This window comes from Chrysemys picta, unplaced genomic scaffold (assembly GCF_011386835.1).
Source record: "Chrysemys picta bellii isolate R12L10 unplaced genomic scaffold, ASM1138683v2 scaf43, whole genome shotgun sequence".
NCBI classification, from domain to species: Eukaryota; Metazoa; Chordata; order Testudines; family Emydidae; genus Chrysemys; species Chrysemys picta.
The window spans coordinates 175,840-247,725 of record NW_027052750.1 but is presented as its reverse complement, the minus strand read 5'-3'; the positions used below and the strand labels follow the sequence as shown (position 1 = coordinate 247,725).

At 49.6% G+C, this 71,886-nt stretch overlaps 1 long non-coding RNA gene across 1 annotated transcript; it reads right to left on the bottom strand.

The window, feature by feature from the left end:
* Positions 1-16,246: 16,246 nt before the first annotated feature.
* Positions 16,247-47,642, bottom strand: LOC135977845 (uncharacterized). The gene is made up of 4 exons (XR_010595290.1): positions 46,893-47,642; positions 44,223-44,243; positions 43,804-43,836; positions 16,247-16,489 (listed from the first exon to the last, which is right to left on the bottom strand). It is a non-coding gene; the product is annotated as an uncharacterized LOC135977845 (long non-coding RNA).
* Between the last annotated feature and the right edge of the window lie 24,244 nt (positions 47,643-71,886).

The window sequence follows — 71,886 nt, the reverse complement described above, 5'->3', positions numbered from 1 at the left end:
GTAACCAGGCATGCCAGACTTCGGCTTCGCCCACTCCAGACCTGGGTGTCATCAATATACCACCCACATCGGGACAGCCTGAACATGGTGGTCACGGTCCCGAACTCGGTCCTGACCTCCCTCACCTGGTGGCTAGATCGCAATGTGGTTTGCGAGGGGATGCCATTTCACGCCCCACAACCCTCTCTGCACCTGGTCACAGACGCTTCATCTCTGGGTTGGGGCGCCCATCTCAACGAGCACCATACCCAGGGCCTGTGGACTGCACCTCAGCTAGCCCTGCACATCAATGTTCGGGAACTGATGGCGGTGCGCCTGGCGTGCCAGGCTTTTCTCAATCTCCTACGTGGCCGCTGTGTGTTAGTTCTCATCGACCACACCACGGCCATGTTTGACATCAACAAGCAAGGAGGAGCACGCTCGTCAATTCTATGCCAAGAGGCCATTCGCCTGTGGGACTTCTGCATCGCCCACTCAATCCATCTCACGGCATCGTTCCTCCCTGGAGTCCAGAACACTTTAGCGGACAGACTCAGCAGGTCCTTTCAGACGCACGAGTGGTCTATCCGTCCGGACATCATACATTCCGTTTTCCAGAAGTGGGGGTTTCCCCAGATAGACCTGTTTGCATCTCGAGACAACAGGAAGTGTCATGTGTTCTGCTCTCTGCAAGGTCGAGCTCCAGGCTCCCTCTCGGATGCGTTTCTCCTTCCCTGGAAAGACCACCTGTTTTATGCCTTTCCTCCGTTTCCTCTGGTCCACAAGGTACTGCTCAAATTGCGCAGAGACCAGGCACAGGTAATTCTGGTCGCTCCAGCGTGGCCGAGACAACATTGGTACACGACACTGTTGCAACTCTCGGTTCAGACACCGATCCCGCTTCCATTATGTCCGGATCTCATCTCTCAGGACCACGGCCGGCTGCGTCACCCCGACCTGCAATCACTCCACCTCACGGCGTGGCTGCTCCATGGTTCACCCAGGCAGAGCAGCAATGCTCGCACTCTGTCCAACAGATTCTGCTGAGCAGTAGGAAGCCCTCAACACGGACCACGTACCTGGCCAAGTGGAAGCGGTTCTCCTGTTGGTGCGAACAACGAGCCACGTCCCCGTTGCAGGCACCTATTCCTCTCATTTTGGAATATCTCCTCTCCCTAAAACAGCAGGGGTTGGCGATATCTTCAATTAGAGTTCACCTGGCCGCTATATCGGCCTTTCACCCAGGGGAACTCGCGTCTTCGGTATTCTCTAACCCGATGGTCGTTAGATTCCTCAAGGGCTTAGACCGGATGTACCCACAACAACGTCAGCCCGTTCCGACGTGGGACCTCAACCTGGTTCTCTCCAAGCTCACAGGTCCTCCATTCGAGCCACTGGCCACCTGTTCACTTTTGTACCTATCCTGGAAGACAGCCTTCCTCGTAGCCATCACCTCAGCAAGGCGCGTTTCTGAACTCAGGGCGCTTACATCCGAGCCCCCTTACACGGTTTTCCATAAGGATAAAGTGCAGCTTCGTCCACATCCTGCCTTTCTCCCTAAGGTGGTTTCTCCTTTTCATATCAACCAGGATATATTTCTCCCGGTCTTTCATCCTAAACCACATGCTACTCGCCAGGATCAACGTTTGCATTCTCTGGACGTACGCAGGGCCCTGGCCTTCTATATTGACCGCACAAGGCACTTTAGAAAGACGACGCAACTCTTCGTTGCAGTGGCCGACCGAATGAAAGGCTCACCGGTCTCCTCACAACGCCTATCCTCCTGGATTAGGTCTTGCATCCGGACTTGCTATGACCTGGCAGGTGTCTCAGCACCGCACCTCACCGCTCACTCCACGAGGGCCCAAGCTTCCTCGACTGCTTTCCTGGCGCAAGTTCCGATCCAGGACATTTGTAGAGCGGCGGTTTGGTCATCAGTCCACACGTTTACAGCTCACTATGCACTAGTGCAGCAGTCCAGGGACGATGCTGCCTTCGGATCAGCGGTTTTGCACACAGCAATGTCTCACTCCGACCCCACCACCTAAGTTGGGCTTGGGAGTCACCTAATGGAATGGATATGAGCAAGCACTCGAAGAAGAAAAGACGGTTACTCACCGTTGTAACTGTTGTTCTTCGAGATGTGTTGCTCATATCCATTCCAAACCCGCCCCCCTTCCCCACTGTCGGAGTAGCCGGCAAGAAGGAACTGAGGGGGCGCCGGGTCGGCTGGGGTATATATTCAGCGCCATGAAGGCGCCACTCTAGGGGGCTCCACAGCCGACCCGCCGGTGTTGCTAGGGTAGAAAATTTTCCGACGATCGTGCACGCGGCGCGCGCACACCTAATGGAATGGATATGAGCAACACATCTCGAAGAACAACAGTTACAACGGTGAGTAACCGTCTTTTCTTTCCCTGCTCCTGGGCTGGCTCTATAGGCAGGGAGCTAACCAAGGAACTACAGCTCCCAGGGCCCCCTGCTGGTTCTCAGCTCCCAGGCTGGCTCCCTGCCGCCCCTGCAAATGGGCTGCCCCAAGCACCTGCTTGCTTTGCTGGTGCCTAGAGCCGCCCCGGCCCGGGAGCATGTAACAATGAGTAGATTTGTTTATGATTGGCATAGTCAGGAGGATTGAATTCCCCCTGTGATCCCTGAGGGCTGATGGAAGTCTTGGTTGTTGAAGGAAGGGTCTGTCCACCGAAGTGGGTGTATCGAAGGACCAAGCTGGTCACTGGATTTCCCACTTCAGTTCCAGGGACTGGTTAAGCAGCCAAAGCAGTTCTAGGGGTTTCTCCAGCAGCTCCTAGAAAAAGCAGAAGGAAGTGCATGCACAGCAGCAGCAATACCTGTGAGAGATCCTGCAAAGGGAAATCAACCCAGGGTCTGCTATGCCAATGGACAAAAAGAGCAGAGAAGGAGAGCGCGCCTGGGCTGTGCCGAGAAGGTTAGCCCAGGGAGAAGGGCATGAGAAAGTGTACAAGCATGGCCTAATACCAAGATGGGGACAAGAGTTCTTTGTTTTGGGTGCAGAGAAACAGGCCATATCAAAAGATAGGGCCCGCTTAGGAAATTGCTGAGTGGCAAAATGAGGGGCCAAAGCCCCAAGAAGGTAGAAAGAAAGGAGGTGTCCTCTGACACAAACCCACATGCGGCAGGCAAGGTGGAGGTGGCAGGGATGGCCGTGAACCTTGCAGACCCTCCACCAACACACCCTGTCGAGTGCTGCAAGGGGTGAAGGACGAAATGGTTGGCCCAGAGATGAAGCAGACTGAAGTAGGGACAAACACAAGGATGGAGCAGTCCATGGTGGGTTTTCAGACCCTGTGACAGGGTCTGCTTACCCCGCACTAGCCCAGACAGGGTTAAGCCCATATTATTGACAGCGGAAGTCCCGCCTCCCCGGCGAGACTGGGTGTGCTCCAAGTGCTCTAGCAGTAGAAAGGGAGGAAGCCCAGCTTATTCTGGGCTGGAGGCTGCAGGGGAATGACCTGTCTGGGAAGCTCCTGCGAAGGGCCAGCCACAGCCCCTGACTGCGCCAGGATTCAGAGCCTCCCTGGGCCCACCTGCACCCCGGCGACTGGAGGAGCCACCGGAGGTGACCAGACCCACTGACCACAGAGAACCCAGCATCTCATGGGAGATCCCAATACAGACTCTGGTAGGAAGTGACTCAGGGAGGGTGACGGAGTGGTACCTCCCACCCAGGAAACCTCAGCATGTTTCGGTAGGCTGAGTCAGTGGCAAGTCGCTATGCTACTGTTAGGGCCCTGGGTTGGTGTCTGGTGGAGTTGGGGGCCCAGGCCCCGCTTCCGGGGCCACCACAACCCTTGGTGGGTGCCCCACCATTATAGACTCTGGCCGTTAGGCCCCACTGCCCCGCACCGAAGGGCGGCTTTATAGACTCTGGCCACTAGGCCCCGCTGCCCTGCACCGAAGGGTTTCTTTATAATCTCTGTGTGGGAGATTATGTTGCCCCTCTGTGGGGAATCCCTTCCTTGCAGATGGTGTGCTTTGGTTCCTGGACTCTGCCAGGAAGCCCAGCTCCCATCCCTAGCAGCTTGGCTGTTCCCTATCATGCTGTGCACCAGGCCCTCTGCAGAGAGCTGCTCTGGGCAAGGACTGCAGAGCCAGCTATCATCCTGGCCGGTGTAGCTCCAGGTTCCATAACCCTGACCCCTGGTCTCCCTCCGCTGACAGGCTCTGAAGAAGGCCTGCCCAGAGACATGGATGACATGCTGAAGAGCTTGCTGACAGCAACCCCCAGCACAGACAAACTCCAGCACATCTTGGAGATGAGCAGAATGGGCAGGGGCAGCAGGACTTTTACCTTAGCCATGGGGAGGCCCGGAAATGAGCGACTGGATGATCCATGTTTCTATTGTGTCCTGCTGCCTGAGAGCCATTGGGCCACCGTGGTCAGGGCAGTCAGTGCAGAGCAGTGTTGGGGCCCTTCCTCCTTCAGGGACAGAGGGAAGGCGCTGGTGCTTGACAACAGGTCTCTGCCTGGTTCTGTTGAGCACTAACTCCAAGGCTCCAGGCAGGCTTGCAGAGTGAGAGCATCAGACCCCTGTGAGGTCCAGGAGAAGGTCCTCAGAGAAGAGCACTGGCTCCTTCCTAGGAAGCTGCTGAGATTCTCAAGGAGGGATTCATCTCTTCTCTCCCATGGACACAGAGGATTGTAAGGAGCAGGGCGTTGTCCTTTGTCCAACAGAGACCTGTCCTTGCTCTAGCCATTGATGGACCTATCCTCTATGAACTTACCTAATTCTTTGTTGAACCCTGTTATAGTCTTGGTCTTCACAACATCCTCTGGCAAGGAGTTCCACAGGTTGACTGTGCGTTGTGTAAACAAACAAATACTTCCTTTTTTTAGTTTTAAACCTGCTGCTTATTAATTTCATTTGGTGACCCCCAGTTCTTGAATGATGAGAAGGAGTAAATAACACTTCCTTATTTACTTTCTCCACACCAGTCATCATTTTATAGACCTCTATCATATCCCCCCTTAGTCGTCTCTTTTCTAAGCTGAAAAGTCCCTGTCTTCTTAATCTTTCCTCATTTGGCCGCTGTTCCATACCCCTAATAATTTTTGTTGCCCTTTTCTGAACCCAATTCCATTATATCTTTCAAAGACGGGGAGACCACATCTGCACACAGTGGGAGTACCATGAATTTATAGAGAGGCAATATGATATTTTCTGTCTTATCTATCCCTTTCTTAATGATTCCCAACATTTTGTTCAAATTTGTTGACTGCCACTGCACACTGAGTGGATGTTTTCAGAGAACTATCCACAATGACTCCAAGATCTCTTTCTTGAGTGATAACAGCTCACAGGAGCAGCCACACTCCAGCACTCCACCTGGCAGCCTGCTGAAAATTGCTTAGCGAGGACCCATGAAGTTCAGCCCCAGTTTAAGGCTCCACTCCTGAGGTCCTATTGGAGGAGTCCCAGAGAAGCTAATTGGCCCCTGGCCCTGCTTAAGGCAGCAGCAGGAACAGGAAGCTGACTGAACACCAGGACTGCTCCCTGTTCTGGACCGTGCGCTGCCCCTTTCTGCTGCCGCTCCCCTGGCTTGATTTCCTGGCATCTGATTTGTGGTTGTGTGTATTATCCACCAGGCAAAGTATTAACAACTTCAACAGAACTTTATTTACAGTGCAAGTCTCTTCTCCAAGCTGTAGCTGCACACTCTGTAACTCTCCCAGCCTCCTCAACTCCTCCCCCCTCCTTCCTGATTCCTGTCCTTTCAGACTCCCAACAGCCAGTGCTCCCAGTTCTAATAATTACAAGCAGCATCTAAACACCACATTCCCGCCTCTCTTAAGAAACTTTCCAAATTAAAATAAACATTGTTGTTCTAACCAGAGGAACAAATATGAAACAAGACACTATACTGTTGGCAGGAATATTACACTGAAAACACTGTAGATACTACATAACATAGTCTTTAGTCCAGGCAGGTGGTCGTCTGGGTCTGACAGGCCGTCTCTCAAGCCCCGGTTCCAGTGCAATGTCTTGTTGTGTTGGTTCTACAGTGAAGTCATCCAATGCAGACTGGGTATTGGCATAATCTCCTCTTGGTGCATGGGCAGGTGCAAGATAAGAAGCATTCCATACCTGCCCATCAGAAAGTCGATAGGTGTAAGGTCCCTTCTTCTTTATGATTTTAAGAGGAGCTGTGAATTTATGGTTCCCTTTGCGTAAGATTCCAGGTTTTCGTATTCTAACGAAGGAACCACACTCAAACTTTGGTTCCTTAGCACCCCGCCGTTTGTCTGTAAAAGCCTTAGACTTTGCTTGGTTTTGTTCAATTGTCTTTCTCACATCACCCCTGTTTGGGGCATCAGGTCCAGCCTGTGAAATTGTATGCCCCAGAAAGGAGAGTTCAGTTTGTCTAAATTTGCATTTGGACCTATTGAGCTTGAGGCCTGCTTTGCTGATGCAGTTTAGTACAGACTGCAGTTTATTGTCATGCTCCTCAGTAGTATTTCCAAACACAATAATATCATCCAAATAGCACTGAACTCCATGTTGATTCTTCAGAATCAATGACATCATTTTTTGAAAGGCACTTGGGGCTCATGCGAGACCGTATGGAACACGTTTAAAACGAAATAGTCCCTCATGTGTAATAATTGCTGTGAGGTCTCTGCTACCTTCATGCAACATAACCTGGTGGTATGTTCTACTCTGCAAATCAAGAGTAGAAAACATCTTTGCTCCGCGGAGTTCTGCAAATACTTCCTCTATGTGAGGAAGAGGATGACTGTCAATCACAATAGCTTTATTTGGCTCCCTTAAGTCCACACAAAGGCGAATGTCTCCACCCTTCTTCTGCATCATTACTATAGGTGAAACCCATTCCGAGGAGTTAATCTCTTCAATAATGTCCTTTTGAACAAGTTTTCTACGTTCCTCTGAAACAGCTTCCCTGACTGAAAATGGTAAGCGCCGTAATTTCTGTCGTACAGGCAACACATTATTCCGCATTTTAACTTTATGCAGAAACCCATAAGCACAGCTGAGTTTCTCCTCAACCTGGAGTTGGGTCCCAGCTGAAACTGGTGTGTGTACCGCAAGAGTGCTTTGCTGAGGAAGATCAATTCGTCCATTAACTACCCTGAGATTTAAAGCAGCTAATAAATCTCTGCCAAGGATAGCAGTGCCTTTGTGGACAATGTAGAACTCCACAGTTACACAGCGATCACCAAAAGTAACTATTGCTGGCAGGCAGCCATGTACTGGAATATGGTTTTTCAAATAGCATACCAAGTGAAGTTTGGGTTCAGTAAGAGGCACATCTTTAAAGTAATGCAAATAGATGGAATCAGGTAGTATAGATACTGCTGAGCCAGTGTCCAACATTAGCTGAATAGAGTGTGATTTGCCTGAAGGTATGGCAGAAACATTTACAGTGCACTTGATCTGTTCTGGAATATGTGCAGTAGTGATTTTGTCTACACTCAGCACAGTAACATCTGGTAGTGTAACTGCATGCACCTGTTGATTGAACTGGCTACTGCAACATACTTTAGCAAAATGCCCAATCTTTTTGCAATGATTGCACCGAGCTACTTTTGCTGGACATCCTGTGTAGCTTGCAAGATGTTATGGGGATCCACAGCGAAAGCATGCTTTTACTGTATTTTGCATTCGCTGATTCAGTGGCTTTTCATTAGTTTTCCTTTTGCAATTGAAAGGTTTCAGAGTAGCAGCCGTGTTAGTCTGTATCCGCAAAAAGAAGAACAGGAGGACTTGTGGCACCTTAGAGACTAACAAATTTATTAGAGCATAAGCTTTCGTGGACTACAGCCCACTTCTTCGGATGCATATAGAATGGAACATATATTGAGGAGATATATATACACACATACAGAGAGCATAAACAGGTGGGAGTTGTCTTACCACCTCTGAGAGGCCAATTAATTAAGAGAAAAAAACTTTTGAAGTGATAATCAAGCTAGCTTACTACAGACAGACAGTTAGATAACAAGTGTGAGAATACTTACAAGGGGAGACAGATTCAATGTCTGTAATGGCTCAGCCATTCCCAGTCCTTATTCAAACCGGAGTTGATTGTGTCTAGTTTGCATATCAATTCTAGCTCAGCAGTTTCTCGTTGGAGTCTGTTTTTGAAGTTTTTCTGTTGTAATATAGCCACCCGCAGGTCTGTCACTGAATGACCAGACAGGTTAAAGTGTTCTCCCACTGGTTTTTGAGTATTTTGATTCCTGATGTCAGATTTGTGTCCATTAATTCTTTTGCGTAGAGACTGTCCGGTTTGGCCAATGTACATGGCAGAGGGGCATTGCTGGCACATGATGGCATATATCACATTGGTAGATGTGCAGGTGAACGAGCCCCTGATGGTATGGCTGATGTGATTAGGTCCTATGATGATGTCACTGGAATAGATATGTGGACAGAGTTGACATCGGGGTTTGTTACAAGGATAGGTTCCTGGGTTAGTGGTTTTGTTCAGTGATGTGTGGTTGCTGGTGAGTATTTGCTTTAGGTTGGGGGGTTGTCTGTAAGCGAGGACAGGTCTGTCTCCCAAGATCTGTGAGAGTAAAGGATCATCTTTCAGGATAGGTTGTAGATCTCTGATGATGCGCTGGAGAGGTTTTAGTTGGGGGCTGAAGGTGACAGCTAGTGGTGTTCTGTTATTTTCTTTGTTGGGCCTGTCTTGTAGGAGGTGACTTCTGGGTACTCGTCTGGCTCTGTCAATCTGTTTTTTCACTTCAGCAGGTGGGTATTGTAGTTTTAAGAATGCTTGATAGAGATCTTGTAGGTGCTTGTCTCTATCCGAGGGATTGGAGCAAATGCGGTTATATCTTAGAGCTTGGCTGTAGACAATGGATCGTGTGGTGTGTCGTTCACCTGCACATCTACCAATGTGATATATGCCATCATGTGCCAGCAATGCCCCTCTGCCATGTACATTGGCCAAACCGGACAGTCTCTACGCAAAAGAATTAATGGACACAAATCTGACATCAGGAATCAAAATACTCAAAAACCAGTGGGAGAACACTTTAACCTGTCTGGTCATTCAGTGACAGACCTGCGGGTGGCTATATTACAACAGAAAAACTTCAAAAACAGACTCCAACGAGAAACTGCTGAGCTAGAATTGATATGCAAACTAGACACAATCAACTCCGGTTTGAATAAGGACTGGGAATGGCTGAGCCATTACAGACATTGAATCTGTCTCCCCTTGTAAGTATTCTCACACTTGTTATCTAACTGTCTGTCTGTACTAAGCTAGCTTGATTATCACTTCAAAAGTTTTTTTCTCTTAATTAATTGGCCTCTCAGAGGTGGTAAGACAACTCCCACCTGTTTATGCTCTCTGTATGTGTGTATATATATCTCCTCAATATATGTTCCATTCTATATGCATCCGAAGAAGTGGGCTGTAGTCCACGAAAGCTTATGCTCTAATAAATTTGTTAGTCTCTAAGGTGCCACAAGTCCTCCTGTTCTTCCTTTTGCAATTGTTTGTCTGCAGTGATAGTGAACTTTTCTGCAAAGGAGTCACAGCCTGGACTGGGCCTCTTGTACCCTGACTCATTATTTTGGCTTCAGCTGTAGCTGACTCAATCTGAGTAGCAATGGTTATTGCTTTTTCTAGTGTAAGTTGTGGTTCTAGAAGTAAGCGTTCTCTTACATGAAGAACTGTTGTTTTCTCAATGAGCTGGTCTCTAATCATCGCATCTGCCATATTCCCAAAGTCACAAGTTACAATCAGACTCCTCAGGGAAGCCATATACTGCATTATAGTCTCCCCTGGTTTCTGCTCACGCTGGCGAAATCTGTAGCGATTAGCTACTACATTCACTTTTGGCACAAAAAAGTTCTTTAATGCAGTGAGTGCAGTCTCATATTTATCATCTGCAAGGGGAAAAGTGTAAAATATACACTGCCCTTCTGCTCCAAGGCAGTGGATTAGCAGAGCACGCTTTCTTACTTCAGAAATCTCTGTAGCACTGATTGTAAGCAGATAAGTCTCAAACATACGGATCCAGGCAGTAAAAGCAATTGGAGGCTCACCTGGACTTTGCAGAAAGGGTGCAGGTGGGTTCAGAGGCAGAAGATCCATCCTCATCGCCAAAATGTTGTATCCACCAGGCAAAGTATTAACAACTTCAACAGAACTTTATTTACAGTGCAAGTCTCTTCTCCAAGCTGAAGCTGCACCCTCTGTAACTCTCCCAGCCTCCTCAACTCCGCCCCCTCCTTCCTGTTTCCTGTCCTTTCAGACCCCCCAACAGCCAGTGCTCCCAGTTCTAATAATTACAAGCAGCATCTAAACACCACATTGTGATCACAAGTTTCTTTTGCTTCTGATCTTCCAGTATCCTGACCAAGCTGACTCTCGACTCCTGTCATGTGAGTGTGGACTCTGGCTCTGACCAGTAGGTCTGGCTGCCCTTGACCCAGCTGTGACATTGACTTTTGTACAATTTCTCCAATGCCCTTTTCTGCTCTCCAGCAAGATACACCAGTACCTTGCCTCCCAAAATCCTAGTTGCCGGCTATTCAAGGGTGAGAGGGGTAGTGCTTGTATTTCCCCCACCCCCAGCCCAGCGGCTTTTCCTATGGGAATCTCCCTAGAGCAGAGGAGAAATGTGCTCTTCTCTTAGGATCAGTCCCAGCAGTAATTCCACCCACCCTGGCCTCAGCTCAGCTACTGTGTTTACCTGGGATCAGGGACCAATTTTGAAGCCCTTACTGTTAGAGGTGGGAGCAGAGCCTGAAGCTCCAGCAGTTTTCACCAAAGCACACCATCCAGTCTTTCTGTGGTCTGACTAGGGCTCCCCATCCATCTTGGAGCTGAACACCAGATGGGAGCTGATCAGGGCCAGCTCCAGGCACCAGCCGAGCAAGCTCGTGCTTGGGGCAGCAGATTCTAAGGGGCGGCATTCCGTCCGCCTTTTTTTTTTTCTTTTTCGTTTTGGTTTGCCGCTCGAGCCGCCCTGTAGGGGGCGGCGGCGTGGAGGAGGGGAGTGCCCTGCAGCAAACTCGGCAGGGCAGCCCGCGTCCTTCCCTCCCAGCCGACTGGAGTGGCGCAGAGCCCTCCCGGCAGGTGGCGCGGCAGGAAGGGCCGCGTGGTGAGTGCCCCGCTGAAGCCCTGGCCGCCCCACTTCTGTCTCTCCCCCCCACTCCCTCTCCTTCCCCTCCCCGCTAGACCAAGCGTGCACTCTGCTGCACGTCTGCAGCACAGGGAATCCTCCTGCACCCTGGCTCCGGCTGCCCTGCCGTTTTGGGGGGGTTTTTTTCTGCTTTGCTGCTCCGGCCACCCCACAGGTGGTTTTTGTGTGTGTGTGTGTGCTTTGCCGCTCTGGCCACCCTGCAGGGGTGTGTGTGGGGGCGTGCGCGCTTGGCCGGTCCGCAGGTGTGGGTTTTTTTTTTTTTTTTGCTTCGCTACTCCGCCCACACACCCCCGCAGGTTTTTTTGTTTTTTGCTTGGGGTTGCAAAAAAGCCAGAGCCGGCCCTGGAGCTGATAGATTGTCCTTGGTGGGCCATGTTCTTGTGTGTGATGGTGCTGTGTGCCAGAGAGGGCCAGGAGCAGATGCACCACGCATGGCCAGGACCGGGCTAAACAGCCTGTAATGCTAGGTGAGTCAACCATGGCCACATATAGACACCTTGGGCATCCATGGGGACTGAATCTGGGTGCTTCACTGCTAAGAGCACAACTCACCCCAGTTTGAGTCATTACGGTAGTGACCCCTGCCAGCCCCTCTGAGGGGGGTCCGTATTGTCTCTCTAAGCTGGCGCACTGGGATGGAAAGCAATTGGCTGCAAGGTCACACACAAGGTCATGCCAGAGGCAGGAACGAAGCCTGGTACTGATACCAGTCCAGCTCCAACCACTAGATACCACCCACTTCCAAAGCCAGAGAACCCAGGAGCCCTGACTCGGACAGCTAGGCCTTAAATGACAAGACCAACCCCCCTCCCACTCAGGAAGCCATAGAAGGGACCATCTGCTGAGCTCCCCTTTGCAATGCTGCTGTCAGAGACCATTGCTAGTGGATGCCAAGTGACTGAGCAGGGAACTCCTTGAGAGACTCCTAGAGACTTGCAGGTGTTTCACTGTGACCCTCTGGGAGCCATGGAAAGAGCGCTGCATTGAAGAGACTCTCCTGCTCTAACAAAGGGTTTCTGTTCTCCTAACTAGTCAGCCAGTGAGGCCAGTTTGCAGAATGTGGAAGAGCTGTTTGGCGATGGGTTGAAGGATTCACTGTGTAGATGGCAGCAGCTGCAGTGCCTGGGGTGTCCATGGGCCAAGCCTCCACTCCTGACACTCCAAGCTAATTTCCCACTGCTCTCAGTGGGGCTTTGGCTTTAGCTGCTGGGCCTGCGTGCCTAGACAGAAGACTCAGGTATTTCCACAGGTTGCTCAATGGCAAATGCAGCCACCCAAAGAAGTGAAGAAGAATGGAAATGAAAGAGCAAAGCTGGACCATCCGCTGAGCTGCTGCAATCAAGTGAGCAGAGCCGGGGAGAGAAGAGGGAGAACTCGAAGGTAGCTGGCAGCAGTAGGGAGGAAAAGCCAGGAGAGTAGAAATAAAGAGTTAATGATGCGGGCTTTGTCTTGTGTGGTGAAGGGTTGAAAACGGGTCTCTACTATCACACTAAACTTTGAAATAGCCGTGTGTGATGAAAGGGCAGGACTATAAAGGGAAGAGGTAACTCTAGGGGCTTGAATTCCCAGATCCTGTCGCTATTGCGTGCTTCTACCAGCCGATCTCAACCCAACAAATCCCTGAGGTGGTAGCAGTAGTGAGCTCTTGTCCTCTTTTTCTGGACTAGCCACCAGAAAAAGAACACGATACATGTGGCCAAGGAAATAGAGAGGCATGGGGGTCACTTGCAGTGTTGCCTGTTAACATGGCTCTTGTGGGGGAGCACCGCAGGTTATATTAGACTAGGTAGGAGCCACATGTCTCCAAACCTGCACATCCCGAGACTCCAGAGACCTCTCTCCAGATCCCAGAGTTTCCTCAGAGTCCTAAGGAGCCAGATGGAATCTGGCCTCTCCCCTCTCCCCCCCGCCCCCCAGCTCAGCAGTCCAGAAAAAGCTATTTGTAGACATGTTGTGTGTCCTCTGCCACACTCACCTGTTGCTGACTAATGCAGTCACAGAGTCCAGGCTCAGTGTCATGCATTCCTCTGGGCTGTGACAAGCAGGAGGACGTGAGCTGCAATGGATCCCCCTGTGCATTGGCTGAGTGGGTAACCTCTCTACTGCCATATCTGGTTTCCAGCCCACACGCACTAAGGAGGAGGGTGAGGGACTTACCCCAAAAGTGGGTGTGGGAAGAAGCAGAGTGAAGAGGTGATCAGAGAACCATCCCATAGCATTCCTCCTAGAGTCACTCCAACAACCCCCTGGCTCCTTCCTGCCGTAGGCCACAGCCCCTAGGTTCCATAGGGAATTTCTGAATTAACCCTCTAGAAAGCTGCCTCTGGCTCTACAAGCTCTCACACAGCCCTGTCACCAGAGGTAAGGAATAAGGTCCTGCCCCCCGCAACTGCTTGGGGGAATCCGCTCAGAGAAATCAGTGCAGGGCTTTATGCATCTCTACAAACAGATCACTTTGTGTGGTGTTGTCAAGAAGCTGCACACTCCTTGGCAGCTCTTTTTAGAGCAACATTAACTCCCACAGGGATTTCTGCTCTAAATGCTCTGGGCCTGAGGGAAAGATTCTGTGGAAAACAGGCCTTTCCCTTGCTCCAATCCAGGCTCTGCTGTTCTGATGCTGCAGAGCCGATAGGGAAGGTGTGAGGGTTCCTGGGCAGCATGGTTCTCTTTCTTTCCCGGTACTTTCCAATGGAGGGAAGAAAGGGAGACATGAGATGGAGTCTCTCCCTGGCTTACAGATAACCCATTCTGCAGTAACACAAGTGTGGACTCAGGGGAATGCTGTGCTGCGGAGCATGTGCCCTGCAAGATATCACTCATGAAGGGAAGCAACACTGCTCTTGGCACTGGAATCTGGGCAATAAGGAAGAGAAGTTGGAAATTCTCCCTGGGGAGGGGAAATGGGGAAACCCAGTGGGATGATGTGTATGACTGGAATGTTCGTGTCGCTGTGACGTTCCCTTCTGGTGTTATCTGGACCAGTGATATACTAGGCCACTCCAATCCTTGACTCTGGGAGCCAGCCTTACCCTGCTCTGCTGTGAAAACCCCACTCCTGGGCTTTTCACCCACAGCCTCTCGCATGTAAGCTGCTCCCAGCTACTCGCAAGCGAATGACACCAGCCAATATCTCCAGTCCCAGACGCAACCCTAGAAACCTCCATCTTGCAGTGTCCAGTTATGCCCACTGGATGCTGCAAGGTTATATAAGTTCGTCAATTTAACAAAGAAATTGATATGCACCAGGCTTGCTATCACAAGGGGAGCCTCCGACACACTTCAAACCAAACACACTGCTTCACGTAGAATAAACAAACAGATTTATTAACTATAAGTGATTATAAGTCAAAGCATAACAAGTCAGATTTGGTCAAATGAAATAAAAGCAAAACGCTGATCTTAACACTTTCAATGTCCTTAAAAATGCTTCTCACCACAGGCTGGCTGATTACTTTTCAGTCAGGCTCTCCCCTTTGATCAACATTTCAGTTGCTTGATGGTAGTGGTGTCTGTAGATGTAGGTGGAAGAGAGAGAGCATGGCCTTTCTTTCCTTCTGACTTTGCTCCCCGTCCCCTTCAGAGTCAGGTGAGCATTACCTCATCGCAGTCCCAACCTGCCTAAAGGAACAGGGTGACTCCCTTGAGGGTCTAATAACAGATTATTTTGTTGCTGCCTGCCTAAGCCAGTTTCCATTGTTCCTGTGAGGCTGGGCTGGAGCTATCTCTAGACCAGATCCTGCATTCCCTGGGCACTCTAATTCCCTTTGGCTTTGGGAGGTGCACAAGGAAAGTAGGTGCAGGTCTGAAAAGCAAATTCATATTCCCCCAGCAACACCAAAACCACAGCAGTACTCAGAAATTCGAAAGCCACTAACAGTGGGGAAACCTCGGGAAAAGTTCCCCAAAGCCCTAGCTACAAAATAAAATATTGATCATTATTAATGCAGTTTGTTAAAGAACAAAGGCCCAGTGAGGAATCAACTGCAGGAGACATAAGCCATTCAAAACTACATAAAGTACAGTGAATATGATCCAGGCGTAAATCAACATCTCTTCATTTCCATGGCATTAGCATGATTTACACCCGCTGAGAATCTGGCCCATTATGTGTTTGCACATGTTTGATGGGAGGTTGGATTGGTAAACAAAAGCACAATGTTGTCAAGAGGGTAATAATTACTAGGAAATTACTAGTTCTAAAATACATGGCTGGCAATGTGCTCCCTTGCCTCTCTTAACAGCTGTATGGAACTAACAAATCTTAAAAAAAGGCAACATATCAGTGAAATCAGTCGGGGGGAGGGTCAAAAGTTATCCAAAAAAACTGTTTTTTGATGGAAACAGGTTTTCAACTAATAAACATTTTTCACAAAAAGGATCTGCTTTCTGTGGAAAAACTCAAATACTGCAAACTCAAAAGATTTTGGCCCAAAAACAGATGATTTTGGGCGTGGATCAAATTTTGGGAGGGGTTTCAGCTGAAAATTATCAGGTTTTGAATTTTTGCAGGAAAAAATATCAAAATTTTCTGCAAGAAGAAAACCAGCCCATTTTTCTTTCAGACAGGGCTGGCTCTGCCCAAGTGCTGGCAAAGTCCACAGTTCCCACTGACTTCAATACAACAGTGGGCACTCAACTCTGGAAAAATCAAGCCCTTAGAGCTGCTCCTAGAGCGGGGAACTGTATCTAAACCCGCTACGGTTTTCTAGCCATGTATTTTTTTAATGAGAAAATAAAAACATTTGCAAGGAAGGGAGCTTGCAGGGACCGCCCCACGAGCCCTGAGCTCAGCGTTACGCGGGGGCTCGCTGTCTGCCAGGGAACTGAGTCTTTGAGTTCACTTGGCTGCTGCCAGGGGGACGGGACAGCTCCTCTGCACTGGGCATCTCTGGAGCTGCAGGCGCCTGGCGTGGCCTTGGGGCTCTGGCTGCCCCTGTGTTCTCCACACGTTGGGTGGCCCCCGCTCACCTTGAGGCCTGGCGGCTCCCGCAGGTCCCACCGGCAGGCACAGCAGCAGGATGCCCATGATGCCGGTCACCTTCCTGGCCATGGTGTTCAGTCCCCGCAGGACTGGAGCCCGCCGGGCTGGGGCTGGGGCTGCTGCATTAGCAGGCGGGGCTTCCTCCTCCTTCCTGGTGCGCTGCCCGGGGCCTGAGATGGGCCAGGAGCCCGGATGCTGCGGCAGGGGGCACAGGTGATCGGCCCATGGCTCCTCCTCCCGGGACTGCTGCAGCGTCGGTGTTTGACACAGGCCATTGGAAATTGGAAAGGTGCAGGAAAGAGCCACAAATACGATCCAAGGGGCTGGAGAAAATGTCTGATGGGGAGAGATTTACAGAGCTGAATCTATTGAATATCACAAAAAGAAGATCAGAAGTGACTTGATTACAGAGCATAAATACCATCCCAGGGAGAGACTCCCGGGTACTAAAAGGCTCTTTAGCCCAGCAGAGACCACCAGAACAAAAACCAATGGCTGGAAGTTAGAGCCAGACTAATTCAAATGAGAAATAAGCATATACGCTGACTTTTATTTTTCCTGGTGGGTGCTCCATCCTCACTGCACCCCAAGGCCCCCCCACTCCACCTCCTCCCTCGAGGCCCCGCCCTCACTCTGCCTCTTCCTGCCTCTGCTCTGCCCTCTCCTCCGAGGCCCCATGCCAGCTGCCAAACAGCTGAATGGCAGCCCAGCTGTGACTGGTGGGTGTTGACCACCCCTGCTATTTTTTTCCATGGGTGCTTGAGCCCTGGAGCACCAATGGAGTCAGTGCCTATGCCTGATTCTCTTCTCACTTGTAGCCGTGTAAATCAGGAGCAACCCTAAGGAAATCAGTTAATGAACCCCAGCGGTTCACCAGCCTGGGAAGAGCCTAATGAGTGGCTGTGGTTCAATAACAGATATAAACCCAGTCTGACAAGCCAGAGAAGGCACGTCAGACTGGCAGTGCCAGCAGGAATCTGAAACACACTTCTTGAGTTGAAGAGGGTACTCAGCAGGGGTAAGGCTGACTGGCATAGCTATACTGGCAAAGACGCTATAGTGTAAACAAGACCTGCATTAACCACGTTTTCAGGCAGTTAATTTCCCTTGTTTCCTGAGGAAGTGGTGTTAGTGAGGGGGCATGATTGGAGGGCACCTGTGGGAGGGGAATGATCTGCCACTTTAGCTACCAGCTCTGAGCAGAGCAGCTTGGCACGCACAGAATTGGGGAAAGGCAGTGGCAGTGAGTCTGCATGCCCCCCACCCCCAAACTGCACCCATGGTGGAACTCCCCATCCCCCCCCAACACTGCAGCATCACCACCCCCGCCAGGCTCCCTCTGCCTGAAACAGGACTCACCTAGTGGTGCCTGCAGTTGGCACTGGCTGGGAGCTGGAGCTTGCCCAGGAGATCTAGGTAGCAGGCGGGGCGACCCAGGGGAGCAGGGTCTCACCACTGCTGATCAGACTGGGTTTTTGCAGAGCAGAGGGAGCCTGGTGCTCCCCCCTTACCCACCTCTAACCCTAGCTGGAGCAGTGGAGCAGCTCCCTGAGGCTGCTGGAGGAGGAGCCCCACCCTCCACCGAAGTCTGACTCAGGCCTGGGTCAGCCTTTGCTGCAGCAAGCCCAGGGGGGCTACAAAAGTTGAACAGCTAATAGGTGATTAATGCAGCCATCTACCAGCTGATCGGTGGGGGTGGGGCTACTTATCCCTGGCTGGGGCTGCAGCTCTATTGCTGGTGGGTGTTAAGCACCCGCTAATTTTTTTCACTGAGTTCTCCAGCTCTGGAGCACCCATGCAGTTGGCACCTATGGAAATAAGGCCCAACATTATGACAGTGGGGGGTGATTAACCACTAGAACAACCGGCCAATGGAAGCATTTGATTACCCAGATTCTGATTCCTCCAGATCCAACCTGGAAGCCCTGCTGGAAGGTGCTTTCGCCAAACATAAGTCATTGGGTCAATATAGGGGTAACTGGGAGAAATTCTCTGACCTGTGCTATACAGGGGGTCAAAGTCAATGTTCTAATGTTCCCCTCTGGCCTTCAAATCTCTAGACCTATGAAGCTGCTGCCAGGCAGCACTAGGTATGACGGCTTGAGTGTGTGCCAGGCGCTGGGAACAGGCCTGCTCAGTGCATGGCACAGGCCCACATTGCAGAGACTGGGGTGTGGAGCTGAGAACAGAGAGAACTGTCATTGTAGGCTGTGTTCAGGATGGGATTGGAAGGGACAACAGGTGTCTGGAGTTGCCCGTGTCTGGGGTCTTGCACAGACAGCAGAGGGGAAGCTGTGTGTGGTGTACATTGCCCTGGTACAGTTTCCAGTAGCAGGGAAGGGAGAGAGATGAGGAGCCAGAGAGGGTTTCTGGAGGCAGGTTGGGTGGGGACTGTGAACCTGGGACAACAGGGGGTGTTTTCATCAGAAGGATGTGAGTTGTGTCAGGTCCTTCCAGAAAGATCCAGACTGCTGACCCCAGCTTTGTGACCTGGGATCTTTCTGTGTGGGACACAATTCCTCATTTCTCAGTCTAGTCATCTAGACATCTGAATTCCCATCACAATTAAAAACAGACTGTGTCTCCTGTTCATAGAATCATAGAAGATTGGGGTTGGAAGAGACCTCAGTAGGTCATCTAGTCCAACCCCCTGCTCAAAGCAGGACCAACACCAACTAAATCATCGGAGCCAGGGCTTTGTCAAGCCGGGCCTTAAAAACTTCTAAGGATGGAGATTCCACCACGTCCCTAGGTAACCCATTCCAGTGCTTCACCAACTTCCTAGTGAAATAGTGTTTCCTAATATCCAACCTAGACAGGCAGGAGTATAAAAAATATTGCTCGAGCATGCAGGGATGTAATCAGAAAGGCCAAAACACAACTGGAGTTGCAGCTATCATGAGATGTGAAGGGTAACAAGAAGGATTTCTACAGGTATATTAGCAACATGAAAAAGGTCAGGGAAAGTGTGGGACCCTTAATGAATGGTGGAGGCAACCTAGTGACAGATGATGTGGAAAAAGCTGAAGAACTCAATGTTTTTTTTGACTTGGTCTTAGCAGACAAGGTCAGCTCCCAGACAGCTATCCTGGGCAAAACAGTATGAGGAGGAGGTGAGCAGCCCTCAGTGGTGAAAGAACAGGTTAAGGACTATTTAGTCGATTTAGTTGGTGTTGGTCCTGCTTTGAGCAGGGGGTTGGACTAGATGACCTCCTGAGGTCTCTTCTAACCCTAATCGTCTCTGATTCTATGATTGTTTTTCTATTTTTTCCAGTCATCCTCCACCCCTTTCTAGTCAATGTCATTTTACTGGTGCCAGGGGCAGTGTCTTCATGTGACCAGACCAGGCTCCACACTGAGATTTCTGGGATTACACTCGGCTGTTTGCAGACTATGAATAGTGTCATGATACAAATCACTCACCTATATTACCATCATAACTGGAACTGGTATCACAGATCCTAGTGAGTGCTCCTTCTTGGCTACCCGCTAAGGCTGCTGTCAGGGCCGGCTCCAGGTTTTTTGCTGCCCCAAGCAAAAAAAACAACAAAACAACCGGAGAGCCACCGCCGAAGCAAAAAAAAAAAAAAAAAAAAATCTACACAAAAACCCCCGGAATGCCGCCCCTTGAAAAGTGCCGCCCCAAGCACATGGTTGGAATGCTGGTGCCTAGAGCCGGCCCTGGCTCTGTATTCCCAGGGGTGTTTCAAGCTCATGGAGCATGAGCAGAGTCCAATCACACCCCCAGTTTTGGGGTCCTTGGCGCAGTCTCTTGCCACTTAGGACTTGGTCAGATAAAAGAAAGACTTTGAAGCTTCTCCATTCTGATTCTCCTTCCATATGTTTGTGTCCTTCCAGCATCCAGCGAGTCTCCTTTTGAGCCTCCAAGGAGAGGCATGTGTGTAGTAAAGGTTGGCTTTTCAGCCTGGATTATCACACACACATCGCCAGAGGAGCAGAGGGGAGTGAAAAAGTCAACAGACAGATTGGAAACATTGTTTGTTGATGTCTTTTAACTCTCATGGTTTGTGGGGCCAATCTGATGGTTTTTTAGGATCTGACTCATGATTTTTGATCTCTGAGGCTGACAGTCCTGCCCCAGTGTGTCAGAAGTGAGTGAAATCTGCTCTCCAAAGCAGGAGTAAAGGAAGAAAATGGCCAGAGTGGTGAGTGAGTGGGGACAGTGGCGACTCAGGGTGGAGAGCTGTGGGAGCTGCAGCAGGAGGAGGCAGAGTCATGTCTCAGCGCAGCACTGCAGTCCCTAGTGCAAACGGCTCTGCGACAGAAATGTGATTGTGGCAAATCAGGCAGCTGGTCTTGCTGGAAGCAGGGATTTGAGCAATTCCAGACGACTGCTGGTTTAATAGAGGAAGCCCAAGAATACCAGGTAAATGCCTGGCCATTTGCCATGGGTGATGCTGCTGATGACATCCTGTGTGCCAGACTCCTCACTCTGAGGAGAGGAAAGACTACGCCAAAGGGAAAGAGGTGTTTAAGGCCCATTTCCTGGGCACATAGAATGTTATCTAGGAAAAGGCCAGTTTGAATAGCAGGTGCCAGGAACCAGAGGAAACAGCTGAGATTTTCATTACTGCAGTTCATAGTCTGGCTGAACGTTGGAAATATGGAACATTTAAAGATGAACTAATAGGAGATGGGCTAGTTATAGGGTGACCAGACGTCCCGATTTTATCGGGACCGTCCCGATATTTCCTTGTTTGTCCCGCGTCCCGACCGACATGCGGTCGGGACAACCGGACAAACAAGGAAATGCCCCAGAGCCTGGAGCCCGGAAGTGCTCGCACCACCCCCCCGCCCCTCCTCCGCCCCCTCCTCTCCCGATTGGCTCCCTCCCCGAATCCCCGCCTCTTCCCCGGGCTCACCATTCCTCCCCCCTCCGCAAGCGCTGGAGGGAGGCCCGGGAGACTCAGGGGAAGCGCGGGACCAGGGTGAGTAAGAGTCCGGCCTGGCCCCGAACAGGCAGGACTCAGTCGGGTGGTAGGGAGAGGAGGGGGCGGCCCGCGGGGCCAGGCGGCGGCTGTTGTTCTCCCCCCCCGGGCAGCGGGACTTGGGAGCAGCCGCTGCTGCAGCTCCCACTGCCGCGGGGGAGGAAGCGGCCATGGCGCTCGGCGGCTGCGGCGCCCCCGAACCCCCCGAGCCGGGGCCTGCTGCGGGGACCCAGCAGCGCGCACGCTGGGCCCAGCCCCTGGCCAGTCGCGTCTGGGCTGCTGCCCAGCTGGTGCTATCCCGCGGAGGCATCGGCAGCCCAGCCCCGTTCGTTCCCCTGCGGGACCCGAGCGGGACGGGGGGGCTGGGGCCTGCTGCCCCCGCTCCGGGGCCGCCGCGGGATAGCACCAGCTGGGCAGCAGCCCAGACGCGACTGGCCAGGGGCTGGGCCCAGCGTGCGCGCTGCTGGGTTCCCGCAGCAGGCCCGGGCTCGGGGGCTTCGGGGGCGCCGCAGCCGCCAAGTGCCATGGCCGCTTCCTCCCCCGCGGCAGTAGGAGCTGCAGCAGCGGCTGCTCCCGAGTCCCGCTGCCCGGGGGTGAGAACAGCCACCGCCTGGCCCCGCGGGCCGCCCCCCTCCTCGCCCTACCACCCGACTGAGTCCTGCCTGCTCGGGACCAGGCCGGACTCTTACCCTGGCCCCGCGCTTCCCCTGAGTCTCCCGGGCCTCCCTCCAGCGCTTGCGGAGGAAGGGTTTTTTGTTTTTTTTTGGCCCCGCCCCCCGCCATGCCCCCCCCACGTCACCCCCCCCCCGCGTCCCGATATTTGTCTTTGGTGATCTGGTCACCCTAGCTAGTTATAAGAGACACTGACTGATCAACACAGCTTCAGTGAGACCCAGACTGCATTCCAGCAAGTGTGATAGCAAAAGTGAGAATGGTGATGTAAGCAGAGTCTGAATGAATGAGCTCTTCTCTGATTTCTAGTGATGAGCTGGAACAGGAGTAGTCAATTATTTTTTGTCAAGGGCCAAATTTCTTGGTCAAGGTATAGTCAAGGTCCAGACTCCGGAGAAAATAATAAAGACATTATAACAACAATGATAATTATAAGATTTTGGGTCTGTTCAAAAACATCTGGTGGTCCGGATTTGGCCCGCCATCATCTGCCCATTGACTGCTCCTGGGGGGAAAAGACTTCAGGAGCAGATTGTATTTGCACAGACACACCTACACTGCCTAGGCATGCAGCAGAGGGAGCTGCTCTGCCAAAATGATCAGTTTTGGCTGGTTTTGGGTTACAAATCACTCTAGTATTTGAGTGGAAGGGCAATGAAATGTTGTTATCCTGAGTGTGTGAGCAAAGGGCATCAGAACTGTGATTTGCAGGCCCCTGAGTGAGTGGGTCACGCAGGGATTCTCACTTGCTAAGCAGGGGGTAGAGTTGCCAAATCCCAGTGAAAGAGAGACAAGGGTGGAGGCGGGAATTCTTTTCTGGTGGTGTGGGCTCTGGCTAAGAGTGGTCTCTCCCTTGTTTAAAGACAGAGCTGGTTAGTCTCAGTGGTGAGCCCTTGTTTTGTTCTGTGGTCACTACCCCTGCAATCACTGCTAACCAGCTGTAGGTGCTGAGCCTTAGACCTGGTGTGGGGCCATGTTACAGTGAAAGGGACTGTCCAGCCTGCACCAGCAGGGAGGTTCCCCACTACTGGCTGAAATCCCTGAGAGCTGGGTAAGTGACAGAACCTCCGAATGTGGCAGCGGAGAAAGTGGTGGCAGCAGCGGGCCATGACAAAAATGGGTGGAGCAGCAGAGTGAACAACAGCAGTGGTGGGTGACAGCAGCGAGTGAATGCTAGCAACTGTGAGCCAATTGCAAAGGCAGCAGCTGAAGCATTGCTCAATGCCTCCCCCCACACCCATGGTGGGAGGTTGTAACGGGGTCCCTGAGGTGTAACGTGGACTGTGGGACTGCTGAGCCCTCCAACCCCACCTGCCTGGGCCGTCCCTCACACTGCGGTGCTAATGTCAAGCTACAAGCCTCGGACAGGCCCTGCACTCACACAGCCATCCACAGGCAGGGACACACCTGTTACCCGAAATTGGGTCAGCTAGTGAGCTTAGGGAGGACTAATGACCCACCAGAGTTTGGCAGAAAGCAGTACGTTTATTATATTGATAGCTAAGCTCAAAATAGAGGGTGGTGTCACATTCACACTTGCATACTCATGCTCCCAGGACAGGCATGGCACTGGAGATGTCAGGATCCTTCAACGTAAGTGTCCCACAGCATAGCGATGGATTGTGCGATGAAGGTAAGTCTTCCCGAGGCATGATGGAATGCAATGCGGTGAACCACTGGCCAGGCGGTCCGGGCGAAGGGCCTTCACGGGAGGTACAAGCTTGTGAGTGCACTGCTGAGCACATGGCCCCTTCCCCTTTTAAGGACCTGCTCCTCATGGCCTGTGACTAGAGATGACTTGGCTGCATCTGGTTGGTCACACTCCACCTCAGCCAGTGTCTCATAGACTCATAGACTCATAGACTTTAAGGTCAGAAGGGACCATTATGATCATCTGGTCTGACCCCCTGCATGCTGCAGGCCATAAAACCGTCCCTACCCCTTCCCTGGACTCTGCTGTTGAAGTCTCCAATCCTGTTTTTAGTGACTGCAATCGGCAGAGACCCTCCTGCTAGAGATCCCTGCCCCATGCTGCGGAGGAAGGCGAAAAACCTCCAGAGGCTCAGCCAATCTGCCCTGGAGGAAAATTCCTTCCCGACCCCAAATGTGGTGATCAGTAAGACCCCGAGCATATAGGCAAGAGTCTTCAGCCCGACCCCGTTAGCCATTATACTATTTACCCACCATTGCTTGGCTTTCCTTGACTACTATGTTTTACCATTAAACCATTCCCTCCATAAACTTATCTAACTTTATCTTAAAACCAGACAGGTCCGTCGCCCCCACCGTTTCCCTCGGTAGGCTGTTCCAATATTTCACCCCTCTGACGGTCAGAAACCTTCGTCTAATTTCAAGTCTGAACTTCCCCACGGCCAGTTTGTATCCATTCGTTCTGGTATCCACGTTAGTACTAAGCTGGAATAATTCTTCTCCCTCCCTTGTATTAATCCCTCTAATATATTTAAAGATAGCAATCATATCCCCTCTCAGCCTTCGCTTTGTCAGACTAAACAACCCAAGCTCCTCTAGTCTCCTTTCGTACGACAGCTTTTCCATTCCTCTGATCATCCTAGTGGCCCTTCTCTGCACCCGTTCCAGTTTGAGTTCATCTTTTTTAAACATGGGAGACCAAAACTGCACACAGTACTCCAAATGAGGTCTCACCAGCGCCTTGTACAATGGAAGCAGGACCTCCTTATCCCTACTAGATATACCTCGCCTAATGCATCCCAAGACAGCATTGGCTTTTTTCACCGCCACGTCACATTGTCGACTCATAGTCATCCTGCGGTCTACAAGAACCCCTAGGTCCTTCTCCTCTTCCGTTACTTCTAACCAATGCGTCCCCATCTTGTAACTAAAATTGTTATTAGTCAGCCCCAAATGCATCACCTTACACTTTTCACTATTAAATTTCATCTTATTTCTGATACTCCAATTCACAAGCTCATTCAAGTCTCCCTGCAGGATATCCCTGTCCTCCTCCGAATTTACAACACCTCCCACCTTCGTATCATCCGCAAATTTTATCAGCCCACTCCGGCAATCGGTTCCGAGGTCAGTTATAAATAGATTAAATAAAATGGGTCCCAAAACCGAACCTTGAGGCACTCCACTAGTAACCTCCCTCCAACCCGACAGTTCACCCTTTAATACAACCCGCTGCATTCTCCCCAGTAACCAATTCCTTATCCACTTCTGGATTTTCATATCGATCCCCATGTTTTTCAGTTTAACCAATAATTCCTCATGGGGTACAGTATCAAACGCTTTACTGAAATCCAGGTATATTAGGTCCACCGCATTTCCCTTATCTAATAAATCCGTTACTTTCTCAAAGAAGGAGATCAGATTCGTTTGGCACGATCTGCCCTTCGTAAAACCATGTTGTAATTTATCGCAATTGCCACTACCCTCCAGGTCCTCAACTAGTTTCTCTTTCAGAATTTTCTCTAACACCTTGCACACTACAGATGTTAGACTAACAGGCCTGTAGTTACCCGGATCACTTTTTTTCCCTTTCTTGAAAATAGGAACCACATTAGCTATTCTCCAGTCTAACGGGACCACCCCCGAGTTTACAGATTCATTAAATATTATCGCTAACGGGCCTGCTATTTCCCGCGCCAATTCCTTCAATATTCTCGGATGTAGATCGTCCGGTCCTCCCGACTTAGCCCCATTAAGGCGTTCAAGGTTTGTTTCCACCTCGGATACGGTAATCCCCCATCCTGAATGCCCCTCTATAGTGGTGCTAGTATCCCTAATACCTTCATTGGCCTCATTAAACACCGATGCAAAATATTCATTAAGATATTGCGCCATGCCTAGATTGTCTTTAATCTCCTCTCTGGCAATAGACTTCAGCGGTCCCACTTCTTCTTTCTTTGCTTTCTTCCTATTTATGTGGCTGTAAAACCTCTTACTATTGCTTTTAATTTCCCTCGCTAGGTCCAACTCTACACGGCCTTTGGCCTTTCTCACTCTATCTCTACATTCTCTGACTTCACTTAGGTACATTTCCTTACTGATCCCTCCCCTCTTCCACTCTTTATACGCTTTCTGTTTTTTCCTAATCGCCCCTTTGAGTTGGTCGCTCATCCAGCTCGGTCTAAATCTCTTGCTTAGTAATCTTTTTCCCTTTTTTGGAATACAGGCCTCCGACAGCTCATGCATCTTTAACTTAAAGTAATCCCAGGCTTCTTCTGCTTTTAAATCCATTAATACGTTTGCCCAGTCCACTTCCCTTACCAGTCCCCTTAGTTTGTTAAAATTGGCCTTTTTAAAATTATAAACCCTAGTCTTTGATTTAATTCTGTTACTCCTTCCATGTATTTTAAACCGAATTAGCTCATGATCACTGGAGCCCAAATTGTCCCCTACTACCACTTCCTCAACAAGGTCCTCACTACTTGCCAGAATCAAATCTAAAATGGCCTCCCCCCTCGTCGGTTCAGTTACCACTTGATGGAGGAATTGATCAGCAAGCACTTCTAGGAACATCTGAGCCCTGTTATTGCTACTAGCGTTTGTTCCCCAATCTATATCCGGGAAGTTAAAGTCCCCCATAATTACACAGTTTCTGTTAGTAATTACTTTTCTAAACACATTAAATAGTTCCTTATCCATATCCTGGGTCGATCCCGGCGGTCTATAGCACACTCCAAGCAGTATCCCCGGAGAGGCTCTAGTAGTCCTATTACCCAGTGTGAGTATTGCCCAGACAGACTCTGTGTTATCTAATCCATCCACTATTATTTCTTTACAGTTTATTTCACTATTGACATACAAGGCCACCCCCCGACCTTTACCTTTGTTCCGGTCTTTCCTAAACAGCGCATACCCCTCCATATCTGTGTTCCAGTCTTGACTGCCATTCCACCACGTTTCCGTTATTCCTACGATATCCGGTTTCAGTTCCTGGACCAAGAGCTCCAATTCCTCCATTTTATTACCTAGGCTTCTGGCATTGGTGTATAAACACCCTAATGTATGTCGTTTAGCCCGTCTCCCATTAGCAGCACTATATGTTGCGGGCCTCCTTGTGTCCGTCCCCCCTGTCCTTCCTATGTCCAATCTCATCTCCCCGGCTATGTCTCCTCTCCTTTTACTCACCTTTTCCATACTGGAATCTGGCGTGGAGATTAACTGTGCATCTCCCAACCGTCTCCCCAAACTTCCTAGTTTAAAGCTCTCTTGATTAGATGAGCCAGCCTCCCTCCCAGAAGTCTATTTCCTTCCCTACTCAGGTGAAGCCCATCCCGCGAGAACAGGTGTCTGTCCCCGAAAGCCTCCCAGTGGCCATACATCCCAAAGCCCTCCTTATAGCACCACTCCCTTAGCCAACTATTTATTCTCACAATCCTATCAGCCCTTTGCTGTCCTTCCCTCGGAATGGGCAGAATCCCACTAAAGATAATCTGAGCCTCTATCTCCTTGAGCGTCTTCCCCAGCCTGGCATAATCTCCCTTGATCCTCTCTAACGAGAACCTAGCCGTGTCATTTGTTCCCACATGAAGGATTATCAAGGGGTTCTTACCTGCTCCTTTTAGGATCCTTTTCAACCGCAGGTCCACATCGCGTATCTTTGCGCCCGGGAGACAGCACACCCTTCTGTTCTCCGGGTCCGCCCTGGTCACAGGCCTGTCCAATCTCCTCAGTAAAGAGTCACCAATCACATACACCTGCCGTTGCCTGGCAACAGTGCGATCTAGTAATCTAGTCTCCGATCCCTCTAGTCCTGACCTGTGCCTGTTCCTATCTTCCCTTATGCTCCCCCTTATGCCTTCCTGAATCCTCCCGGGGCCCAGAATTGGTGCTGTCTCCATCAACTCCTCCCCTCTCTCTCCTGAACTAGCTGCTCTTCTCTTCTTCCTCACCCTCCCACCTTCAGTCGCCACCCGCTGCCCCTCCACCTCGCTATCCAAACACTCGAACCTATTCCTGAGTTCTATTCCCCCCTCACTGGCCCTTCTTTTCCTTGGCCTACTTCTCACAGTCACATGCTTCCACCTCCCATGTTCTCCCCCCTCCATTCCCCTCTCACCGTCCTCTGCCTCTGCCTCTACCTCCGCCACGGGGCATTCTCCTTCAGCCCTCCCTTGCCTTTCCTGCATCAGCTGCTCAAACCCCCGCCTAAACTCCACCAGGGTATCTACCTGCATCTGCAGCCCCTTAATCTTTTCCTCCAGTAACATTATCAGGCGACACTTCATACACACATACCTTAGTTCCAGGTCTCCTGCTAGGACTATATACATACCACAGCTCGCACATGTCGCCATCCGCATTCTGTCTGCTGCTGCTGCTTGGCTCATGGCTGCTGCGGTCCCTGCCCACAGCACCTGGGGGAATGGAGTACAGAACACACCGCGCCCATGCAGTGTCCATGCATTGGGTGTGTGAACGCTGCCTAATTAGAGTCCCAGACACCTTGCGGAGCTTGGGGGCGGAGGCTTGACTGATTAGGGGGCCTATAAAAGCGGCCGCCCAGCCAGGCAGCGGCACAGCTGTGAGCAGCGGCACAGGAGGCAGCAAACAGGGGAGTTTGAGTGGGAGTCTCATTGGAGGAGAAGGTATCTGTACTTGTGTCTGTCTTTGTAGTGCTTGTGTGTGTAGAGGCCTGTAGGGGCACTGTGCTGGGAGGGCAGCCGAGCCCTGAGTAGGGGGCGGAGCTTGGCTGATTAGGGGGCCTATAAAAGCAGCCGCCCAGCCAGGCAGTGGCACAGGAGGCAGTGAACAGGGCTGCTAACTGGGGAGTTTGAGTGGGAGTTTGCAGGGGGAGGCGGAAGGGGAGGCAGGAGGGCGCGGTGTCCCGTGTGCTCTGTTTCCCCAGGTGCACTGGGCAGAGACTACAGCGGCCATGAGCCAAGCAGCAGGGGACACAATGCAGATGATTGCATGTGGAAGCTGCGGTATGTACATGGTACTAGAAGGGGGAAGCCTAAACAGAGGTATGTCTGTATGAAGTGCCGTCTAATAGAGCTGCTGGAAGAAAAGATCCGAGGGTTGGAGATGCAGGTAGATACCCGGGTAGAGTTTAGAAGGGGGTTCGAGCAGCTGATGGAGGAAAGGCAAGGAGGGGCTGAAGGGGAATGCTCAGGGGTTCAGGTGGAAGCAGGGGCTAAGGTCTGTGAGGGGGGAATATCTGAGGGAGAACAAGGGCAGTGGAAGCATGTGACCATGAGAAGCAGGCCAAGGAAAAGGAGGGCTAGTGAAGGGGAAATAGAACTCAGGAACAGGTTTGGGTGTTTGGATAGCGAGGAGGGGGGGCAGCAGGTGGTAACTGAAGGTGGGAGGGTGAGGAAGAAGAGAAGAGCAGCTAGCCCAATAGAGAGAGGGGAGGAGTTGATGGAGACAGCACCAAATCTGGGCCCCGGGAGGATACAGGATGGCACAAGGGGGAGTATAAAGGAAAATAGGAACGGACACGGGTTACGACTAGAGGGAACAGAGGATAGATTAGTAGATCGCACTGTCGCCAGGCAAAGGCAGGTTTACGTGATTGGGGACTCCTTACTGAGGAGGTTAGAAAGGCCTGTGACCAGGGCGGACCCAGAGAACAGAAGGGTGTGCTGTCTACCGGGTGCTAAGATACGGGATGTGGACCTGCGGTTGAAAAGGATCCTAAAAGGAGCAGGTAAGAACCCCTTGATAATCCTTCACGTAGGAACAAATGACACAGCTAGGTTCTCGTTAGAGAGAATCAAGGGAGATTATGCCAGACTGGGGAAGACGCTCAAGGAAATCGAGGCTCAGATCATCTTCAGTGGGATTCTGCCTGTTCCTAGAGAAGGGCAGCAAAGGGCTGACAGGATTGTGAGGATAAATAGCTGGCTAAGGGAGTAGTGCTATAAGGAGGGCTTTGGGATGTATGGTCACTGGGAGGCTTTCGGGGACAGACAACTGTTCTCACGGGATGGACTTCACCTGAGTAGGGAAGGAAATAGACTTCTGGGAGGGACGCTGGCTCATCTCATCAAAAGAGCTTTAAACTAGGAATCTGGGGGAGACGGTTGGGAGATGTCCAGTTAATCTCCACGCCAGATTCCAACATTGAAAAGGAGGGTGATGAGATAAGAACAGATATGTCCAAACCCTTCCCCCCGGCTATAAGAAGGAGAGGGGGGATGAACAGCAAGGGGTCCATACCAAATTGCATAACTGATGGGAGACAGGCTAAACGGCATACATTAAGATGTTTATACACCAATGTGAGAAGCCTAGGTAACAAAATGGAGGAATTGGAGCTCCTGGTCCGAGAAATGAAACCGGATATCGTAGGAATAACCGAAACCTGGTGGAACAGTAGTCATGACTGGAGTACAGATATGGAAGGGTATGTGCTGTTTAGGAACGATAGGAACAAAGGTAAAGGTGTGGGGGGGTAGCATTGTATGAGGTAAACTGTAAAGAAATAATAACTGATGGAATGGATAAGACGGAGTCTGTCTGGGCAATACTCACACTGGGTAAAAGAACTACTAGAGCCTCCCCGGGATAGTGCTTGGGGTGTGCTATAGACAGCCGGGACTACCCTGGATATGGACAGAGAACTATTTAATGATTTTAGGGAAGTAAATACTAATAGGAACTGTGTAATCATGGGAGACTTTAACTTCCCGGATATAGATTGGGGGACAAATGCTAGCAACAATAATAGGGCTCAGATGTTGCTAGACGTGCTAGCTGATGAATTCCTTCATCAAGTAGTAGCTGAACCGACGAGGGGGGAGGCCATTTTAGATTTGGTTTTGGTGAGTAGTGAGGACCTCGTTGAGGAAATGGTTGTAGGGGACAACCTTGGCTTGAGTGATCATGAGCTAATTCGATTTAAACTAAATGGAAAGATTAACAGAATTATATCAGAGACTAGGGTTTACAATTTCAAAAAGGCTAATTTTAATAAATTAAGGGGACTGGTAAGGGAAGTGGATTGGGCTAACATATTTATGGATCTAAAGGCGGATGGCGCCTGGGATTATTTTAAGTTGAAGTTGCAGGAGCTGTCGGAGGCCTGTATCCCGAGAAAGGGAAAACGGTTAGTAGGAAAGAGATTTAGACCAAACTCGGGGGTGGTACCGTTGGACTGGAGAATAGCTAATGTGGTTCCTATTTTCAAGAAAGGGAAAAAAAGTGACCTGGGTAACTACAGGCCTGTTAGTTTAACATCTGTAGTATGTAAGGTCCTGGAAAAAATTTTGAAGGAGAAAGTAGTTAAGGACCTTGAGGTCAATGGCAATTGCGACAAATTACAACATGGTTTTACGAAAGGCAGATCGTGCCAAACCAGCCTGATCTCCTTCTTTGAGAAAGTAACAGACTTTTTAGATAAGGAAAATGCAGTGGACCTAATATACCTCGATTTCAGTAAAGCGTTTGATACGGTACCGCACGAGGAATTATTGGTTAAATTGGAAAAGATGGAGATCGATATGAAAATCCAGAGGTGGATAAGGAACTGGTTAAAGGGGAGACTGCAGTGGGTCATACTGAAAGGTGAACTGTCAGGTTGGAGGGAGGTCACCAGTGGAGTTCCTCAAGGTTCGGTTTTGGGTCCCATTTTATTTAATCTATTTATTACTGACCTCGGAACCAAATGTAGGAGTGGGCTGATAAAGTTTGCGGATGACACAAAGTTGGGAGGTATTGCCAATTCGGAGAAGGATTGGGATATTCTGCAGGGAGACTTGGATGACGTTGTAAATTGGAGTAATAGAAATAGGATGAAATTTAATAGTGAAAAGTGTAAGGTGATGCATTTAGGGATGACTAACAAGAATTTTAGTTATAAGCTGGGGACGCATCGGTTGGAAGTAACGGAGGAGGAGAAAGACCTCGGAGTCCTGGTTGACCGCAGGATGACTATGAGTCGGCAATGTGACGTGGCCGTGAAAAAAGCTAATGCAGTCTTGAGATGCATTAGGCGAGGTATATCTGGTAGGGATAAGGAGGTGCTGCTTCCGTTATACAAGGCACTGGTGAGACCTCATTTGGAGTACTGTGTGCAAGTTCTTGTCTCCCATGTTTAAAAGGGAACTCAAACTGGAATGGGTACAGAGAAGGGCCACTAGGATGATCAGAGGAATGGAAACCTGTCGTATGAAAGGAGACTCGAGGAGCTCGGTTTGTTTACCCTAACCAAAAGAAGGCTGAGGGGGGATATGATTGCTCTCTTTAAATATATCAGAGGGATAAATTCCAGGGAGGGAGAGGAATTATTTCAGCTCAGTACTAATGTGGACACGAGAAGGAATGGATATAAACTGGTGGTGGGGAAGTTTAGGCTTGAAATTAGACAAAGGTTTCTAACCATCAGAGGGGTGAAATTTTGGAACAGCCTTCCGAGGGAAACAGTGGGGGAGAAAGACCTCTTTGGCTTTAAGATTAAGCTTGATAAGTTTATGGAGGGGATGGTTTGATGGGATAACATGATTTTAGTCAATTAATCAACAGCGTGCCATCACTGGTAAATAGTATCAATGGTCAATGAGGGTCTGGCTAGAGAATCTTGCCTGCATGCTTGGGGTTCTACTGATTGCCATATTTGGGGTCGGGAAGGAATTTTCCTCCAGGGTAGATTGGCAGAGGCCCTGGAGGTTTTTCGCCTTCCTCCGCAGCATGGGGCGGGGGTCGCTAGCTGGAGGATTCTCTGCGACTTGAAGTCCTTAAATCACAGGATTCGGGGACTTCAACAGCTGAGTCAAGGGAAAGGGGGTGGGTCAGCTTTTGTGGCCTGCATCATGCGGGAGGTCAGACTAGATGATCATACTGGTCCCTTCTGACCTTAAAGTCTATGAGTCTACCTGGGAGCTCTCCTGATCTTCCAGCTGTTCAACCAATCCATTCATCCCACAAGCATTCCAGGAGGGAGGGGTGGGGGAAAGTGTAACAGACCTTTTGAGCATACAGGTTATACATAGCATACAGATCACTGCTGCTCCTACAACATCACCCAACTGCATTACATGAATACTCTCCCAGCCACTCATGAGCCATAGTAGGGAGGCTCCAGTCAATTCCCCCCAGCTCCCCAGCCTTGCACCCCAGGATTGTACCATTGTGCACTTGTCAGCAGCCTAGCCAGTGTAAGCTCATTACCTAGTTCACCACACCCTCAGTGTGGAATGGACACACATCAGCCTTTGTAGTCTGAGCTGCAATTCCCCAAGCACGTCAAACAAAACACACTGTTTGAGGTAACATATCAAACAGGTTTATTAACTACAGAACAGTTGATTTAAGTGATTATAAGTAGCAGATGCAGAGGTCTTAATTCTAACTTAAAGAGGCTAAGCAAGATTTGAATCAAGCAGTGTCTCACCCTAAGAGCTGGTACAAGCAGCTTCCAGTTCTCCAATACACAGACTGAACCCCTTTCCAGCTTGGGACCAAACTCCCTCCTTCAAAGTCTTCGGCTACACTACGGACCTTACAGCGGCACAGCTGTACCGCTACAGATGTGCCGCTGTAAGGTCTCCCATGTAGCCACGCTTTGCCGATAGGAGAGAGTTCTCCTGCTGGCATGATTAAACCACCCCCAATGAGCGGCGTTAGCTATTTCTGCAGGAGAGCCTCTACTGCCAACATAGCGCTGTCCATATCAGCACTTCTGTCTGTGACAGTTGTCTGTCAGGGCTTTCTTTTTTCGCACCCCTGACCGACAGAAATTTTACCAACAGAAGTGGTGTTGACAAAGCCTTTGTCTTTCAGACAATCTTCCAGGTGTTGAGCTGAGCAGGGAGAGAGGCCAAGTAATGATGTCACTCTTCCTCTTTTATACTTTTTTCCGGCTGCTCGAAAGATTCTTGCTGTGACGTGGGTTAGCGTATCCCCATGGCATACGTGCCTTCTCCGAAAAGTCTCTGGGATAGTGGATTGAGTGTTGATGAGCCCTTAACTCCTGTCTGGCCACTGATGGCTGCTCCTTTGTCCCTACTGAAAGGCTGGCTTTGGGCATCTCCCAACCCCATGACATATTTCAGTAACACAAAAGGCAATACCTCATAACTTCACACACAATGATAGCAGAGACAATCCAACAGGATATTACGGTTCAACAGATCATAAAGTAATCGTTCTAGATTACTACATTTTTAATTGACTGAAACAAAGACATTATTTTAAATTAATCAGTCACAGAGGTTTAGTATGTTCATAACAATGTTCATTGCTTTTAGAAAAAGGGAACACTAATTTATTTTGTGTTATCTCCATAACCAGACATGTTTATGAAATTTCACCAACTTTATGTTTCCAAAGATTTTAGGCATAACAAAGGATTTTAAATCTTACTAAGGTACTGATTGTGCTGGAGGGTTCTCTTAAAACTAGTTCATCAAATAGTTCAGAGGTAAAGAAAGGGAAACTTGTTTGTCCAGCTATCTGGAAGGAAAGCGTTGTCCCTTTAAGGGCTAGCCTCTCTTCAACAGGGGGGTGAAGGGAGAAAGGGATGGACAGAAAGGACAGGGAGACTTTGGAAACAAGTTTTTTGTACTATAGTAACTAAAATTAAAATATGTATTTTAGATAAGAGTGGTCTTTTGAAGGATTTATTTTAAAAACTATATGTCTGAAGAGCCAAGCATGTGAGGCTAAAGGTGAATACTCAGATCGTGGATCTAAAACTCTATGCAAGGATTTTTTAGAGATGTGATTTCATAATCTTCAGCAATCTTCTAATGAAATAGTTTAAAATTTGCTTTAAAAATAAGGTCCCGTAGACTAACATATTCTGAGTAAATATTACAGTAATGCACAACTGTTTTTGTCAGTAAATTCAGAAACTGAGACCTGGTCCACACTAACCCCCCCACTTCGGACTAAGGTACGCTAATAACGTAGCTGAATTCGAAGTACCTTAGTCCGAACTTACCGCGGGTCCAGACGCGGCAGGCAGGCTCCCCTGTCGATGCCACGTACTCCTCTCGCCGAGCTGGAGTACCGGCGTCGACGGCAAGCACTTCCGGGATCGATCCCAGAAGATCGATCGCTTACATCCGGACCAGGAAGTAAGTATAGACGTACCCTGACAGTATATACCTAGGGGTTGGCAAATGCCTGTTAAATGGCTTCATTACCACTCGAATGGCTCTTTAACAGTTTCAATGTTGTGCTAATAGGATTGGCAGGCTGGAGGCTTTTTCACTTTTAAGTTACTAGATCCCTTCCGGAGTAAGAGACACCACGCTGCAGCAGCCAGCTGTGGGAGCCTGCAGGAAGGGTCAGAACAGGGATAGGAAGGTGCGGGGGTGGACACTAAGACCCAGGAGGTGCCCCGAATTTTCCAGTGCCCTACACAGCTGTGTATGCTGAGTATGCCTAAGGACGGCCCTGGGTGAATGTCACCCCCGTCCCTCCATCTCAGGGACACAGTCTGAGCTGGGAGTTCATCTGAAAGAAAGGACGGATTCTCTCCCCAGCGAAGGAGGCCTCAGTGAAAGTGAAGATCGGGGCCTCATTATCAGCACTGAAAAATGCCACCTGCCCCTGTTCATAGTCCAGACAGACCCGAACCTGCCGGTGCCAGCTGCTCTGGGGCAGGGTGCTCTGAGGGGCAGGTTGAACCTTAGACACCCATCCCCACCAATTCATGGCCCAGATCCCCTCCTCAGGGGAAATGCCGATCCAGCCTTTCCTCCACACAGACTCCCTGGCCACCCCGATGGCCCAGAATTCCTCATCCCCCACCTCCACCTCCCAGTACCAACTCCCCGTGGTGAACCCTGGAGAGCCCAGCACACAGTGCCAACGATCAAATCGCTCAGGATTGTTGGGCAGGTCCTGCCGTGTGTCTCCCCATCTCACACCCCGCCGATCCTCAGACAGGATGAGTTCAGGATGAGCTGTGTCTGGATCCAGAGTCACATGCACTGTGGGGAATTCAAGGGAATGGGTTAAAAAACCTCGGGACAGGAAGGGGGACAGCAGCTGAAGGGGGGGTAGGGAGTGGGGGGAAGGGGAAGGACTGCAGTAGAGGACAGTAGGAGCTGAAATAGGGGGCAGAGAATGGGGAGGGGATAGGTAATTTTAAGTTGAAAAGATCGTAAATGTGTTATAAGACTGAAAACTATTATAACTGTACTTGTCATGAACCCCCCTTTCAGTGACAGGTGGGTCCCCCTTGCCGTCCCTTCATTCCCCATATTCGTCTCCTCACCAAGGGGTGAAGGCAGAAACCCCCCCTCCCTTCAACCCCCGTTGTGATAACTGTCCCTACAGGCTGACCCTGACTGTGAGCGCCGCTGGCAGACGTGAGTGAGAGCTCATCAAAAGTCACAGTAACCCATGGTAATAAATGTTGAAAGTAGGGTGACCAGAGAGCAAATGTGAAAAACGGGACCAGGGGTGGGGGGTAATAGGAGCCTATATAAGAAAATGTCCCAAAAATCAGGACTGTCCCTATAAAATCGGGACATCTGGTCACCCTAGTTGAGAGGAAAGGGGTTGAAAGGGGAGTGAAACAGACTGAAATAGCTCAGACAGAGACCTCCTGCTATAACTCAAGGATTGAGTTAAGCTCATGCCTGGTGAACAAGCGACATGTGGGACTGGTACTAAGGAGACCAAAATTGGTGTGTCAGAAACTGGGTGTAATTGGTGGACAATATAATGAGTGAACAGAGCTATTCCACCTCTCCCTTCCCTTTGGGGTTCTTGAAAGAAAAGCCTGTGGCAGGAGAGTCTGAGACTCACTGCTGATGGGGGGAGGGGTAACTGAATGGAGTGAGCTGCATCATCATGGCTGCCACCCCCACTGTCCCCTGGAACCCCGGGATCCCCCATGACACCGTTGGATCTTTGTCATCCTGAGCCTGAAAGGCACCTGACCAGACCAGGCCAGAATGTGGGACCCAGATGACATCACTACCTCCATTGGGTCTGGCTAAAACCCACCACCACCTGGGATGTGAGACTTTGCCCCTCACTTCCTGTGTCCTCTTCCTCCCTCATGTCTTCTCTTTCCTATAGCCAGGGCTGCCTGGGGGGGCAAGTGGGGCAATTTGCCCCAGGCCCCGCAGGGGCCCCCACGAGAACGTCATAGGCTCCCCCCCACCTCTGCCTTCCCCCATCCCCCAGCGCCACGGCGCGCCGCATCCAGGAGCAGCCCTGGACAGCGCTGCAGCGGCATGGCTCGGGCGGGGCCTGAGCTCCTCCCGCTCAGAGCCGCGAGGTAAGGGGCGGGATTGCGAGTTGCGGCCGAGCGGCGGGAGCTCAGGCCCTGCTGGAGCCACGCCGCTGCAGCACTGTCCAGGGCTGGGCTGTGTTTCTCCAGCAAGGGTCACACTCCACTTCTGAGCATCTCTCATTGCCTAGTTTGTGTGAATCACATTCATAGGCCTCACGTCTCCCCACACATGGTATCAGGGGCCTAGGGGCCTGACTGAGGCTTTGTAGATGCCACGGGGGGGGAGGGGAGGGGCTAGCTGAAAGTTAGGCATAGTGCCCAAGTTCCTTTGTGGATCTGGGCCTGAGTGCAGAAGGCTCTGGGTGTGTTATATTTCACCCAAACCCACAGGGCTGCACTAATGATAATTCTTTAAACTTATCCCAGACCTTTTTCCCACCATCCTGTTTGTTTCCTACAGCAGTCTGAGGTGCACTCAGAGTTTGCTTCTGAGCTTCAAAGTGAACTTAGTGCCAGAGATAAAAGGAGGATTCAAACTCCTTTGAAATCCCTGGGTATAATAATAAATAATCTCAGAACAACAGTTTCTTCCACCAACAAAGCAGATCTCTGGAAGGGCAATGTCTAGAGAAAGGTTTCTCTCCCTAGCTGATTTAGCCAATATTCTGCAAATCAGTCAGATACACCTCTACCTCGATATAATGCTGTCCTCGGGAGCGAAAAAAATCTTACCGCGTTATAGGTGAAACCGCGTTATATCGAACTTGCTTTGATCTGCCGGAGTGTGCAGCCCCCTTTCCCCCCGGAGCACAAGGGGGAATGATGTTAGCTAAGGTGATGGAAGCACTCTTCCACTGGCCTGGAAGACTTTCATACCCCTGACCAATGTAGCTACACTGATAGAATTTTCATGTGTAGACCAAGCCTTAGCTAGACTCTTATTTTAAGCTCTTAAGTGGTGCTATATATATAGCTATACTTTTTCCAGTTCATTGTAGAAAAAGTGGAACTATGCTTTTCATTCATCTCTTCAATCTCTCACACATTTAAAAAACATAACAATGAATACATTTCAAATATTGCTATATTTGAAAACAAAACAGCTTGTGGAGGTGTCAGCAAGAAGAGGTGTCAGCAAACATTTCTAACAAGACCTTTTAACTTATTTATTTCTAGTTTTTTAATCAGATTCTTAAATGTGTAGAAATAAAATGTTAAGGTTCCACATTAAAAACAATTTTCAAAAGATCATACAACTCCCATCCCTTAGTGGGAGGTGTTTCTCTGTACTCCAGGTAGAAGGAAGAGGGAAAATGGAACTTACCAGATTTAGCAAGAATTTCCTCTAAAAGACAAATAAAGAAAAATAAATAATGTATGAAAATGATGATAGTTGTTAAGATGTTTCATAATAGAGGTATTTTTTCTCCCCTGTCCTTTTTTGTATTTTTGCAAAGTCAAATGGTCAAATATGGATCAGTAATAGAAACCTGTGTTCCCAGGAGCCACATCATATGTCAGGGCAATCCAAGGAACCACGCTGATTTTAGAGCAGTTAGGAAAGACCAGCTTCAAACACAGGCCTGATCTAAACCTTAACTCTGGCAGGGCTGTCACCTTTATATGTTTAATACTTCATATACCTTAGAGAATATTTATGAAAATACTTATGTACCTTAATATTTAATACTCATTGGCCCAGAAAGCAAGTGTAGGCTCTGTAGGGTAGGGATTAGGATGGTCACTGGGGAGGGGTGAGCTCCTGGGTTTCAGTCTCTGTGCCTAAGACTATTTAATGATTTATACCACCTAGAACAGCTTCGACAGAGAGATTGAGAGAGACCCACTTAGAATAGCCAGCAGCCCTGCAGTTAGGGCACTCGCCTAGGAAAGGGGAGAGCAGGGATTCAAAGCTGGGCCGCCGCAGTTTGTCTGAGTGACTTAATAACTGGGCTATCGGTGATCAGAGGGACATCATCTCTGCAGTGCTGTACATGTAGACAAGCCATGACGCATCATTCGAAAAACTAAGGAGGTGCTCCTTAGTTTTTAGAATGACGCGTCATGGCTTGTCTACATGTACAGCACTGCAGAGATGAAGAAGCTCTCTCGTCAACAAAGCGCTGTCTACACCAGGGTTAGGTCGGTATAATTTTTCACATCCCTGAGTGACGTAGTTATACCGAGATGTTTGTGGTGTAGATCTGGCCTAAGGCACCTTGTGAAACCTAACAACATAGGACTGGAAGGAACCACCTGAATCATTGAGCCAGTCCCCTGCTATCACTGACCACCTCTTTAAATCTAGCCCTTCATTTCCAAACTGACTTAGCTTTTAATTTAAACAATGTTTTCAAAAGCCCCAAATCACAATGAAATAGTTTTGAAGTTTTTATAACTACCAGACAAACAAAAAAATCAATTATTTCAACAGCTCTTTCTCTGACTCTGTCATTCACCAACCAGTCTGCCTGCACAGACCAGGGAGCAGAGGCGTTAAGTTGGAGAGGTTGTAGCTGATAGACTTTTTGACCTTTGTTACATCTGAATACCTCAGCTCTTTGACTAAGCAATGGCACTGTTATAAAATAACTGTGCTCTCTGATGCTCAACCATTGCTATTCTCCTGAATTTCAAAAGGTGTGAAGTAAACTTTCTTGTCTGAAATTACAGCACGTTGCTTTGAATATACAGCAGGGAAACAGATTTCCTCCATTCGATGGAAAATTTTATCTCTTCCACTGTCTGACTGAAAACGACAACATGTACTCAGTAAATCCATTGTACCCTGCTTTGCTGCTATTTGAAATGACAGCTGTGTCAGAGATGATGGTGCACACCTTGGGCTGGACTGTACACTGCGCTAACACCTCTGAAATCCAGGAAATACAAAGTTAAGTTACATGCCACCTGTTCAAAGCATCCTTAGTTCTGCCCCTTTTAAGCTGTGTCCCACCATGTCCACAACATACCATTCCCATCAGGCAGAGCAGTTTTCAATCAGTTTTAGCTCAGTGAGAAAAGTTATCTTTTAAACTGCGAGTCTCAATCCTAACTACAGCAGAGTTGCTGCTCCATTATCAGACTTCACTGTTAGCTACATCCATGCAGCCTACCTTGATATACACCTGGACCTTTTCCCTAGTGAAGCCTGCACTTACTCCAGTCCCCTGCTCTCACAGACAGCTCCTGTGGCACTTTGTACCTCAAAGCAGCCCCCTGAAATCCCTATATTCACCCCATCATATAATTATGAGATGTTTCCTACAAAGTATCCATTGTAAAGTATCATTTTAAAATTCTTGATCTGTTTAACATTAATATCCTGTTGGATTGTATGTGCTATGATTGTATGTGAAGTTATGAAGTTTTGCTAGGTGTGTGTTACTGAAATATGTTGTGAGGTTGGAAACATCCACAACCAGCCTTTCAGGAGCAACAATGGAGTAGCCAGATGTGCTGATGGGCCATTAAAGGGAATTCACTTTCCCAGCAGCCATCCCAGAAGATTTCTCAGAGAGGTCACGTAGACAATGGAGATTACTTGACCAATACAGACCCCCACCTCGCAAGCATAGATCTTTGCAGCAAACTGGAAGAAACTATAAAAGAAGGGATGTGACATCGTGATTGGCTTCACTCCTGCCACAACTCAACTGTGACAGTGTACCCCATAAGGCTTTATGGGGAGGGGGTGCTTATAAATGTATGTATGACATAACTGGAATATGTTTTATGCTGCCTGTGCCATGTAACATATCTCCGTAAGGGTTGTGATCTACTATATCTATTCATCCTATTTGTACGTATATATCATTTTCTACTCAAGCTTAAGAATATGGGCTGTATGCTTGCCTGATTTCTAAGTAAGCTTTGTGAGGCATTTGGTCAGCTTCTTTAGGAAGGAATTTGCCAGGTTAAGTACCTGATCAGGAGACACTTAGGGAACAATGCATCTTGGAATGCTCCAATCCACATGAGAAGTCTTCCTGGAGACATGCAAGATGCCATGTGGACAATGCAAAGACTGAGTCATGCAGGGGCATGTGACTTGCCCAGGTGACTCCAAAACTCCATCTTGGAGCTGGGCTTTGCAGAGGAGGGAGGTCTCCACCCACAAGAGAGAGTCTACTTAAACCTGTGGGAGACCCCTCCATTTGGTCTTCAGCTAGCTAAAGAAGGAGCCTCTCCACCCCCCCCAGGATACTTGAAGGAGACTGAAACAAAGGACAGTAACTGCAGGGGGTGTGAGTGATTGCTGGACCCAGGCTAAAAGGAGATTAGCCTGTAAAAGGGAACACTCTGGAACTGGTGAGGAAATTATCTGTATTCAGTTTGATTAGGCATAGATTTGCGCATTTTATTTTATTTTGCTTGGTGACTTACTTTGTTCTGTCTGTTACTACTTTGAACCACTTAAATCCTACTGTCTGTATTTAATAAAATCACTTTCTATTTAGTAATTCACTCAGAGTATGTATCAATACCTGGGGGAGCAAACAACTGTGCATATCTCTCTATCAGTGTTATAGAGGGCGAACAATTTATGAGTTTGCCCTGCATAAGCTTTATACAGGGCAAAACGGATTTATCTGGGTTTAGACCCCATTGGGAGTTGGGCATCTGAGTGCTAAAGACAAGCGCACTACTGCGAGCTGTTTTCAGGTAAACTTGCAGCTTTGGGACAGGAGATTCAGACCCTGGATCTGTGTGTGGAGCCAAACAGGAGTGTCTGGCTCAGCAAGACAGGGTGCTGGAGTCCTGAGCTGGCAGGGAAAACAGAAGCAGGGGTAGTCTTTGCACATCTGGTGGCAGCTCCCAAGGGGGTTTCTGTGATCCAACCCGTCACATCAACACCTGGAAGAAACATCTAGCGGACAAAGACTTTGAACTGTGGAGGGTGGTCCGGTGCTGGAGGAGAGACCCAGCCACTGTATTGAAGATCTGTGACCTGTTTGTACCATCTGTCAGGGTGAGACACTGCTTGATTCAAATCCTGTTTAGTTTATAGAACTCAGATTGCAAATTTACTTTTCTTTCTTAGGTAACCAACTTTGATCTCTATGTCTGCTACTTATAATAACTTAAAATCTATCTTTCTGTAGTTATTAAATCTGTTTTATATTTTACATAAAATAGTTGAAGTGCTTGGAAAATCTCAGCTCAGGATACAAAGGTTAGTGTGTGTCCTCTCCACATTGAGGGAGGGGCAGACTGGGTAATGAACTTACATTGCTCAGGCTTCTGACCAGCGCAAGACACTTCAGCTCTGGGGTCCTAGGCTGGGGAGCTGTGAGGATTGGCTGGAGCCTCTCTGCTGACGATTCATGAGTGGCTGGGAGAAGCATTCATGTAACTCAGCTAGGTGTGTCCCTTCCTGTGGATATCCGTGTAAATGCAGAACCTGCCAGAGGTCTGTAGCTTGCCAACAACCACCCAGTGGTGGGACAGAGGGCTCAGCAGTCCCCCAGTCCAGGTGACATCCTGGGATCCCCATCACAGCCCCTTCATAAAATCCTATTAAAAAACTTAGCAAGTTCCATTTTAACATTAGTTCTGTTTCATAGATTCATAGATTCTAGGACTGGAAGGGACCTCGAGAGGTCATCGAGTCCAGTCCCCTGCCCGCATGGCAGGACCAAATACTGTCTAGACCATCCCTGATAGACATTTATCTAACCTACTCTTAAATATCTCCAGAGATGGAGATTCCACAACCTCCCTCGGCAATTTATTCCAGTGTTTAACCACCCTGACCGTTAGGAACTTTTTCCTCGTGTCCAACCTAGACCTCCCTTGCTGCAGTTTAAACCCATTGCTTCTTGTTCTATCCTTAGAGTCTAAGGTGAACAAGTTTTCTCCCTCCTCCTTATGACACCCTTTTAAATACCTGAAAATACCTTTAAATACCTGTTGTTTTCTCTCACAACACTTCCTGGCAGTCTGCTCCAGAACCTCACTCCTCTGATGGGTAGAAACCTTTAGTTCCCAGCCTGAATTGAATTCAAGGCCAGATAATCCCCATTTCTTCTTGGTCGATTTGATTGTTAGCTTCAACAGTTCATCTCTCTCCATGTTGTTTACTCCCCTGATGCATTCGCAAAGAGCAATCACATCCCCTCTCAGCCTTCCCTTTGCTACCCAAAACAAGCTCAGTTTTTTTAGTCTCCTCTCTTACGGCAGGCCCTCCATGACCCTGATCATCCTGGGAGCCCATCTCTGAACCTGAAATTCATCCACCTCTGGCTGAGGTTGTGGGACACCCCACAGATGCCAGGACAGGAGAGCAGCCCCTCTTACAAAATATCCAGCTCCTGGGTGCTGATCCTTGGCATTAAGGAGAAGCTACAATTTGCTGCAGAAGTAGAAGAGGAGCCAGGGGAGGGATTTGAGTAGGGAGCGGACGACATGGTTGGAGAACAATTGAGGCAGCTGATTTTGCTGGCACAATGTTCGATCAGGCTCTTCATTTCTCTGGTGGGAGAGAAGAGCTTGAGAAGCAACAAAAGCACCTGGTGCCAGGGCTGAGACCCAACCAGAGTCCCCCTGACCACAGGGGAACCAGCCCCATGTAACCTCCTTGCCCAGCCACATGGCGATGGGGGAAATGACAGCAGGAAAACATAGAGGTGTTCCAAGCCCCTGCAGCCAGGATTCCTCCAGCAGTAGCCGGCAAAGCAGCAATAGCCTGCTGCCCAGACAGCCTCTGGCCTTTTCAGTTTGCTGGTTTCCTCTTTGCTCTGCTCCGTTCCCTGCCTCCCTCTGCCCTCCATGGTCCTAGGCAGGACCTGAATTGCTAATATATTGAACAATCACATTCTAAAAAACAGTGTTTCAGCCCTTCTTCTTTCATCTTAAAGGAAGAGCAGAAGCTGTGTTTATTTCCCCTTTGCTAGTCTTTTGAATACACCACACTGGTCCCAGAAATTACCTTTGTCTTTCTTCATTTCAGATCGCAAGGTTGCTAGAAGGAGAAAAAGGCAAATTATGAGCTTTCGTTCTGCCATGGTTATGGTGATATTCCAACGGTTGAACACAATGTGTTGTGCTTGTGAAAGAGAGGGACAGATTTACAGTTAGTGGTTTAAAACACACCTGTCTCAAATGCACCGTGTGATCAAGTGGGGTCAAGTGAAGGCAGGGAGGAGTCGGCTATGTGGGATGAGGATAGAACTTGGGGGCAGAGAGGTGTGATGATCTGGCAGAATTGGGAGGGGAAAGATGAGGAAAGGAAGGAGATGTAGGACTGTTGTTTTTTGGGGGGGATGCACAGGTCAGGAAAGCCTCATCCCTTAGTGGGAGAGGTTTCAGGGGACTCCAGAAACAAGGAATAGGAAAAATTGAACTTACCAAGTTCAGCAAGAATTTCTTCTAAAAGACAAAAAAGAGGAATTAATAATGTGTAATAGCTGTTAAAAATTTTAGTACAGTGGTTCTCTCCCCACCCCTGCTACCTTCATCCATTTTGTTATGTTTGCAAAGTCAAACACAGGCAGTTTTTGTTTGTTTGTTTCCTGTTTTGGGCATGCTCTCTTGTGACGTTTTTTATCACTAGAGTTGGGCAACATTTTTCAGCTGAAATCATCATCATCGGCAGTTCCTTGGTTCGCGGATGATCTCTACCACAGATTTACTTATGGGTCCTGAGATATCTCAGGAGTCCAATCCTGGAACCACAGATCTGCCCGCAGTAGGTACAGACATTTCCTAGCGGGTCAGCTCCGCATTGTGAGAAAGTTCATTTTCCTTCCTTCAGCTTTGAGGGAAAGGCGCTTCTCCTCGAAGCGGGCCACTACCTGATGGAGGCTGACCACTGAGGTCAGTTGGTGGCTTGCTCCTCCCAGCTTGTGATGTCCACATCAGTTTTCTTGAGATACATTTTCAGTGTCTATTTGTAGCGTTTCCTCTGACCACCACGGGATCTCTGACCATGGGTGATCTGAGAGTAGATGGCTTGTTTTGGGAGGCGAGAGTATGGCATCCGCACACAATGTTCAGCCCAATGAAGCTGGTTCATGAGAATCATTGCTTAGTGCTGGTGACATTGGCTTCAGTGAGGATGCTGGCGTTAGCGTAGCAATCTTCCCATTTGATGCGAAGGATCTTCCAGAAGCATTGTCGGTGGTACCTCTCCAGACAGTTGGGTTTGCATCCCTAAAGGAGTGTAGGAGTCATATTTGTCTTATGGGTTATGTAAAAGGCCTGAGGCAGGCTGATGGAGCACTTTAGTCTTCCGAATATTGAGTCAGAGTCCTAGGCTTCGATGAGCTTGTGCAAAAAAATCCAGTGTGGACTGAAGGTCAGTCTTAGTGTGCACGAGGATGTCATCAGCATCTGGCCCTGCTGCCTTGCTGTTCTTCATTTGCATGATGGATCATGTTACTTCTTCGAGGGCAGGAGGATCAGCAAGAGATTCTCTTTCATGTCACTGAGGTATAGATTCGATGGTGGCATTAGAGACGGTTGACTCACGATTCAGGAGTGACTCAAAATGCTCCTTCCATCTGGCTTTGATGGCTTCATTGTCCTTAAAATATGTCAACCCGTCTTAGGCTTGGAGTGGTGTAGGACCATGGGATCATGGATTGTAGACTTGTTCATTTAAATTGCACAGATTACAGCTAATAGCCTTTTTGACTATTGGTACATCTGAATCAGGGCCGGCTCCAGGCACCAGCTTCTCAAGCAGGTGCTTGGGGCGGCCGTTCCGGACAGGGGCGGCAGTTCCAGGTATTCGGCGGCAATTCGGTGGAGGGTCCGTCACTCCGCCTGGGAGTGAAGGACCTCCCGCCGAATTGCCGCCGCAGATCGCGATTGCGGCTTTTTTTTTTTTTTTTTTTTTTTGGTACAAAGGCCCATGGTTCAGAAATCCCTTTCCTAGGCCAGTGTTCTCGACTCGGCTGACACATTGTCCCTGAAAGGGTCAGTTGAGAACTCAGCGTGCGCACAGCAAGCTGGAAATCTGCACAGTGTGTGGAGCGTGTGTATGTGACTTGGAGCTTGGCAGGGCAGCAGCACTGGTTCGTGGGGTTAAGGCAGCTGGGCTGTGCAGGAGCACTCCACAAAGCAGGGTGGCAGACATGGGGTCTGCAGCTGGGAGTGTGTCTGAGAGGCCCAGAAGCACATGGGATCCTGGGGTTAGGCCCACCCACAGCAGACTGGCGTCAGTCCAGAGAGGGGGTGACACAGGGCCTTGAAGTGATTTAATTAGCTAGCAAAACACCCCTACCTTGGACCCATGAGCAGCCTTTGCCATGGGAATCACAGCGTGAGAGCGGTGAGTCGGGGATCCTTTGCAATCTTCACAAAGAGCTTTGGCAATCTCCTTACAGAACCATGTGAGCTCCTTGCCATGTTCCCCACAGACATTTCCTTCCCTCCCTCTTTTTCCTGGTTTTAACCCCAGTTGTTTGATGAACTCTGCTATGCTGTCCAGCTGAGTGTTGGAAAGGTCTTTTCCAGAATGTGCATTTGGATGTTTAAAAGCGCGCTGGCGCAGCTTACTGACTCGCTCAGACCTCAGCGAAAAGAATATCCCCATTGTTATTGCTGCTTGCTGTGCACTCCACAATATCTGTGAGAGTAAGGGGGAGACATTTATGTCGGAGTGAGAGATTGAGGCAAATCGCCTGGCTGCTGATTACGTGCAGCCAGACACCAGGATGGTTAGAAGAGCACAGCAGGGCGCGGTGCGCATCAGAGAAGCTTTGAAAATGAGTTTTGTGACTGGCCAGGCTACGGAGTGAAACTTCTGTTTGTTTCTCCTTGATGAACCGTCCGCCCCCACCCCACCCGGTTCACTCTACTTCCCTGTAAACCAACCACCCCACCCTCCCCTCCCACCCTCGAGCAGCACATGCAGAGGCAATAAAGTCATGGTTACTTCACATTCATGCATTCTTTATGAATTCATCACACAACTAGGGGGATAATTGCCAAGGTAGCCCGGGATGGGTGGGGGAGTAGGGAAGGAAAAGGACACACTACAGTTTAAAACTTTAACTCTTATTGAAGGCCAACCTTCTGATGCTCGGGCAATCATCTGGGGTGGAGTGACTGGGTGGCCGGAGGCCCCCCCCCCGTGTTCTTGGGCGTCTGGTTGAGGAGGCTATGGAACTTGGGGAGGTGGGCTGTTGGTTACACAGGGGCTGTAGCGGCGGTCTCTGCTCCTGCTGCCTTTCCTGCAGCTCAACCATACGCTGGAGCACATCAGTTTGATGCTCCAGTAGACGGAGCATTGACTCTTGCCTTCTGTCTGCAAGCTGACGCCACCTATCATCTTCAGCCCGCCACTTGCTCTGTTCATCCCGCGATTCAGCCCGCCACCTCTCCTCTCGTTCATATTGTGCTTTTCTGTAGTCTGACATTGACTGCCTCCATGCGTTCTGCTGTGCTCTGTCAGCGTGGGAGGACATCTGGAGCTCCGAGAACATATCATCCCGAGTCTGCCGTTTTCTCCTTCTAATCTTCACTAGCCTCTGTGAAGGAGAAACATTTGCAGCTGGTGGAGGAGAAGGGAGAGGTGGTTAAAAAAGACACATTTTAGAGAACAATGGGTACACTCTTTCACGTTAAATTTTGCTGTTCACATTACACAGCACATGTACTTTCGTTACAAGGTCACATTTTTCCTCTTATATTGAGGGCCTGCCGGTTTGGTGTGAGAGATCACTCACGCAGTGCCAGGCAACAGATTTTGGCTTGCAGGCAGCCATGGTAAGCCACAGTCTTTTGGCTTTTTTAACCTTCTTAACATGTGGGAATGGTTTCAAACAGTAGCACCCTCCTTTCCCATACCAAGCACCCATTGGGTTGGCCATTTAAAAGGGGCTGCGGTTTCCGGGTTAACATGCAGCACAAACCCAACTAACACCCCCCCCCAAATCTCTGGGATGATCACTTCACCCCTCCCCCCCACGGCGTGGCTAACAGCGGGGAACATTTCTGTTCAGCAGAGCAGGAACGGGCACCTCTGAATGTCCCCTTAATAAAATCGCCCCATTTCAACCAGGTGACCGTGAATGATATCACTCTCCTGAGGATAACAAAGAGCGATAAGGAATGGATGTTGTCTGCATGCCAGCAAACACCGAGAACATATGCTGCCATGCTTTGTTATGCAATGATTCCAGACTATGTGCTACTGGCCTGGCGTGGTAAAGTGTCCTACCATGGCGGACGGGATAAGGCAGCCCTCCCCAAAAAACCTTTTGCAAAGGCTTTGGGAGTACATGAAGGAGAGCTTTCTGGAGATGTCCCTGGAGGATTTCCGCTCCATCCTCATACACGTTAACAGACTTTTCCAGTAGCTGTACTGGCCGCGATTGCCAGGGCAAATTAATCATTAATCATTAAACACGCTTGCTTTTAAACCATGTGTAATATTTACAAAGGTACACTCACCAGAGGTCCCCTGTGTGCCCTCAGGGTCTGGGACCACGCCTTGGGTGAGTTCGGGGGTTACTGGTTCCAGGTCCAGGGTGATAAACATATCCTGGCTGTTGGGGAAACCGGTTTCTCCGCTTCCTTGCTGCTGTGAGCTATCTACATTATCTTCATCCTCATCTTCCTCATAGCCCGAACCTGCTTACCTGTGTGTTTCTCCATTGAAGGAGTCAAAGCACATGGTTGGGGTAGTGGTGGCTGCACCCCCTAGCATGGCATGCAGCTCTGCGTAGAAGCGGCATGTTTGCGGCTCTGCCCCGGACCTTCTGTTTGCCTCTCTGGCTTTGTGGTAGGCTTGTCTTAGCTCCTTAATTTTCACGCGGCACTGCTGTGCATCCCTGTTATGGCCTCTGTCCTTCATGGCCTTGGAGACCTTTTCTAATATTTTGCCATTTCGTTTACTGCTACGGAGTTCAGCTAGCACTGATTCATCTCCCCATATGGCGAGCAGATCCCGTACCTCCCGTTCGGTCCATGATGGAGCTCTTTTGCGATCCTAGGACTCCATCCATGGTTACCTGTGCTGATGAGCTCTGCGTGGTCACCTGTGCTCTCCACACTGGGCAAACAGGAAATGAAATTCAAACATTCGCGGGGCTTTTCCTATCTACCTGGTCAGTGCATCTGAGTTGAGAGTGCTGTCCAGAGCAGTCACAATGAAGCACTGTGGGATAGCTCCTGGAGGCCAATAACGTCGAATTCCGTTCACACTACCCCAATTCCGACCTGCTAAGGCCGATTTTATTGCTAATCCCCTCGTTGGAGGTGGAGTAAAGAAATCGGTTTAAAGGGCCCTTTAAGTCGAAAAAAGGGACTTAGCCGTGTGAACGTGTCCAGGCTTAATTCAATTTAACGCTACTAAATTCGACCTAAACTCGTAGTGTAGACCAGGCCTCACTCCTGTTGTGTCTGTTGTGTAGATTGTGAGCTCTCTGGGCCAGGGAGTCTCTTGTTACACATCTGTGACTGGGGTTCCTAGGCACTAACACACCATCACTGATACTGATAACCATTAACAGCGAACAGGGGAATAAACAAATGTGCTGACTATACTGTGGCCTTCATCGCTCCTTCATCACTAACCCACCTCAGAGTAATACAGCACCACCCACCCCTCCTGAACTTCCCAGAGAGGGGCCACCAGTACAGATGTGGACAAGGGAGCGGGGTTGGGCAGAGGGAAGGTATTAGAGGGAATTACTGGAGACAGGCCCATCCAGCTCAGCATATCGGGGGGACCAGTAAAGGGCAGGGAGCCATTAGCTCAGCTGTAAATAGGGCCAGAGATCTCCTGCTGTTACCACTGGGCCTGCTGCCTCTGCCTAATCCTTTCTAGCAAAGTTACACAGACAACACACATGGTGACAGCCCAGCCTGGCACACCCACTCTGGCTGCCACCCCTTCCCCCACACACTGCTCGGCCTCGCTCCTATTGAATGTGGCAGTTGCGTTATAGACACACATGTTACAGCTTAGCAATATCGCCTGTGTGCCCAGCACCACGTGTCCCTGCTGGGCTCCCCACTCAGCCCCTCTCCCTTCCCTTCCACTCTTCTCTGCTGCCCTTGGCTTGCCCAGCATCGCCTCGGGTTAGAAGCAAAACGAGGTCTGCATGAAGCATGGTCTGAGTATGCCTCTGCCCCACCCAGAGACCAGGGTGAAGCCCTGCCAGTCAGGTTTACTGGACCCTGCTTTAGCGCAGGGGGCTGGACTTGGTGACTTCTCCAGGGCCTATCCAGCCTGACATTTCTATCCATGAGCTCTGCTCTGTTTGAGACGCTCTGGGACTTGGAGCCTGACCAATTGCAATCAATGGTGAGATTCCCATTGTCTGCTGGGTTTGTCCCTAGGGCACATCTCATCACCCTGTGTATTGCAGTGTGTGTTGTTAGGGTCCTAGAGACCCCTGGGTTATTGTTATGGGGGCCACTGAGCTGAGCTCACAGAGTTCTGTCTCCTCTGTGACATCTCCTCTGGGTTTTGCTATCCTGCCCCTGAAAATGAAATTGTCAGAAAGTAACAACATAGATCAATGTATTTGACAAACGTATTTAGCAACTATTTATGATCAGTTCTTGGGCAGCTGACAAACCAGAATGGAGGTTGAGCTCACTGGACACATCACATGCTGCACATTATTCCCCCAGCTCTGCTTTTCAGCCCTTCTGTCCCTCCCCCACAATCCCCCCTGCCCCCCCCCCACACACATACACTCTCTGGGTCTTGGTCTCCTGACTTGTATTTACCCCTTAGCTCTGCCTGAGGAATTACTAGGGTTACTCCCATGTTATTTCTGTAGCCCCCTCAGTGCCCTGGGCATGTTCTATGGTTCCTGCCCTGGGAGCTTCCAGGCTGGGCTGGGTTTAGGGGCTCACTAATGGGTGTAAGCAGGGAGGAGGAGGAGACGTCTGCAGGCCCAGGGCAGTAGGTCAGGGTGGGTGTTCCAGGCATGGAGGAAGATGCAAAGATAGAAGGACATTGGGCAGGGGCAGGCAAGAGGCTGGCATGGACTAACACATAGGGTGAGGGGCAAAAAGCTTCCTGGGTTCTTTCCTCTATCCCCTTCCCCTGGCCCAGCTACCAGATTCCCTTCCCCAGCTCTCCCCATTCCCCATCCCCTCTCTATTGTGCTGGGACCAACTCCCCTCACACGGCTGAGTCTGCAGCACAGAGCAGACCATCTATTCGACACTGGTGACGCCGCACCTGGAGTATTGTGTCCAGTTTTGGTCCCTCCACTACAGAAGAGATGTGGACAAATTGGAGACAGTCCAGCGGAGGGCAATGAAAATGATTAGGGTGCTAGTGCACATGACTTATGAGGAGAGGCTGAGGGAACTGGGCTTGTTTAGTCTGCAGAAGAGAAGAGTGAGGGGGGATTTGATAGCAGCCTTCAACTATCTGAAGGGGGGTTCCATAGAGAATGGAGCTAGGCTGTTCTCAATGGTGGCAGATGACAGAACAAGAAGCAATGGTCTCAAGTTGCAGTGGGGGAGGTCTGGGTTGGATATTAGGAAACACTATTTCACTAGGAGGGTGGTGAAGCACTGGACTGGGTTATCTAGGGAGATGGTGGAATCTCCATCTGTCAGGGTTCCCTCCCCATGCTGAACTCTAGGGGACAGACATGGGGACCCGCATGAAGACCCCCTAAGCTTATTTCTACCAGCTTAGGTTAAAAACTCCCCAAGGCACAAATCCTTCCTTGTACCTTGGATTAGGTAACGCTGCCACCACCAAGTGATTTAAACAAAGATTTAGGGAGGGCCACTTGGAGACCTACCTTCCCCAAATATCTCCCCAAGCCCCTACACCCCTTTTCCTGGGCAGGCTTGAGAATATATCCTCACCAATTGGTACAGGTGAACACAGACCCAAACCCTAGGATCTTAAAACAATGAAAAATCAATCAGGTTCTTAAAAGAAGGATTTTAATTAAAGAAAAGGTAAAAGAATTACCTCTGTAAAATCAGGATGGTAAGTACTTTACAGAATAACAAAAGACTCAAGAACACAGAGGATCTCCCCTCTAAGCAAAACCTTAAAGTTACAAAACCAGGCATAGTATCAGAGGGGTAGCCGTGTTAGTCTGAATCTGTAAAAAGCAACAGAGGGTCCTGTGGCACCTTTGAGACTAACAGAAGTATTGGGAGCATAAGCTTTCGTGGGTAAGAACCTCACTTCTTCAGATGCAAAACCAGGCATAAACCTCCTCTTACACAAAGGAAAACACAAGCCAAAATAAAAGTAAACTAACACATTTCCTTGCTAAATACTTACTAACTCTATAGGAGTTGGATTGCTTGCTTCCTTGATCTGACTCCAGCAAGCACACAGAACAGACAGACAAAGCCTTCCCCCCCACCCAGATTTGAAAGTATCTTGTCCCTTTATTGATCCTTTTGGTCAGGTGCCAGCTTGAGCTTCTTAACCCTTTACAGGTAAGAGGATTTTGTGCCTCTGGCCAGGAGGGACCCCATAGCACTGTATACAGAAAGGTGGTTCCCTTTATATGCATGACACCATCCTTTTAAGGCCCAGCTTGACAAAGCCTTGGCTGGGATGATTTATTTGGTGTTGGTCCTATTTTGAGCAGGGGGTTGGACTAGATGACTTCCTGAGGTCTCTTCCAACCCTGATATTCTATGATTCCATGATGGGTACAGCAACGCTTTGGTGGTCTCAGTCCTGCTCCCTGTGGCTGTTTCACTCCTCCTCATGAGCAAAGAGTCCCTAGGGCAGTAAATGGCAGGACGTTCCCTAACACTCACTGGCCATGTCGCACTCACTGGGCCCCCGGGACTGGCTTCCTTTGGGAGTGGCCCTGAGGGAATCTGGGAATCCCCCTGACTTGGAGCTGATGCCACTGGGATGCTCTTGGAGATTGTGTGGGAGGTGCTAAAATGAGGGGCCCTAGGCCCCAGGACATTCTGAAATCCTGCTGCAATTCTCTGAATTTTATACGATTTAAAAAAAAATTGAGGACAAAAATTGCAAGTGCCCATGTGGGACTCTGTGAGTGTGTGTGGGGGGGGGCAGCCTGCGTTGAGCTGGCCTAGTCGTTCTTGTTCTGAAAGGGCCTCACCACTGTACCGAGTCCCTTACAATGGACAGTGTCAGTGTTATGGAGGCCCCGAGAGATTGTGGCTTGGTCTACAGATAAATGTTGTGTTGGCAAAGCTAGCTTGCTTAGGAGTCTGAACCCGCCTCACCCCCAGCCCACATAGGTATGCCAGAAAAAGCCGCCCTGTGGCCCTTTTGTTGGTACAATTTGTTCCCGTCAGGGAGCTGGTGTCATCTCTCCTGGGGAAAGCATTCTCTGCTACTATCCGCTGCATCTCCACTTGGCAGGAGGGGCTGCTGCTCATCTTGCTGCATAGACGAGGCTGAACCATCTCCTCAGCCCACAGTCTCCCAGCCTACCCATTGCAGCAGCTGCCCCCCACAGGCGCTCCCTTGCATACAGGTACATGGGGCTCCCTGCGCAGCTCCAATCCACAGCCAGGCCGTGTCAGCAACTAGCACACGATGTTCTCACGGTGATGTGATTCTGGACAGTCTGGAACCTGTCCCTTGATAATACAGGAAGCTCCATCCCTCCACCACGCTGCTCTTCCCACATCCTGGGGCTGAACAGTTGATCAGGGCTGCCACAGGAAGAGCTCCCCTTCCCCTCCCCCAGCATCCCGAAGCCGTTCTCACGGGAGGGGAGCTGCCGCCTCTGACATTACAAGAGGGTGACACAAGAGGCGATACAAGAGGCTGCTGATCTGGGCCAGGGTTACTGACCAGTGTGTGCTCTAGGGGGCCCAGAGACATTGGGGTCCCATACAGCCCCGCGGTACCAGTACAACCCTTGCCCTCCTCACATGACATACACACACCACACACACACACTGCATTTGGGGCCAGCAAATGAGTGAGGGCCAACACCTGAATGAGAAGCAGGAGGCAATGGGATTTCGGGGAGGGGAGAGATATAATACCTTTGTGTCACATGTGGATTCTTCAGCCACCCCCTCTCCTGCCTGCAGCCACTGCCCCCTCTCCTCCCCACCCAGAGAAGGGCCGTAGGCCTGGCTGCTTCCCCCCAGCCTGGCTGGCCAAACTCGGCAGTACAGCCAGTGTAGACATGCCCCAGAGCCAGGCAGGCCTGGAGTTATTGCCTGGGCAGATTCCTGGCACATGGCTCTGCTGGCTTCTGCCTTCAGCCACCCCCACGCCCCCACAGATTCCCTGCAGCAGTGGATCCTTCCCAGAGATCTCCTGCTCTAACTACTGGGCCTGCTGCCTCTGCCTAATCCCTTTCTAGCAAGGTCTCACCGAAAATGCACATGGTGACAGCCCAGCCTGGCACACCAACTCTGGCTGCCCCCTCCCCCCCCACCACACACACACATACCCCTCTTCCCCTGTGCTATACTCTGCCTTGCTCCTATTGAATGTGGCAGCTGCATTATAGACAAACACGTTACATCTCAGCAATAGTACCTGTGTGCCCAGCATCCCTGCTGGGCTCCCTGCTGAGTCCCTCTCCCTTCCCTCCTGCTGTTCTCTGCTGCCCTCGGCTTACCCAGCATTGCCTCCTGTGAGCAGCAAAATGAGGTCTGCACAAAGCCTTGTCTGAGGATGCCCCTCCCCCACTGCACCCAGAGACAAGGGTGAACCCCTGTCAGTTTATTGGACCTTGCCTCAGTGCAGGGGGCTGGACTTGGCAGGGCCACCCGGGGTGGGGGAGAAGTGGGGCAATTTGCCCCAGGCCCTGCAAGGGCTCCGCGAGCCCTGGCCCGGTGGTGGTCCAGGTCTTTGGTGGCATTTCGGCGGTGGGGGGTCCTTCAGTGCTGCCGAAGACGTGGAGCGACTGAAGGGCCCCCCGCCGCCGAAATGCCACTGAAGACCCGGACCGCCGCCGGGTGAGTACAAGTGCTGCAGCTCCCCCGCTTTGCCCAAGGCTCCCTGAATCCTCTGGGCGGCCCTGGGACTTGTTGACATCGCCAGGGCCCTTCCAATCCCACATTTGGAACTAGTGGTCACCAAATGAAATTAATAGGCAGCAGCTTTAAAACTAATATAAGGAAGTATTTCTTCACACAATGCACAATCAACCTGTGGAACTCCTTGCCAGAGGATATTGTAAAGGCCAAGACTATAACAGGGTTCAGAAAAGAACTAGATAAGTTAATGGAGGATAGATCCATCAATGGCTATTAGCCAGGGTGGGCAGGGATACAAAACCATGCTCTTGAAGTGTCCCTAGCCTCTGTTTGCCAGAGGCTGGGAATGGGCAACAGGGGATGGATCACTTGATGATTACCTGTTCTGTTCATTCGCTCTGGGACACCTGGCATTGGCCACTGTTGGAAGACAGGATACTGGGCTAGATGGACCACCGGTCTGACCCAAAGTGGCCAGTTTTATGTTCTTATGACATTTCTTATCAGTGGGCTCTGACGTATCTGAGACTCTCTGGGCCTTGGAACTGACCCTAGCGCACAGCTCATCACCTGTGTATTGCTATGTGCATTGTTAGGGTCCTAGCAACCCCTGGGCTATTGTTACAGGGGGGCACTGAGCTGAGCTCACAAAGTTCTGTCTCCTCTGTGAAATCTCCTCTGGGTTTCCGCCACCCTGTCCCTGAAAATGAAAATGTCAGAAAGTAACAACAGCCCTTGCGCTGACCCGAGTGATTCTGCAGGGACACGGTGGTCCAGAGTCTGACGTTCACAGCCCAGCCCAATCCAGGCTCAGATAAGACTCAGGTGCAGCTTTCACTTTGAATGTGGCAAACCCCAAGTTCCTGAAGAGGAAGGAGCAAAGAGAAACTAACAATGTGATTTTATCAGCTGTTCTTTTATGTGGCCATATTATTGTTTCCAAGGAAAGAGGTGAGAATGGGAGAGAAAAATCCTATTTAAAAATTAAGGGGAAAAGCTATCAAGACACCCTAGTTACTGTCCAACTGTTCCCAATCATTACTCAGGGCATTCTCCCCTCCCCCATCATTTACAATCCAGCTGAGATGATGACCTTGGGTAACAGCAGCAGAAAGGGGCAAGTGACGAGCATCAGGGACAAAGGGTAACAATAAGCATCAGTTGATTGAGCTGCAGAGGGGAGCGATGTCCAGTGGGAGCCTCTGGGGGTCAGAGTCTCCTTTTTTATTGCACATCATTGAACTCTTATCTGACAGAGAGGCCCTGAGTTGGGGTAATAGCAAGGCTGAGCCCATGTGCTCCAGAAAACACTGATAGGAAATGATAATTAAACACTCCACTGCCTGTGCTGACAGAGCTCAGGGGCTCTGAGATGCTTCAGGTGCAGCTCTGAAAGAAGTTCCAGTGTCAGGCTGCACAATTCCTTGCCCTGCTACAGACGCCCTGGGTGGCCTTAGGCAAGTCACTTGGGCCCAAAGTTTCAAAGGTGTTTTGATGTCTAAAGATGCAGATAGGTATCTAGTGGGATTTTCAAAGGTGTCTGGGCACTGAGCTTCCAATGGGAGTTAGGCACCTCGATGCTGTTGAAAATCCCACTAGACACCCAACTGCATCTTTAGGTGCCCACAGACCTTCCAAACTCTGCCCTTAGTCTCTGTCCCAGGTTTGTAAAGCTATTTAGGCACTTAAAGATTCAGACAGAAGCCGAGTGGTATTTTCAAGAGTGCCTGTGTGAGTGAGGTGCCTGGCTCCCATGAACTCCCTTCAGCTGTGATCCTGCCCCTTCTCTATTCGCCCCAGGTATAATCAGTCGAAGGCGCTTCCTGGTAGGAATGGCCATGCAAACCAGGGATTTCTGCTGAATGTTATAAAATATTCATGGGAAGCAATGTTTGAAAATTAAGGCCCTAATCTAACAAGCATATGCATAACTCTCACAATGCAAGGAAACCCACCAAAGCCTGAATCACAAATATTTGCACCAAAATCCTGTTTATAAGAATTAAATTCATCCATTCAGGACTCAGAAACAATCCCATGTGACCTGTGTGTCCAATCAGAACTAACCCATGCAGATCAATGTATTTGACAAACGTATTTAGCAAATATTTTTGAATAACAAATAAATCTGAAAAAATTGTGGTCAGTTTGTGGGCAGCTGAGAAACTGGAACAGAAGCTGAGCTCACTGGATACAACACATGCAGTACATTATTTCCCCCAGCTCCGCTTTCAGCCCTTCTGTCTCTCCCCCACCCCCACATTCTCTGGGTCTTGGTTTATTTACCCCTTTGCTCTGTCTGAAGAATTACTGGGGTTACTCCCATGTTATTTCTGTAGCCCCCTCAGTGCCCTGGGCATGTCGTATGGTCCCTGTCCTGGGAGCTTCCAGGCTGGGCTGGGTTTAGGGGCTCACTAATGGGTGTAAGCAAGGAGGAGGAGGAGAAGTCTGCAGGCCTGGGGCAGTAGGTCAGGGTGGGCGTTCCAGGCATGGAGGAAGGTGCAAAGATAGAAGGGGTAGGCAAGAGGCTGGGGTGGAGCTAACATGGAGAGGGGCAAAAAGCTGCATGGCTCCTTCCTGTGAGTGGGTTTCCTTCACCCAGCCAGGGCCTATTGCTCACACAGTCCTGGGGCAGGGGTCTCACTCCCCTTCCCCTGGCCCAGCTACCAGATCCCCTTCCCCAGCTCTCCCCATTCCCCCTCCATAGGGTTACCATATTTCAGCAAGCAAAAAAGAGGACGGGAGGAGCCCCGCCCCTGCCCCTCCCACTTCCCACCCCCCCAGAACCCTCAACCCTCCCCCCGTTCCTTGTCCCCTGACTGCCCCCTCCTGGGACCTCTGCCCCTAACTGCACCCCAGGACTCCACCCCCTATCTAAGCCTCCCTGCCTCTTGTCCCCTGACTGCCCCAACCCTTATCCACACTCCCACCCCCAGACAGACCCCTGGGACTCCCATGCCCCATCCAACCACTCCCCACCCCCTGACAGCCCCCCCAGAACTCCCAACCCATCTAAACCCCTCTGCTCCCTGTCCCCTGACTGCTCCGATCCCTCTCCCCACTCCTGCTCCCTGACAGCTCCCCCCCAGAACTCCCAACCCCCCACCCCTCCCGCTCCTTGTCCCCTGACTGCCCCCTCCTGGGACCCCTGCTCCTAACTGCCCTCCAGAACCCCACCTCCTACCTAAGCCTCCCTGTTCCTTATCCCCTAACTGCTCCTTCCTAAGACCCCCCCCAACTGCCCCCCAGGACCCTACCCCCTACCTGTACCCTGACTGCCCAAAACTTTCTCCACTCCCCCCCAAAAGCCCCCCCCGAACTCCCGACCCCCCCGTTTCTTGACTGCCCCCTCCAGAACCTCCCTGCCCCTTCTCCTGCCCCCCTGGCCCCCTTACCCTGCTGCTCAGAACAGGGTGTTGGGCTCTGTGTGAGCCGGACATGTGGCTGCGCTCCCCAGCACAATACACAACATGGTCCCTGGCCCTGCACAGTGCTGCTGGAGCCGGGCGCGGGGCTGCCGGGGAGGAGCTGCCGGCTCAGAATGCAGGGAGGGAGGGAGGAGGAGGAGCTCCTCTACAGCTGCTCCGGAGTCCAGCCCGTGACTTTCCTGCAGCCCTCCCAGCCGCTCGCTCTGCTCTGCCGGGGGGGGGAGAGGGGGGGGGGAAATCCCGGACATTTTGAGTGATTTACAAATTCCCCCCGGACGCTATTTTTAGCACAAAAAGGAGGACATGTCCGGGTAAATCCGGACGAATGGTAACCCTAGCCGACCCAGGCTGGAGACGCGCCTCCTCCCCCCACACCCTCCTTACCTGCTTCAGGCTTCCCGTGAATCAAATATTCGTGGGAAGCAGGGGAGGGGGCGGAGTTGGGGCGGGGACTTTGGAGAAGGGGCGGAGTTGGGGCGGGGGGGCATGGGCGGGGCCCCGTGGAGTGTCCTCCTTTTGGAGGCTCAAAATATGGTAACCCTAGACCGGGTCGGCCCGCCCAGCACTGCCAGTCCCCGGCCCGGCCCCCGGCCGAGCACCTCCGGCCCGCCCAGCACTGCCGGCCCCCGGGCCCCCGGCCGAGCACCCGCGGCCCAGCCTCGCCGACCACCGGCCCCCGAGCCCCCGGCCCGGCACCGCCGGCCCCCGAGCCCCCGGCCCGGCCGACCTCCGTCCCCCGAGCCCCCGAGCCGCCGGCCCCCGAGTCCCCGGCCCGGCACCGCTGGCTCCCGAGCCCCCGGCCCGGCACCGCTGACCGCCGGCCGCCGGCCCGCATGTCCCGATTTTCCCAGACATGTCCGGCTTTTGGGGATTTCCCCCCGGACGGGAATTTGGAGCCCAAAAAGCCGGACGTGTCCGGGAAAATCCGGACGTATGGTAACCCTACCCCTCCATCACACTGAGACCAGCTCCTCTCACAAGGCTGAGTCTGCAGCACAGAGCAGCCCTTGCAGCAGAGCCTGGTGCTCTCACACCTGCCTCCTGTGCCGTTTCACTCCTTGCCATGGGCACAGAGTCCCTAGGACAGTAAATGCCGAGGCGTTGGGACTGGCTTCTTTTGGGAGTCAGATCAGGCAGTTAATGGCCCTGAGGTGACCTGGGAATCTCTTCAAACCTAGCTTACAGCTGACCCTGCTGGGAGGCTCTGGGAGGCTGTGGGGGAGACACTAAAATGAGGGCACCTAGGTCTGCTCCACTAGGACAGTCTGAAATTTTGCTGCCATTTTATACAATTAAAAACAAAGTTGAAGCCATAAATTGTACGTGCCCATGCGGGATGCTGTGTGGGGCAAGCAGCCTGTGGTGAGTTGGTCTAGTCATTCTAGCTATTGTAATGAAACGGCCTCACTGCCATACTGCGCCCCTTGCAATCACTAACAAGACAGACAGGCAGAAATCAGCAATTTCTCAAAAGGACAATTTCCCTCTGCTTTGCACAGTCTCCTCCCCTCCACTCCCCTCCCCTCTGTCCGGCTGACAGCCCCAAATCCTCCTACCACCCTGCCTACCCCCATAGGAAGATACTCAGCAGCATTCTGGTTGTAGAAGAGGGATTTGAAATACCAGTATAGCCAACCACAAGCATAGGAGCACAGAAAATCATGAGCCTGGCCCCCAAAAGATAAAAAATAAATCATGCCTTCTGGTCTGCTTGGGGATTTTTGAACTCCTACTCCTCCACTCCGTCCCCTATCCAGCCCCTGATGTTCCCAGCCACATCCATCCCCTGAGGAGACCCCTTGCATTTGCCCCCTGGCAGGAGAAACCAGGCAAGCCAGCTGGTAAATAGATGATATGGTGGACTGGCTATTTGGACCAGGATCAGTTATGGTTGGCATCATGTTACCAGGATTGCTGACCCCAAATGTTAGAAAGTCATGAACCTGGCCCCCAAAACACCATGAAATTTATTTAAAAAAACCGAAACAAAACACATTTTCTCCCAAGACTTCTGGCCGCACTCACTTTCAAGCTTCTGTCTGCAACCAGGAGGGCTTAAAAACTGACTTTTTTTGTTTAAATAAAAACTGAGTCTCTCACCTAGTCACCTGACTCCAGGAGCTGGGGTTCTCTGTCAAACACCAAGTATCACGAGACTCACAATAAAATCGCAGGAGCCGGTGACATTGTGTTAGCTCGCTCTGTTGTTCACTTTGTGGCGCAGAGCAGGTCTGTTTGGGCCCCTCCTAGACCTTTCCCCACATCATCGCATGGGGGGAGTGGGCAGGGTTGGCCCTTTGTGAAAAGGCTGCAGGACCTATCCACAAACCAGTGAAAGCCTCAGGGACCTGCACTGATCCTAGCCATCTGTGCAGAGCCCCTGGGCTTGATCACTTGATCATTGCCTATTAGGTTCACTCCCTCTGGGGCACCTGGCATTGGCCACTATCAGCAGGCAGGATGCTGGGCTGGATGGACCCTTGGTCTGACCCAGTATGGCCGTTCTTACGTTCGTATGTTCTACACTGACTCTGCTCCTTGATGCCCATCCTAGCTCCATAGCAGCATCAGTACATTGGAGCCGTACTGCCAGGGCTCCCCTTGCCCATGGCTGCCCTGGCTCACTTGCTGAGGGGCAGGAGCTGGACTCTGAAGGAAAAATGATGCAGCACAGATTGAAAAATCCCTCCCAGGCTAGGTCTCTTCCTGGGGCCTTCATTCTTCCCCTCCCTTGGCCTGAGCCTGCCAGACAGCAGTGCCCACTCCCCCCCCCCCCCCCGAGGAAGGGAAGGGTGAGAAAAAAGGAACAGAGATCAACTAATTACTGGGGAGAACACAAGAAGGACAGGGCTAAGCTAGAGAGTGCCAGTGGGGTCATCAGGCAGAGAACCATGAATTATGCCTGCTGCTCTGAGGAGATGTCTGGGGAGTGACTGGATGCTGCCTGGGGAGCTCTGCCTGGACTTGTGAGGGAATGAGGAAAAGGAGAGAGCTGCATAGGCTGAGCTGGGCCAATGCCAGGCCAAGCTTATGAAGAGGTCCCTGGGCTTCCTGAGGCTTTGGGCAGGGTGACCATAAATAACCAGGGGAGGGGAGAAGAGAAGCCAGATCTGAAGGGGATGGTCGAGGTGCTGAACCCCAGCTGCAGAAGGGGCAGGGATGTGTGAGAGGCAGGCCACTGCTGTCTGTGAACACCTCAGGGCTCCATGAAGGAGCCTCCAGCTCATGTTGCCAGTGGGCTGTGGAACCCAGGTGCAGTGGGGTCTCTCCCAGGGATTCATTTGTGCCAGGGCTTGCCAGGATTGAGCCCCAGCACCTCTAGGCTGGCCGCATCAGTTATGAAATTAAAAAAATTGCTTGAGCCCAGGCACCTTTTCATTTCAAATGACCAGTCTGCCAACGATTCTTAAACATAAACATCAGCCATAGCACAATGCTCACTGGGTGCACCAAAGTGCAAAGGAGGAACAGAAAATCAGGAATTGATACTGTTTATCCCCAAAAATGGCTTTTTGTATGAAAAAAAGAATATTTGCTTCCCTCTTTAATTTGTGAATGTGGTGAGTCCTCCATCCCATTTATTTAAAATATATAAAATTGTATTTTTATTTACAAATGTTTGCATGAAAGATATAAAACAAAATCTGAATGCCGAACACTGACGTTTTATAGCAAAGATACTATTCATTCACCAGTATAGCTCATGACCCCTATTAATCACTGAAGTATTGGTTATTCAATTATTCAATGATTAATTAGTAAGCAGGAATTGCTGCACATTGATGGTAACATGCTACTTCAGACACTGAATGAACCCAGCAGAAATGGGCTTCATTGCTGTAAACACTATGATAAAAATGTGAGAACTAGTGGCAGTACAATTAGGCAAAGAGTCAGACCTTAGTTATGTAAGTCATAACTTAGTTTCATTTTTATATTCCAATACACTAGTGATTCTCCAGAATCCAAGAATAAAACAGTTGATGACCCAAGCACTTGGGACCAGTAGCTTTAGAGAGACGCTGGTCCATGAGGGATTCTCTGGTGAAGTGATCCATGGACTGAAAGAAAGGGAGAAACACTGATCTGCAATCATTCAGCGTCAAGGTAATGTATTGAATTCAACTCGAAGGCTGTTGATGTTTACTGACTTTAATATGTTCACTGTTGTTATATCTATTTCTAGTCATAATTCTATTTTTTAAATCTATTTTGCTATGTCTTCATAGTACACAGGCAAAAAAAAAACCTCTATGTTGAAGGCAAAAGTGAGAATAAATATAATTAATTTCAAGGTAAAAATCCTGACAAGATCATTATAGTTAAGGGGGGAAATCTGTCAAATGTTAAGAATTTCATGATCTTGGTGGTCTTGAATATATTTATCAATAACTTCGACTTGTTATTTAACAGCTCTATTTCTGTAAGGAATTGTAGCAGGGTACTGATGCAAAAGCACCTCATTATCATGTTCTTTCTTCCCTCTGGGGGTACGTCTTCACTACCCGCTGTATTGGTGGGTAGCAATCGATTTATCTGGGATCGACATATCACATCTCGTTAAGACGCGATATATCGATCCCCGAACGCGCTCACCGTGGACTCCGGAACTCCACCAGAGCGAGCGGCGGTAGCGCAGTCGACGGGGGAGCCGCGGCCGTCGATCCCGCGCCATCTGGACCCCAGGTAATTCGATCCAAGATACTTCGACTTCAGCTATGCTATTCGCGTAGCTGAAGTTCCGTATCTTGGATCGATCCCCCCCCAGTGTAGACCAGCCCTTGGCTTTGCCCCCACCCCCCCTCAGAGTCAGGTGAGCATTACCTCATCGTAGTCCCAAACTGACCAAAGGAAGGGAAAGGGGGTGACTCACTTGAGAGTCCAACAGATCCTTTGTTGCTGCCTAGGCCAGTGTCCTTTGTTCTTGTGAGGCTGGGCTGGGTTCATCCCATATATGCCTCGATGAGGTGTGAACTGCCCCTCTGTTCCTGGAGAGTTTTGCCTGGGCTTGTTTTAAGCCATGAGGACACATTTTCAGCCTCACAACTATATAGATGAAATTACTACCTATAACATTATTGTAACAACAATGCTCAGTGCATCATAAACCTTCTGAAGACACCCGACATGACAAACTTTGCATTGGATACCACGCAATTATATTACAAGGATGAACATGGGGTTGCAGGGTGTTCCCCCGAGATACAGAGTGTCACACCTACACAAAAGAGGAAATAGTTCTTATATAGCAATTCCCATCACTAGATCTCAAAGGGAACATTTACACTGCAACAAAAGACCCACGGCAGGGCAGCAGGAGGCACAAATCAGCTCACAGGGCTCTATCTCCAGGATTACAAATTGCAGGGCAGACGTTTTGGCTTGGTCTGGAATCCAGGCTGTGAAAGCCCACAAGGAGGGAGGGTCTCAGAGCCTGGGGTCTAGTCTGATCCCAAATGTTTACACAGCAGTATTTAGCTCCACAGTCCGAGCCCTAGTCAATTGACCATGGCTCTCAGACTTGGTGCCGGGAATTATTTATTGCAGTGTAGACATACTCAAAGTGTCCTACAAAGGAGGTCAGGGAGTAATTATCATCAATTTACAGATTAAAAGCCTTTAAAATGGCTCATCTAAGAAACTGAAAAGTATTTAATGGTTATTTCCCTCCTTCTGCTCCAGAAAAAAAATCACGTTATGCCATGAAATTGGACAGTTTTAGCACTGGCTCAAGCAGGTGGCTGGTTTTAATGATCAGAATATTAAAAGGATGCTGAAATTGCCATTATTTGAAACACTACCTATGATTCCCGGTGAGGAAAATGTAGCTCATATAAAAAATCTTTGTCAACAAAGCTGTGAGATTCATTTTCCCTGTTGCATTGATAGAGGGTGTATGTTGGGGCCAGCAATGGTTGAGGAGATTGAAGGCTCTTGTATATAGTTGCAGCACTAAACACTTACTTATGGTAAGCGGGTTTGTGTCAGAATTATTACTGATCACTGCCCCTTTTCCATTAAAGGGCGGGGAGAGAACATAAATCCTTTTAACCTTCTATTAAAAACACAGGGGAAGGAGAAGGGAAAGGAAAACTCTTAAAGCATTTACAACTGAAAGAACTAGATAAGACTTTCATTGTGGCTGCTTCCCATACTCCCTTTCTCTGTACAGCATTTTCTTTAGTGGAAAATCTCCTCACCTTTGTCTAAACTAGAGATTTTGGCCATATCAGACAAGTGACTTGTTTGCCAGCTATAGCAGGGGTGTAAATGGTCATCTAGACACTCTAGAAATGTTTGTTCCTGGCTGGACTATCCTTGGGCTCTGGTGCTGAAGAAGGATTGAATGACCTTGTTGGGGACATGAGGTAGATACAGTAAGATGGTTGCTTTGGGGGTGTTGAATTCCAGTCCTGTTTCTTTTAAAGACAAGACAAAACAAAGCAGACACACACAGGAGAAGAAATATAAGAAGGCCCAGCTTCTGTCCCTATTATTTGCCATTTAGCAGCTGCAAATTCCAAGAGTTGTATTAGTAGAGCAGTGCAAAGAACTGACTTTTAATTTTGCTGGCAGTTCCAAAAAATTTGGCGGGGGGGAATGTTTTAGGTAATCCTGAATGAAAAAAAATTCAAAATTTTGGCCTATAAAAATTTTTTTTCAGTGACATGAAGTGTTTGACATGAAATGTAACATTTCATTTTGTTTTGGAGCTTTTAAAATGTTTTTATATATTTTAAATAAAATTGAAGAAAATTTTTAAAAAAAGTCATTTTGAATTGAGAAATCAAATGTTTCCATTCAACAATGTCAAAACAAAACAATTTCCTTTTTTCTGCATGTTTGTTGGTTTGTTTTTCACCAAAATAATTCTGCAAAATTAACATGAATTCGCAAAATGTTTTAGTCAGCCTAAATCTGCATTTTTTACTGGAAAAAGAGGTTCAGACAAAAGGTTTCACGCAGCTCTACTTATTAACCTGAGATTTAGCTGTTACTGGCTGGGGTGAAAGCATGGCTCTCAGGTTGTCTCTTTCAGTACAGCAGAGTTGCAAAGGTGGAGTTTTTCTGGCTGCCTAAGCTAGACTCTCATGAGACGGAAGGCAAAACAAGAAAAAGAGGAAGCGTAATGTGGAGTGCTCCTGTGTGGGAAGGAAAAATGATGTGCTAGAGCATGGGTGATATTAGGAACTTCAGGTTCTCATCATCCCAGGCATTGCCCAGGATTCAGCTGAACCCAATGGAGATTGTCCCAGTTTTGGGGTTAACTGCACCTGTTCCCCCTTCCTGGCCTCCAGCCATCATCCCACTATGAGCAGGATGATTTAGTTGGGGTTGGTCCTGCTTTGAGCAGGGGGTTGGACTAGATGACCTCCTGAGGTCCTTCCAATCCTGATATTCTATGATTCTATAACCCCTGTCCCTCTCCCTCCAGACCACAATTTTAGGGCTGCAGTCCCCCGGCAATTCCCTGTGACTACCCTAGCAGGTCTGACTTTAGGTTAGCACCTGCAGTTCTGCTCTCCCCCAGGGATAATGACAGGGTTACCAGTGACTAGCCAGCTTTCACAGAACACAGTATCTTGATTTAGTACAAGTGTATGTCAAAGAAAACCTATCCTAAAACAATAGACAGCACAGATATTAACCTTAGCCAGTGTCACCCATCATCCACAGGGAGTCCTGGTAGGTCCATACACTGGTCCAGAGTGAGTCTGACCTAAGTCAGATCAGGCTGAATCGTTATACTATTTGGGGCCTTTGTCGTCAGGCCTCCAGGACCAGGTAAAACCAATCAGTGCTACTTCTCCCCAGGACCAAAGCTTCAAAGGTGCTGGGTGTCTGAGTAACTGGCATTGGGACTTGCATTCATTACCCTCCCCACCCCGCAGTGAGTCCAGATTCTGCTGAAAACTCACTCAGCGAGCCAGAAACACACAGCTGCATATACCGATTATTGATACAGCAGTCTGTGAACATCCCCTGTGCCCATAGTGGCTATCACATCTCAGTAGAACAGTCTTTGAAGTTTCCATGCTTGCAAGGTCTCACGTTTGTCACAGTGATCTTGTCTGGTTGCTTCCTCTTGTCTGGTCAGGACGTCTTTCAAGATGTGATGGCTAAATGAGTGGGCTGATTTTCGGAGATGCCAAGCTCCCATAATTACTTCTGAAATCAATGGGGACTGTAGGTTCTCAGCACCTCTGAGAATCAAGCCACTTACTTTGATACCTAAGTAAAGATTTAGGTGCCTAATTTTAGACACTAAGAGTAACATTTTCAAAAGTATCTAAGTGATTTCAGTGTCTAAGTCCCATTGAAAGTCTAGAACAATATTTTTGGAATAAGAAATTACAATATGAATATTAGTACTAGAAGTTCTCATATTAATTATGATATTAAAATGAATATAGAATCCTAGAATATCAGGGTTGGAAGGGACCTCAAGAGGTCATCTAGTCCTACCTCCTGCTCAAAGCAGGACCAATTCCCAGCTAAATCATCCCAGCCAGGGCTTTGTCAAGCCGGGCCTTAAAAACCTCCAAGAAAGGAGACTCCACCACCTCCCTAGGTAACGCATTCCAGTGCTTCACCACCCTTCTAGTGAAATAGTGTTTCCTAATATCCAACCTGGACCTCCCCCACTGCAACTTGAGACCATTGCTCCTTGTTCTGTCATCTGCCACCACTGAGAACAGCCGAACTCCATCCTCTTTGGAACCCCCCTTCAGGTAGTTGAAGGCTGCTATCAAATCCCCCCTCATTCTTCTCTTCTGCAGACTAAACAATCCCAGTTCCCTCAGCCTTTCCTCATAAGTCATGTGCTCCAGATCCCTAATCATTTTTGTTGCCCTCCGTTGGACTCTTTCCAATTTTTCCACATCCTTCTTGTAATGTGGGGCCCAAAACTGGACACAGTATTCCAGATGAGGCCTCACCAATGTCGAATAAAGGGGAACGATCACGTTCCTCGATCTGCTGGCAATGCTCCTACTTATACATCCCAAAATGCCATTAGCCTTCTTGGCAACAAGAGCACACTGTTGACTCATATCCAGCTTCTTGTCCACTGTGACCCCTAGGTCCTTTTCTGCAGAACTGCTACCTAGCCATTTGGTCCCTAGTCTGTAGCAGTGCGTGGGATTCTTCCGTCCTAAGTGCAGGACTCTGCTCTTGTCCTTGTTGAACCTCATCAGGTTTTTTTTGGCCCAATCCTCTAATTTGTCTAGGTCCCGCTGTATCCGATCCCTACCCTCTAATGTATCTACCACGCCTCCTAGTTTAGTGTCATCTGCAAACTTGCTGAGAGTGCAGTCCACACCATCCTCCAGATCATTAATAAAGATATTAAACAAAACCGGCCCCAGGACCGACCCTTGGGGCACTCCGCTTGAAACCGGCTGCCAGCTAGATATGGAGTCATTGATCACTTCCCGTTGAGCCCGACGATCTAGCCAGCTTTCTATCCACCTTACAGTCCATTCATCCAGCCCATACTTCTTTAACTTGGCGGCAAGTATATTGTGGGAGTCCGTATCAAAAGCTTTGCTAAAGTCAAGGAATAACACATCCACTGCTTTCCCCTCATCCACAGAGCCAGTTATCTCATCATAGAAGGCAATTAGGTTAGTCAGGCACGACTTCCCCTTCGTGAATCCCTGCTGACTGTTCCTGATCACTTTCCTCTCCTCTAAATGTTTCATAATTGATTCCTTGAGGACCTGCTCCATGATTTTTCCAGGGACGGAGGTGAGGCTGAGTGGCCTGTAGTTCCCCGGATCCTCCTCCTTCCCTTTTTTAAAGATGGGCACTACATTAGCCTTTTTCCAGTCATCCGGGACCTCCCCTGATCGCCATGAGTTTTCAAAAATAATGGCTAATGGCTCTGCAATCTCACCCGCCTACTCCTTTAGCACCCTCGGATGCAGCGCATCCGGCCCCATGGACTTGTGCACGTCCAGTTTTTCTAAATAGTCCTGAACCACTTCTTTCTCCACAGAGGGCTGGTCACCTTCTCCCCATATTGTGCTGCCCAGTGCAGCAGTCTGGGAGCTGACCTAGTTCGTGAAGACAGAGGCAAAAAAATCATTGAGTACATTAGCTTTTTCCACATCCTCGGTCACTAGGTTGCCTCCCTCATTCAGTAAGGGGCCCACACTTTCCTTGACTTTCTTCTTGTTGCTAACATACCTGTAGAAACCCTTCTTGTTACTCTTAACATCTCTTGCTAACTGCAACTCCAAGAGTGATTTGGCCTTCCTGATTTCACTCCTGCATGCCTGAGCAATATTTTTATACTCCTCCCTGGTCACTTGTCCAATCTTCCACTTCTTGTAAGCTTCTTTTTTGCGTTTAAGATCAGCAAGAATTTCACTGTTTAGCCAAGCTGGTCGTCTGCCATATTTACTATTCTTTCTACACATCGGGATGGTTTGTTCCTGCGACCGCAATAAGGATTCTTTAAAATACAGCCAGCTCTCCTGGACCCCTTTGCCCTTCATGTTATTCTCCCAGGGGATCCTGCCCATCTGTTCCCTGAGGGAGTCAAAGTCTGCTTTTCTGAAGTCCAGGGTCCGTATTGTGCTGATCTCCTTTCTTCCTTGTGTCAGGATCCTGAACTCGACCATCTCATGGTCACTGCCTCCCAGGTTCCCATCCACTTTTGCTTCCCCTACTAATTCTTCCCTGTTTGTGAGCAGCAGGTCAAGAAAAGCTCTGCCCCTAGTTGGTTCCTCCAGCACTTGCACCAGGAAATTGTCCCCTACACTTTCCAAAAATTTCCTGGATTGTCTGTGCACCGCTGTATTGCTCTCCCAGCAGATATCAGGGTGATTAAAGTCTCCCATGAGAACCAGGGCCTGCGATCTAGCAACTTCTGCTAGTTGCCAGAAGAAAGCCTCGTCCACCTCATCCCCCTGGTCTGGTGGTCTATAGCAGACTCCAACCATGACATCACCCTTGTTACTCACACTTCTCAACTTTATCCAGAGACTCTCAGGTTTTTCTGCAGTTTCATACAGGAGCTCTGAGCAGTCATACTCCTCTCTTACATACAACGCAACTCCCCCACCTTTTCTGCCCTGCCTGTCCTTCCTGAACAGTTTATATCCATCCATGACAGTACTCCAGTCATGTGAGTTATCCCACCAAGTCTCTGTTATTCCAATCGCATCATAGTTCCCTGACTGTGCCAGGACTTCCAGTTCTCCCTGCTTGTTTCCCAGGCTTCTTGCATTTGTGTATAGGCACTTAAGATAACTCATCGATCGTCCCTCTTTCTCAGCATGAGACAGGAGTCCTCCCCTCTTGCGCTCTCCTACTCGTGCTTCCTCCCAGGATCCCATTTCCCCACTTACCTCAGGGCTTTGGTCTCCTTCCCCCGGTGAACCTAGTTTAAAGCCCTCCTCACTAGGTTAGCCAGCCTGCTGGCGAAGATGCTCTTCCCTCTCGTCGTTAGGTGGAGCCCGTCTCTGCCTAGCACTCCTCGTTCTTGGAACACCATCCCATGGTCAAAGAATCTAAAGCCTTCTCTCGAACACCACCTGCGTAGCCATTCGTTGAGTTCCATGATTCGACGGTCTCTACCCAGGCCTTTTCCTTGCACAGGGAGGATGGACGAGAACGCCACTTGCGCCTCAAACTCCTTTATCCTTCTTCCCAGAGCCACGTAGTCTGCAGTGATCCGCTCAAGGTCATTCTTGGCAGTATCATTGGTGCCCACGTGGAGAAGCAGGAAGGGGTAGCGATCCGAAGGTTTGATGAGTCTCGGCAGTCTCTCCGTCACATCGTGTATCCTAGCTCCTGGCAAGCAGCAGACCTCTCGGTTTTCCCGGTCGGGGCGGCAGATAGATGACTCAGTCCCCCTGAGGAGGGAGTCCCCGACCACCACCACCCTCCTCCTCCTCTTGGGAGTGGTGGTCGTGGAACCCCCATCCCTAGGACAGTGCATCTTTTGCCTTCCAATCGGTGGAGTCTCCTTCTGCTCCCTTCCCTCAGATGGGTCATCTAGTCCACTCTCCGCATTAGTACCTGTAGAGAGAACATGGAAACGATTGCTCACCTGTATCTCCATTGCTGGTGCACGGACGCTCCTCTTTCTTCTTCTGGAGGTCACATGCTGCCAAACCTCTTCACAATCCTTCTGTCCCTGCTGCGCCTGTTCTGAATCTTCAGAACATTGTGGCCGTAGAAGCATCTCCTGACATCTGTCCAGGAAATCTTCATTTTCCCTTATGCAACGCAGAGTCGATACTCGTTTCTCCAGGCCTCGAACCTTCTCTTCCAATATGGAGACCAGCTTGCCCTTCGTACAGACAAAGTCGCTTCTGTCCTGTGGAAGAAAGACAAACATGGCACAACCTGTGCAGGTGACAACAGCTGATCGCTCACCTTCCATATCACCGTCCTCTTAAGAGCTTCCTCAACTGTTGCAGGAACTACTCAGAGAAACCCATAGATGAAAGCCTCAGTGGGCTCTGCCCAGGCAAACTCCCGCTTTTAGCCTCTGCTGTTCGCCGCTCAGCTGGTTCGCTGCTGACTGGCCTTATATACCAGTCAGGCCCCCTCAAGGCCCACCTGGAACAAAGCACTCCCAATTCACACTTTTCAAACAACCAAGCAAGCAATCAAGCACACGGTCAAACTGACCAACTGTCCCAGCAGCAGACACTCAGATACTCACCAACACAGCCCCCCTAATGCAGCACTTAGCGTACCTCCTCTCGGACAGCTCCCAGGCAAACTTCCTCTGTTAGCCTCTGCTGTTCGCCGCTCAGCTAGTTTGCTGCTGACTGCCCTTATATACCAGTTAGGCCCCATTATATAATAAATATATAATATATATAATAAAAAAATAATAAAATATTGTGCTTAGCTGTCGGTTAATTTTAGATAGCAATTGGATTTTTAAATTAAATTGGTAGAAGAAGAACCATCCTTTGAATTTGCACTGGCCTTTCTGTCTCTGTCATATATTCCTAGAGCAGCTTCTCTCGATGGAGTGACACTTCTGGGCCTAGCCAGTGAGCACAGTCATGGGATCAAATAGCTCTTAAGTCTTGGCATGACCAGCAATGGTCCTAAAACTTTAGGATGCAGAAAGTCACCTTCCTGGAGCTGTGAGCCAAACATTGTCTTGACCTGCAGTGCTAGAACACCAATTAGCATGGAGACATGCGTGGCAATTGCAGTGTGGAGCTTATCTCTTCAGATTGCTGCCACTTGGTGGTGAACCAGTTTGGTGTGGGGAAATCCACAGTGAGGGAAGTTGATGGAGGTGTGCAAAGCTCTTCCCTCCATATATGCTGTTGCATAAGGTGATCAGGCTAGGTAATATTCAAACCAAGTAGCTCAGGTTTTCCAGCTGCGGTGAGGCTAGCGTTGTGATCACTTTGCCCATTCTTTGCCTATCTCATCAAGCATTTGTCCATGAACAAGATGGGGTAATTCTCCATGGTTTTGCAGGCCTCATTGGATCACTGGAGCAAATTCACGGACATTAATGTTGGATGGCTGGGAAAAGCACTGTGTTTTCATAATTATCGTGTGGTAATTGAATTGTGTGGTTTCTATACTTGTGATAAAATATATCAGTCTGTGAGCTATTCATAGATGTTAAGGTCCCAACAGAACATTACATCATCCATTCTGACCTCCCTTCTATCAATCCCATACCATTAAATTTCACCAAGTTAGCTCTGTATGGA